Source organism: Ranitomeya variabilis, chromosome 2, assembly GCF_051348905.1.
Source record: "Ranitomeya variabilis isolate aRanVar5 chromosome 2, aRanVar5.hap1, whole genome shotgun sequence".
Classification (NCBI taxonomy): domain Eukaryota; kingdom Metazoa; phylum Chordata; class Amphibia; order Anura; family Dendrobatidae; genus Ranitomeya; species Ranitomeya variabilis.
The window spans coordinates 988,382,737-988,454,825 of NC_135233.1; the positions used below are offsets into that span (position 1 = coordinate 988,382,737).

Genomic DNA, 72,089 nt, shown 5'->3' on the forward strand with positions numbered 1-72,089 from the left:
AACCCCCAAGTATTTCACTAAAGTTTATAACGCAGAGCCGTGAAAATAAAAAATCCTTTTTTTTCCACAAAAATTATTTTTTTAGCCCACAGTTTTGTATTTTCCATAGGGTATCTAGAGAAATTGGACCCCAAAAGTTGTTGTGCAATTTGTCTTGAGTACGCTGATACCCCATATGTGGGAGAAAACTACTGTTTGGGCGCATGGCAGAGCTCGGAAGGGGAGAAGTGGCGTTTTGGAATGCAGACTTTGATGGAATGGTCTGCGGGCGTCACGTTGCGTTTCCCCTGATGCACCTAAACAGTAGAAACCCCCCGCAAGTGACCCCATTTTGCAAACTAGACCCCCCCAAGGAACTTATCTAGATGTGTGGTGAGCACTTTGAACCCCAAAGTGTTTCACTAAAGTTTATAACGCAGAGCCGTGAAAATAAAAAAATCCCTTTTTTTTCCACAAAAATGATTTTTTAGCCCCCAGTTTTGTATTTTCCCATTGGTAACAGGAGAAATTGGACCCCAAAAGTTATTGATCAATTTGTCCTGAGTACACTGATACCCCATATGTGGGAGTAAACCACTGTTTGGGCACACGGCAGAGCTCTGAAGGGAAGGAGCACCGTTTTACTTTTTCAATGCAGAATTGTATGGATTGAGATCGGACGGCATGTTGCGTTTGCAAAGCCCTTGGTGTGCCTAAACAGTGGAAACCTCCAAATTCTAACTCCATCCCTAACCCCAACACACCCCTAAGCCTAATCCCAACCCTAACCAGACCTCTAACCCCAACACACTCCTAAACCCAACACACCCCTAACCCTAATCCCAACATTAACTACACCCCTAACCCGAACGCATCCCTAATCCCAACCCCAACACACCTCTAACCCCAACACACCCCTAACCCTAATACCAACCCTAACCACACCCCTAACCCTGACACACCCCTAACCCAACCGTAAACGTAATCCAAACCCTAACCCCAACCTTAGCCCCAACCCTAACTTTAGCCCCAACCCTAACCCTAACTTTAGCCCCAACCCTAACTTTAGCCCCAACCCTAACCTTAGCCCCAACCCTAACTTTAGCCCCAACCCTAACCCTAACTTTAGCCCCAACCCTAACCCTAACCTTAGCCCCAACCCTAACCCTAACTTTAGCCCCAACCCTAACCCTAACCCTAACCTTAGCCCCAACCCTAACCCTAACCTTAGCCCCAACCCTAACCCTAACTTTAGCCCCAACCCTAACCCTAACTTTAGCCCCAACCCTAACGGGAAAATGGAAATAAATAATTTTTTTTATTTTATTATTTTTCCCTAACTAAGGTGGAGATAATCGGGGGCTTGATTTACTATTTATAGCTGGTTTTTATGTTTGGCAGCTGTCACACCCTAAAAGATGCTTTTTAATGCAAAAAATATTTTTTGCGTTACCACATTTTGAGAGCTATAATTTTTCCATATTTTGGTCTACAGAGTCATGTGAGGTCTTGTTTTTTTGCGGTACGAGTTGACGTTTTTATTGGTATCATTTTTGGGCACATGACATTTTTTGATCGCTTTTTATTCCGATTTTTGTTAGGCAGAATGAACAAAAAACAGCAATTCGTGAATTTCTTTTGGGGGGGCGTTTATACCGTTCCGCGTTTGGTAAAATTGATAAAGCAGTTTTATTGTTCGGGTCAGTATGATTACAGCGATACCTCATTTATATTTTTTTATGTTTTGCCGCTTTTATACAATACAAACTATTTTATAGAAAAAATAATTATTTTTGCATCACTTTATTCTGAGGGCTATAACTTTTTTATTGCTGTATGGCGGCTTGTTTTTTTGCGGGACAAGATGACGTTTTCGGCGGTGCAATGTTTATTTATATCCGTCTTTTTGATCGCGTGTTATTCCACTTTTTGTTCAGCTGTATGATAAAGCATTGTTTTTTGCCCAGTTTTTTTTTTTTTACAGTGTTTACTGAAGGGGTTAACTAATGGGACAGTTTTATAGATCGGGTCGTTACGGACGCGGCAATACTAAATATGTGTACTTTTATTTTTTTGGGTTTTTTTATTTACATAAAGAAATGTATTTATTGGAACAATATATATTATTTTTTTTTATTTATTTAGGATTTTTTTTTTTTTACACATGTAAATATTTTTTTTTTAACTTTTTTACTTTGTCCCAGTGTGGGATATCAGCGATCTGACAGGCGCTGCAGGAGGTTTGCTGGCGCCTGCTCTGAGCAGGCGCTTGCAAGCCACCTCCCTGCAGGACCCGGAAGGAGCCCCGTGGCCATTTGGATCCGGGGCCTGCAGGGAGGACAGAGGAGACGCTCGGAGCAGCATGATCACATCGTGTTGCTCCAAGGGTCTCAGGGAAGCACGCAGGGAGCCCCCTCCCTGCGCGATGCTACCCTATGCCACCGGAATCCTGCGATCATGTTTGATTGCAGTGTTCCGGGGGTTAATGTGCCAGGAGCGGTCCGTGACCGCTCCTGGCACATAGTGCCGGATGTCAGCTGTGATAGTCAGCTGACACCCAGCCGCAATCGGCCACGCTCCCCCTGTGAGCGCGGCTGATCGCGTTAGACATACTATCCCGTCGGTGGTCATACAGGCCCATACCTGTCATGATTCCCAATGACAGGGACATAGGCAAAAACAGGACTAGCTCTAGGAAGATGGAATCTAAGCTGACCGCGATGCTGAACCTAACGCACAACTACCAGTGGCCGGGGAACGTACCTGCGTTTTATCCCTAGACGTCTCGCACCAGCCAGAGATCTAGCTACCCCTACCAGAGGAAACACAGACCTGGCTTGCCTCCAGAGAAAACCCCAAAGTAATAGTAGCCCCCAACATATAATGACGGTTAGTTAAGAAGAAAACACATACGCAGTATGAATACAGGTTCAGCAAAGAGAGGCCCACTAACTAGATAGCAGAAAATACAAAAGTGGACTTCGCGGTCAACTCAAAACCCTACAAAATACCATCCTGAAATGACTTTAAACTCCGGTATCAACTCATGACACCGGAGTGGTCATTTCAGTTCACTAGAGCTTCCAGCAGCAAGATTAATATAAATGCACGCTGGACAAAAGGTACAAATGATCAAACTTATCTGACTCAGCAGACTTGGAGCAGGTAGCAAGTAACAGAGGAGCTCTGGTAACATTGATAGCCGGCAAGTAAATGAATGAGAAGCCAGACTATATAGGAAACTCCCATTTCCTGATGGGAACAGGTGCACTGGAGATAGAAGACAGAAGTCAACCAGTACCACCAGTAGCCACCAGAGGGAGCCCACAAACGGAATTCACAACAGTACCCCCCCCTTGAGGAGGGGGCACCGAACCCTCATGAGAACCACCAGGGCGATCTGGACGAGCCCTATGAAAGGCGCGAACCAAATCAGAGGCATGAACATCAGAGGCAGTCACCCAAGAATTATCCTCCTGACCGTATCCCTTCCATTTAACCAAATATTGAAGTCTCCGTCTGGAAATGCGAGAGTCCAAAATCTTCTCCACAACATACTCCAATTCACCCTGCACCAGCACAGGAGCAGGAGGCTCAACAGAAGGAACAACCGGTATCTCGTACCTCCGAAACAAAGACCGATGGAAGACATTATGAATAGTGAAAGATGCCGGTAGGTCCAAACGAAACGATACAGGATTAAGAATCTCCAAAATCTTATAAGGACCTATGAACCGAGGTTTAAACTTAGGAGAAGAGACCCTCATAGGGACAAAACGAGAAGATAACCACACCAAGTCCCCAACGCGAAGACGATTACCAGCACGACGATGACGATTAGCAAACTGCTGAGTCTTCTCCTGGGACAACTTCAAGTTGTCCACCACATGACTCCAAATCTGGTGCAATCTATCTACCACAGTGTCCACTCCAGGACAATCCGAAGATTCCACCTGACCAGATGAAAAACGAGGGTGAAACCCCGAATTGCAGAAGAAAGGAGAAACCAGAGTGGCAGAACTAGCCCGATTATTAAGGGCAAACTCCGCCAACGGCAAAAAGGCGACCCAGTCATCCTGATCAGCAGACACAAAACACCTCAAATAAGTCTCCAAGGTCTGATTAGTACGCTCTGTCTGGCCATTCGTCTGAGGATGGAAAGCAGACGAAAAAGACAAATCAATGCCCATCCTGGCACAGAACGCCCGCCAAAATCTAGACACAAATTGGGATCCCCTGTCAGAAACGATGTTTTCCGGGATACCATGTAGACGAACCACATTTTGAAAAAATAGAGGAACCAACTCCGATGAAGAAGGCAACTTGGGCAAGGGTACCAAATGAACCATTTTAGAAAAGCGGTCACACACCACCCAGATGACGGTCATTTTCTGAGAATCCGGAAGATCCGAAATAAAGTCCATAGAGATGTGTGTCCAAGGCCTTTTCGGAATAGGCAAGGGCAACAACAATCCACTAGCCCGAGAACAACAAGGCTTGGCCCGAGCACAAACACCACAAGACTGTACAAAAGTACGCACATCCCGAGACAGGGAAGGCCACCAGAAGGACCTGGCCACCAAATCTCTGGTACCAAAGATTCCAGGGTGGCCTGCCAACACAGAAGAATGAACTTCCAAGATGACTCTACTGGTCCACTCATCTGGAACAAACAGTCTCCCAGGCGGACAACGATCAGGCCTATCCGCTTGAAACTCCTGCAAAGCACGTCGCAAGTCTGGAGAGACAGCAGACAATATCACCCCATCCGCCTTCACATTTTTCGAACCCGGTAGATACGAGACCACAAAATTAAACCGGGAGAAAAACAACGACCAGCGCGCCTGTCTAGGATTCAGACGCCTGGCTGACTCAAGATAAATCAGATTCTTGTGATCAGTCAAGACCACCACCTGATGCCTAGCACCCTCAAGCCAATGACGCCACTCCTCAAAGGCCCACTTCATAGCCAAAAGTTCTCGATTACCAACATCATAATTTCGCTCGGCGGGCGAAAATTTTCGAGAAAAGAACGCACATGGTCTCATCACCGAGCAATCAGAACCTCTCTGTGACAAAACCGCCCCCGCTCCGATCTCTGAAGCATCAACTTCAACCTGAAAAGGAAGTGAAACATCAGGTTGGCGCAACACAGGAGCAGAAGAAAAGCGGTGCTTAAGTTCCCGAAAGGCCTCCACAGCCGCCGAGGACCAATTGGAAACATCAGCACCCTTCTTAGTCAAATCCGTTAGAGGCTTAACGACACTTGAAAAACCAGTTATAAATCGACGATAGAAATTGGCAAAGCCCAAGAATTTCTGAAGGCTCTTAAGGGAAGTCGGTTGCGTCCAATCACAAATAGCCCGAACCTTGACAGGATCCATCTCAATAGAAGAAGGGGAAAAAATATACCCCAAAAAAGAGATCTTCTGAACCCCAAAAATACACTTTGAACCCTTTACAAACAAAGAATTAGCCCGCAAAACCTGAAAAACCTTCCTAACCTGTTGAACATGCGACTCCCAGTCATCGGAAAAAATCAAAATATCATCCAGGTACACAATCATAAATTTATCCAGATATTCACGGAAAATATTGTGCATAAAGGACTGAAAGACTGAAGGGGCATTAGAAAGACCAAAAGGCATTACCAGATACTCAAAATGGCCCTCGGGCGTATTAAATGCAGTTTTCCACTCATCTCCCTGCTTAATCCGCACCAAATTATACGCACCCCGAAGGTCAATCTTAGAGAACCACCTTGCCCCCTTAATACGAGCAAACAAATCAGTCAACAGTGGCAAAGGATACTGATATTTGACTGTAATCTTATTCAACAGCCGATAATCAATACAAGGCCTCAGGGAACCATCTTTTTTACCCACGAAAAAAAAACCTGCTCCTAAAGGGGATGAGGATGGACGAATATGTCCCTTTTCCAAGGACTCCTTAATATACTCTCGCATAGCAGCATGCTCTGGCACAGACAGATTGAACAAACGACCTTTAGGAAATTTGCTGCCAGGAATCAAATCTATAGCACAATCGCAATCCCTGTGAGGAGGGAGCGAACTAAGTTTAGGCTCCTCAAAAACATCACAATAGTCAGACAAAAATGCCGGAACCTCAGAGGAAGTAGATGAAGCAATGGAAACCAAGGGTACTCCCCCATGAACCCCCTGACATCCCCAGCTTAATACGGACATTGTCTTCCAGTCAAGAACTGGGTTGTGAGTTTGTAACCATGGCAATCCAAGCACTAAAACATCATGCAAATTATGCAACACAAGGAATCGAATCACCTCCTGATGGTCTGGAGTCATACACATAGTCACTTGTGTCCAGTATTGAGGTTTATTCCAAGCCAATGGTGTGGAGTCGATACCCTTCAAAGGAATAGGGACTTCCAGAGACTCTAGACTAAACCCACAGCGCCTGGCAAAGGACCAATCCATAAGATTCAAGGCGGCGCCAGAGTCCACATAGGCATTCACATTAATAGATGATAACGAACAAATCAAAGTTACAGACAAAAGAAACTTAGACTGCAAGTTGCTAACTGCAAAAGACTTATCAACCCTTTTAGTGCGTTTAGAGCATGCTGATATAACATGAGCAGAATCGCCACAATAGAAACACAACCCATTTTTACGCCTATAATTCTGCTGTTCACTTCTGGACAGAATTCTATCACATTGCATATTCTCCGGTGCCTGCTCAGAAGACACCGCCAAATGGTGCACCGGTTTGCGCTCCCGCAAACGCCGATCAATCTGAATAGCCATTGTCATGGACTCATTCAGACCTGTGGGCGCAGGAAACCCCACCATGACATCTTTAACGGCGTCAGAGAGACCCTCTCTGAAATTCGCCGCCAGGGCGCACTCATTCCGCTGAGTAAGCACAGACCATTTACGAAACTTTTGACAATATATTTCAGCTTCATCATGCCCTTGAGAGAGGGCTATCAAGGCCTTTTCAGCTTGAATCTCCAAATTCGGTTCCTCATAGAGCAACCCCAGCGCCAGAAAAAACGCATCCACATTGAGCAGCGCAGGATCCCCTGGCGCCAATGCAAATGCCCAATTCTGGGGGTCACCCCGCAGCAAGGAAATAACAATCTTAACCTGCTGAGCAGGGTTTCCAGCGGAGTGAGGTCTCAGAGAAAGATACAATTTACAATTGTGCTTGAAATTCAAAAAACGAGATCTATCTCCAGAAAAAAACTCTGGTATAGGAATTTTAGGTTCAGACATAGGAGCATGTATGACGAAATCTTGTATATTTTGAACTTTAGAAGCAAGATTATTCAGATTTGAAGCTAAACTCTGGATATCCATTTTTCAGCAGCTGAGATCTGAGCCATTCAGGGATTAAGAGGAGGGAAAGAAGCAGACTGCAATTATGGCTAAACAGACTTCAGAGTAAAAAAAAAAAAAAAAAGGTGTCAGAGACTTCTTTTCTCTCCTACTTCAGCCAATACTTAACACATTAGGGCCGGCTATACTGTCATGATTCCCAATGACAGGGACATAGGCAAAAACAGGACTAGCTCTAGGAAGATGGAATCTAAGCTGACCGCGATGCTGAACCTAACGCACAACTACCAGTGGCCGGGGAACGTACCTGCGTTTTATCCCTAGACGTCTCGCACCAGCCGGAGATCTAGCTACCCCTACCAGAGGAAACACAGACCTGGCTTGCCTCCAGAGAAAACCCCAAAGTAATAGTAGCCCCCAACATATAGTGACGGTTAGTTAAGAAGAAAACACATACGCAGTATGAATACAGGTTCAGCAAAGAGAGGCCCACTAACTAGATAGCAGAAAATACAAAAGTGGACTTCGCGGTCAACTCAAAACCCTACAAAATACCATCCTGAAATGACTTTAAACTCCGGTATCAACTCATGACACCGGAGTGGTCATTTCACTTCACTAGAGCTTCCAGCAGCAAGATTAATATAAATGCACGCTGGACAAAAGGTACAAATTATCAAACTTATCTGACTCAGCAGACTTGGAGCAGGTAGCAAGTAACAGAGGAGCTCTGGTAACATTGATAGCCGGCAAGTAAATGAATGAGAAGCCAGACTATATAGGAAACTCCCATTTCCTGATGGGAACAGGTGCACTGGAGATAGAAGACAGAAGTCAACCAGTACCACCAGTAGCCACCAGAGGGAGCCCACAAACGGAATTCACAACACATACCACCTCGATGGGATAGTACATCTAATGTCAGAAAGGGGTTAAAGACATTCCCTTTAACATGGGCGCCCAGAGCCACAGACCGGGTCGTCGCCACGTGACATCCCCCTGTGAGTACCGGACCCGGTACCGAGTACCCCACGGCCCTGGCGGGAGACTCACATGTGCAACTCTCTCCGATCACTGCTGCTGAGACAACAATCGAAACTCATTATTGGGGAACCCCAGTCCAAAGAGACAGGTCCCAGAGTTGGATATAATCGTCTACTAAACATTTAAATAAGCGCTCCTATTAAGCTTTTTGTTTAATGGGTGTATATATGCTTATAATGTAGTGTGAGTGTATTAACATACTCACCTACCACCGCACTCTCCAGTGTCATTCTTTTTCTCTTCTCAGTGACGTCACGTCATCACAATGCAGACAAGCCGACTCACTCTATGGGGCCTCGTTCGGACGCTCAATGGACTTACATTGTAAAAGCCACTTCCAGGTCATGCTGAGTGTGATCCAGAGAGGTGACGTCACTGAGAAGTGGAGAACACTGGAGACATCAGCTGTAGGTGACTTTATTAATACACTCACACTATATAACATGCACATGTACACAGATTTAATTAATAAAAAACGTAATGGCAGGGCTTCTTTAAGGCATAGTCTGAGGATATGTCATTATTGTCAGTCATGAGACAACCCCTTTAACTTCTGCTGACATGCTTCTAACTTTGGAACCAAGTTGTGGAAATGGTGTAATCTCTGTGGTGCCACAAGAGCACAATGGTGTCTACAGGCGTAAACAGCTGGGGAGCCACGTACAGACCTCAGTGACATTCCTGGAGCGCATCTGCTCCACTCTTTTCTCTGGCACCAAATCTGCCTGCGGTTTGGCCCCCAGGGTTATATCAAGGAAGTCCTTCCTGTAGGTCACCTGATCAGGTCCAGAACACGAAGTTGCTCCTCCCGCAAATCTTCCAGCACAATTTGGTTCCGTTTGATTTCGCCTGGCCAGCAGATTGCAGTCTCTCCTCATTAATGGCACATCTTGCAAGGGCTCTTCAAGGATTTTACGGCTTCATAATACAGGTGCAAATTCTTTGGAATGCATTACCCAGGACACTTCAATTAATGCTCAATACTCACAGTTTTAAGAGCACCCTAAAAACACATTTCTTTAGACCGGCCTTAACTGCCTCATCTTCTTCAAGCTTTTACCTCCCTATACTTCATTGCCTACTTGGACATCTTCTTTTCCTCTTTTTTTCAGCTCCTCTGACGTCATTGATGTCAGCACGTTTTTTTTCCAACAAAGGATATGGTAGATATTTCTTCTGAGCGTCACAGTTAATTGACATGAGGCGCTAAGAAAAGAATAGATTCAGTCAACTGTCTAATGACACATTCCTTTACATCTAGCGACAGAACATGGACGACATAATCTGTGCTATTGATTAGTGACCTTCATCTTTAGGAATCATCATGTGTTTAGGAATTACTTTATGTAATGCTGTTTGGAATGCTGTTTGTAACGCTGCTGTAATACCATAATTTTTATCGGGATCAATAAAGTGTATTGTATCGTATCTTGAAGATTGGTGATGGGAGGAACCTGGTACAATAAATGAGAAGTGGTTGTTAGCTCTCCTCAGGGGTGGACACTGACAGCTTGTGGCCCCTGTGCAAGAAATGTGTCTGGGACCCCCCTCCTTTTATGGCGACAAAGTTACATATCCATTATATATATATATATATATATATATATATATATATATATATATATATATATATATATATATATATATATATATATATATACACTCACCGGCCACTTTATTAGGTACACCATGCTAGTAACGGGTTGGACCCCCTTTTGCCTTGAGAACTGCCTCAATTCTTCGTGGCATAGATTCAACAAGGTGCTGGAAGCATTCCTCAGACATTTTGGTCCATATTGACATGATGGCATCACACAGTTGCCGCAGATTTGTCGGCTGCACATCCCAAAGATGCTCCATACAAGGCAGGGTGGATCCATGCTTTCATGTTGTTTACGCCAAATTCTGACCCTACCATCCGAATGTCGCAGCAGAAATCGAGACTCATCAGACCAAGCAACGTTTTTCCAATCTTCTACTGTCCAGTTTCGATGAGCTTGTACAAATTGTAGCCTCAGTTTCCTGTTCTTAGCTGAAAGGAGTGGTACCCGGTGTGGTCTTCTGCTGCTGTAGCCCATCTGCCTCAAAGTTCGACGCACTGTGCGTTCAGAGATGCTCTTAGGCCTACCTTGGTTGTAACGGGTGGCGATTTGAGTCACTGTTGCCTTTCTATCAGCTCGAACCAGTCTGCCCATTCTCCTCTGACCTCTGGCATCAACAAGGCATTTCCGCCCACAGAACTGCCGCTCACTGGATTTTTTTTCTTTTTCGGACCATTCTCTGTAAACCCTAGAGATGGTTGTGCGTGAAAATCCCAGTAGCTCAGCAGTTTCTGAAATACTCAGACCAGCCCTTCTGGCACCAACAACCATGCCACGTTCAAAGGCACTCAAATCACCTTTCTTCCCCATACTGATGCTCGGTTTGAACTGCAGGAGATTGTCTTGACCATGTCTACATGCCTAAATGCACTGAGTTGCCGCCATGTGATTGGCTGATTAGAAATTAAGTGTTAACAAGAAGTTGGACAGGTGTACCTAATAAAGTGGCTGGTGAGTGTATATATATATATATATATAGCCACACACATATATTACATAGTCTCCTTTATTATATATACACTGCTCAAAAAAATAAAGCGAACACTAAAATCCCAAATCCTGGATATCACTGAAATATTCCAGTTGTAAATCTTTACTCCTTACATAGTGGAATGTGTTGAGAACAATAAAACCTAACAATTATTAACAAAAATCACAACTAATATCCCACGGAGGTCTGGAGTTGGAATGATGCTCAAAATCAAATTGGAAAATGAAGTTACAGGCTGATCCAACTTCAGTGGAAATGCCTCAAGACAAGGAAATGATGCTCAGCAGTGTGTGGCCTCCACGTGCCTGTAGACCTCCCTACAACGTCTGGGCATGCTCCTGATGAGGAGGCAGATGGTCTCCTGAGGGATCTCCTCACAGACCTGGACTAAAGCATCCGCCAACTCCTGGACAGTCTTTGGCGCAACGTGACTTTGGTGGATGGTGCGAGACATCATGTCCCAGATGTGTTCAATCGGATTCAGGTCTGGGGAATGGGCGGGCTCAGTCCATAGCTTCAATGCCTTCATCTTGCAGGAACTGCTGACACTCCAGCCACATGAGGTCTGGCATTGTCCTGCATTAGGAGGAAACCAGGGCCAACCGCACCAGCATATGGTCTCACAAGGGGGTCTGAGGATCTCATCTCGGTACCTAATGGCAGTCAGGCTACCTCTGGCGAGAACATGGAGGGCTGTGCGGCCCTAAAAAGAAATGCCACCCCACACCATTACTGACCCACTGCCAAACCGGTCATGCTAACAGATCTTGCAGGCAGCAGATCGCTCTCCACGGCGTCTCCAGACTGTCACGTGCTCAGTGTGAACCTGCTTTCATCTGTGAAGAGCACAGGGTGCCAGTGGCAAATTTGCCAATCCTGGTGTTCTGAGGCAAATGCTAAGCGTCCTGCATGGTGTTAGGCCGTGAGCACAACCCCTGTCTGTGGACGTAGGGCACTCAGACCATCCTCATGGAGTCGGTTTCTAACCGTTTGTGCAGACATGCACATTTATGGCCTGCTGGAGGTCCTTTTGCAGGGCTCTGGCAGTGCTCCTCCTGTTCCTCCTTGGACAAAGGCTGAGGTAGCAGTCCTGCTGCTGGGTTGTTGCCCTCCTACGGCCCCCTCCACATTTCCTGGTGTACTGGCCTGTCTCCTGGTAGCGCCTCCAGCCATTACGGTGACAGACACAGCAAACCTCCTTCCCACAGCTCGCATTGATGTGCCATCCTGGATGAGCTGCACTACCTGAGCCACTTGTGTGGGTTGTAGAGTCCGTCTCATGCTACCACGAGTGTGAAAGCACAATCAACATTCAAAAGTGACCAAAACATCAGCCAGAAAGCATTGGTACTAAGATGTGGTCTGTGGTCCCTACCTACAGAACCGCTCCTTTATTGTGTGTGTCTTGATAATTGCCAATAATTTCCATCTGTTTTCTATTCCATTTGCACAACAGCATGTGAAATTGATTGTCAGTGTTGCTTCCTAAGTGGACAGCTTGCACAGAACTTTGATTTACTTGGGAGTTATATTCTGTTGTTTACGTGTTCCCTTTATTTTTTGGAAAAGTGTACAGTGCCCTCTCGTTATGTACAGCTCCGTCCCTTACATATTGGATTACCTTATTTTTCTCTTTGTAAGACGCACTTTTTTTTTTTTTGGGGGGGGGGGGGAAGAGGGTGCGTCTTACAATGCGGATATACCACTTACTGGTACCGTTGCTGCAGGCTGGGATGAGGGGGTGTCCGCCACCACTGCCCAGGGTATCCACAGCTGCGGGGGTCTCTGCCGACATTTCGTGAAAGGCCAGATCACCCCGGCAGTTCGTCCATGCTTTCCTGTGCGGTGGACTTTGGGAAAATGGCTGCCGGAGGCGGCGCATGCGCAGATGGAGATCACGGGACCAAGATCTCGAGATGAGATCACAGCGCTGAAATCTCATCTCCCGAGATCTTGGTGCCGAGATCTCCTTCTGCGCATGCACCGCCTCCCAGCAACCATTTTCCCGAAGTCGGAGACACCAGCATCACCGGAGACACCCCAGCAGCCCCCCCGCAGCACAGGACACCTGCACACCCTCTCATCCCAGCCTGCAGCAACGCGCCACTCTTGCCTCCTCCAGCAGCGACCCCGCTTCACCGCAGCCACCACCCCCGGTAATCAATAAGACGCATGGATTATAAGAAGCACCACCATTTTATTAAAAAAAAGGTTTTTTTTCCTAGTCAAAATTTGGGGTGTTTCTTATAATCTGAAGCATCTTATAAAGCGAAAAATACAGGTAGTTTTATATCTAATATATGTAGAAAAGTAGAAATTTCTGAGTTTACAAACTTTCAAGCCCAATTACACATGTTCTACCAATGCGAATCACAGTTAGAACAGAAACCCATTAAGGTCCATAATACCGTTAAAGAAAAATTGAAAAAAAAAAAACCCACAACGGAGACATGTCAGTTTTTGAACAGAAGTATATAACAAAACCTGGCACTCAACTTGTATGCAAAAAACGTTTCGGTGGACACCGCGTCCTACGGCTGTACAGCAAGGGCCGCTTCTCTGCATACACTCCCTACATGGAGCAAGGATATGCCACAATACCTGCCTAATACTATAGGCCTCCCATGTATACTGCTCACAAAACGTAACTGATGAAGGTCAATCTGTGACCGAAACGTTTTTTGCATAGAAGTTGAGTGCCAGGTTTTGTTATATACTACTGAGGTGTTGGATCCTACCTGGGCACCACATCCTAAGGTTGTGCACTCGTTTACCTACCACAGTTTTTGAACAGAGTCACAGATCTAACTTGTCAATCTAAATCAATGGCTCCATGCATTTTTTTTCCCCTTAAGGCTGAATGGTCAGCTTAATATGGGGTCTTTTGTAAGATTATGAGTCTTCCCCCTAGTAGTAAAAAAATAAATATTGACTGACAAATGTTGCCATATTCATTCATGAGTACCAGTATTTACTTTTTTTTTTTTTTTTTTAAATGGAAATAACTTCAAGAAAATAAGAGTTCCTATAAAAACTCTAAAGAAAAAAGTAGTAGATTTACTGAACTTTGTTTATTTTTTACTACTTAAATTTTAGTGTCTAGTGTGGAGAGGATTCCATCAGAGTTGACATACACATTTTCTTTCCAATCAGGCATTTTTTTTCTTATTTCCTCAGGGGAAATTCTGTATATGTAATACAATATAAACACATAGAAAACACACAAACACACACACACACACACGATGAACAGCTAAGAAAAAAATGAATACATTTCTGTATTAACAAATAGCAAGAAAGAAACGAGGGCGGGTCGGTGTGCATGTAGATTACATTTCTTATCGGTTTAATAAATCCACTCGATCATCCCTGCAGGTGGTTACATGAGACGCTCTTATCTCAATAGAACATTTATACCAGTCAAGAAGTCTTATAAATTAAATAAAATATTTATCAAGAAAGGTGAAACATACAGAACAGATTGTAACCACCCACCTAGAATACCTGCAGAAATAAAATACAAATAGTTTACATTCTGTTAACAGGACTATAAGATTCCATCACATAATATCACACCAGAACTTTGGTCACAGTTATAGCTTTAAATAGATCATAACGATAACGGCGACATTCAGACTTCTAATACAGTCAGATTTTAGAACATAACCTGAATGGAAGGAAAAGGATATTCGCTACCAAGATGAAAGACAGTTGCTACTCCAAGTGCCTGTACATGGACACGTGATGGGGCATTTGTTTAAAGGGAAAACTAAACGTGTACATGGTGGGTTCTGATGGTAGGAATTGATGTGGCTCCTGACCATTTGGCCTCTAGCCGAAATCAGAAATATTCTCTCCAAAGTTTCTATTCGGAAAGTTAGGGAACTGCGGCCATAGAAATAGAAAGTTTTCTATAACTACGGTAGTTTGGTAATTGGGCTCTGCAGTTCCATCAGGGTTTTCAGGGGCCCAACGACAGAAAATAGGTATCGTACGTCATAGTGACTACTGTTAGAAATGGAATCCACAATGCTGGTGTGAACAGATCCTTACTACTAAAAAACAGTTTCCAAAGTTCAGAAGCTTAAACAGTTCAGAGCATCACATTTGCCATTTGGTTACCCATTCCCCACCAGTGATGAAATCGTATACAGAAATACGCAAGCAAAAATGCATACAGGAGTAAAGCAAAATAGCTACATTTATACAACATTGTATAGATTTTACTTATGAAATGTTAAAAAAAAACCACATACATATTTCTTACTGTAAACTTAATCAAAAATTAAAAGCACTTTCTACTTCATCAGGTGGCTGTCGCTCAATAGTGACACCTCGGTGGTTTTGAGCTTGCAGACAGGCCAGTGCAAAGGATAGAGGATTAGGAAATTATGTGAAAGGTCTATTCCCATCTTCGTAAGTGGATATTGTTAGAAAGCCCTTGTAAATAAAAGCAATTTTTGTTGCAATATATTGCTCATTCAAATTTTCAGCCATTCTTGTGAGCTATTAACACTTTTCTCTTTCTGCTTACACCTTGTTGGTAGGCCACGTGCCGTGCTTACAAGCAGTTTTCTATTGAGCTTGTAAGCACTGTTTTGAAGCTGGCCAGAATCGTTGGCTTGTGCCCTTACCTTCTGATTCCAGACAGCTTCAGCTCAGTGTTTACAAACTCGACAGCGGCAATGGTCGGTCTCCTAGGAAACCAGCTGTAAACAGATTTTAAAAAGCAGTATATGGCTTGTTTTCACAAGTTCTAACTGACAATATTCATATCTGAAGATGGATGTAATCATTTCATGTCTCAAGATTCATATACAAAGGATAGGTTATAGACACTGGTGCCATATTGCCTCTCCCACCCTGCACATATTTTCATGTCTTAGTAAAGCCAATTATAGACATATAACAACTATTGATGGCTGTAAAGTTTCCAAGTTTTGTTTGTTTTTTTTCTTCGATTTTGAAGCGGAACAAATTTGAAGTCCTCATCAATAAACTCCATGTGAACATACCCAAAACTTACGTTCTGCTTGTCCGAATAAGCATCTTATCACCCTTTCCTATATTGCAGCAAGTGGCTACCTAACCTTCATTGTTTTTGTAATAAATGGAAATCACACAAGTATGGACATAGCCTGAAAGATCATTCACTAAACACCACCATTATGGTGAAAAATATTCCTATGGTTTCAGCAGGACTACAAAAGTGATACATTTCTAGGTCATATAATATATTGCACTTCCCTAGCCAGTCCATGGACATGTTGGGAATGCAGAAAAACTGTTTTGTTTTTTCTTATTTTTAATAGAAAGCACAGAATAACCAGATAATAAAATACTAAAATAAGCCTCAGCATGCTATGAATGCTGCTTTCATTTATGCTGATTTTTTCCCAATATTTGAGTTGCTGGGAAAGAAGAAATCATGGCATACTAGATGGCAGTGGAGTTTTTCCATAGTAGAGTTCCTTTTGTTAATTTCAGCCGCACCACTGCTGTATACATGATGAACTGGTTACAGCTGAAACATGCTCGAGTATTAAAGTCAAAACTTACACAATTGTTTGATAAAAATGATTTGGAATCAGAGGCTATTATTTTCTTACAGAGGCTGTACCAAGTCCATGAGTTATTCCCGATCGATAGGATGGGGGATAGCATATTGGATCATTGGGGGTACTAGCAGTCAAACCCCCAGCGCTGAGGCCAGATATTATTTTAGGTCTTTATTGGAAGGTCTACATTGTTGCAGTGTTTTAATATGCAGGTTGTTCTAGGTATATTCTTATTCTGGCATTTTTTCTCAAGAAGACTTCATAATGCATAGTCAAAAAGGTCACAAGACATATTTAAAGTATCCAAAATACCAATATGTATACAGCATGACTTTTTTTTTTTTTTTTTATAAACATGCATTTTAAAACACACAAAATTGTGGGTAACGGATTCCATAGAGAAATGTGTACGCGCTGTCATTCGTAGGATTCTGTAACTCCCATTTTTAATAACCAGAAACCTGTACAGGACATCTCATGATCAGAGTTATAACATTTCAATTTATAAAATGTCACTTTTTTTTCCTAAACAAAAAAATTAATTAATTTACAAATATTAAAATGTAAATATAACATATATAAAGGTCATCTGATTAACCCTACTTAAGGCCTCATTCAGACTGTCCTACTAAACTGAACTTGCAGCCCCAGAGGATGCTATAGAGTTTGGCCTAGTAAAGCCATGGCTGGCCTGAAATATGTAGTTAAATGTGGGCACAGTAAACCAGTTCGAGCGAGGCCTTAAAGGGGTTGCTTCATTCCTTGTATACCGAGGACCCGACCTAGTGATAGGCCATCAGATTGGTGGAAGTATGGCAACCGGCACCACAAGTAATCATCTGTTTTTGGTCTCAGATGATAGAAATTGTGGAGCTGAGCACAGCTCCATCTACTGTGTAGCAGCTACAGATGGGTGCTGTACATCCACCAATTTTCAAATGAATATTACTGGATCCCCAGTACCTGGCAGCTGCTGCTACAGTGGATAGAACTGGATTCTTCAGCTCCGCAACTGTTAACTTCTGGCTGCCGCCAGCTCCAGAAACAGCTGATCAGTGGGGGCGTTGGACCCCTACCGATCTGATATTGACGCCCTATCCTCCTCAGGGGCAAGCCTTTAAATTGGATTACAAGATTTCACAATGCAAATGGCATACATTATTAAATATCAAATTCTTTAGACTTGAAGATACACTTCTCTTCTCTCTCCTCCTGCCCTACACTGATCAGTCTGATTAGAATAGGGCAGGAGAGAAAGCTGCCTGAACCTGCACATCAATAAAATGGAACAGATGCTGCAGGTCCAGAGTAGATGAAAGTCACTTTAAAATGTAGCAGTGTATACAGTGTGTAGGCCACAGCAAAACATTATATATTACACACACGAGAAGCGGAGTGTGCATGTAATGGGCATTCAGCAATGTTAAGTGTACGCTGCAGGGAGTGTATATAATGTCACTGACAATAGATCTATTACCACATTATTCTATCCTGTTACATGAAAATTAGTAATAGTAACTAGTGATGAGCGAGTGTACTCGTTGCTCGGGTTTTCCAGAGCATGCTCGGGTGGTCTCCGAGTATTTGTAACTGCTTGGAGATTTAGTTTTTGTTGACGCAGCTGCATGATTTACAGCTACTACCCAGCCTGAGTACATGTGGGGATTGCCTGGTTGTTAGGGAATCCCCACATGTATTCAAGCTGTCTAGTAGCCGAAAAATCATGCAGCTGCGGCGAGGAAAACTAAACCTCCGAGCAGTCACAAATACTCGGAGACCACCCGAGCGTGCTCGGGAAAACTTGAGCATCTGGAACACACGCTCATCACTAATCCTAACCTTTCTACTTTTTTACATCACCATGGAAGATTTATTTATTAGGTAATATGTGTTTCCTATTTTATGCCATCTAAAGATGGGGTGTGTGTTATAGTAAGATCAGTCCCATAGATCAAATATGGTAGATCTCTTAGATCTGATGGGGCTGGTGTACTTCGAGGATTCTGTATTTTCATTTTTCAAGTCCGGCTAGAGCTGAACTTCTAAAATTACCATTTTAAATATTAAACCAGGAAAACTTTCAAAAAGATTATACAGCCATTTTTACATTGATTTTTAAATGACACTAGTATCATCAAGTCTAAGATTTATTTAAAGTATGCACTTTATATTGTAAAATCTCGAGACAGATCTGTTTCATACAGAGGATCTAGAACAAGTGCAATGGTTAAAATAGAAACTATGAAATATATGGAAAATAGGAGGCATCAATGTATAGAATATATGACTTTACTTCAAACCATTTCCACGTGGAAGCCCTCTAAATAAATGATTTCACATCTTTTCGAAAGAACAAACTTGGCAAAATTCCTATTGCCCACTATAGCTGATTTATACATATAATCTAATCTCCATATAGATATACATCTTTTGTATTTACATGTAAAAATAAAACTGGCACTCTAATACAATATAGAGGAATCTTCTAGTGGGCAGCTAAACCCAAGCCCCCCAGAAGCAGTGTAATACATTAATTTATTGGCCTCTGTAAATCAAATATATTATCCACATCTTTATCTTCTCCGTATACCTCTATTTAAAATATATTTTTAATCAGATTGGATTGGATATAGATCTTTGGTGCAAATTAACCAAGCGAGCCAGGTCACATATGTTAGAACACAACACTACCACCGTCACATGGCAGCCCACCACACAGCACTGCCACAATTGTGATACCACTTATAGAAAATTTCCTATTCCTGGGGAGCCATCAGCTCTTCAGTGAGGTCCTCATTTTGGGGGCCAATGGCGCATGAGGATTGTCAACACTACGTAACATTAATATTGTGGCTGCACCATGTGGATTGATGTTCTGGAGGTCTGACACCGATGTGAGACCAAATGCTACTCGACTCCCTTGTACTAAAAATTATCGCACAAAATAGAGAAATTACACTCAGAATACGCCAGGATCACGTTATCAGAGGTCACTCTTGAATAAGACACAATATGTGAATGCGCTTGTGACTGCATAATCGCATTGTTTTACAGTGGTAACACAAGCTTACGCCTTGACTTTGTATGTCAGAACTGAAACAGTAAGGCTGCCTTCACGCTTTGACATTCATGGTCCAAGTAAAGATGATCAGATCTGGACCGCCTGTGGATCTCCGAACCCAAACTCAACAGCTGCTTCGGTTTATGAGGCTGTGGAGATTTTCAGGAGACACGCGGCTGGTCCAGACATTGCAGTCCCTAATTAGAGCTTGAATGTCAAAAGTGTGAAACCACTGATGCCACATGAACAGGCAACTGTTGGATACCTAGCAAGTTCAACACATGGATCAGACACCATGTGCATGGTATTTGCTGGGCATCAGACCCAAGTGGCATGCAGAAGCTTATCTACATGCTGGATATAAGAGTATGCAAAAGGAAGATTCTGCACAACCTCTTTATTCACACAATATATGAAAGGCAACGTAATGGGAAAAAAAATAAATAAATACCCCCTCCAAAAAAAAACAAACACACGCACACACACACACACACACACACACACACACATATAATGCTGCGGCATTTCAGGGAAAAACCTAGGTTAAATAGCCGCCGAAGACCGAGCAACAAGGGAGACCAGTCCAGTCTGGTGGCTTGCACCCGCTGTCATGCCAGGGGACTGGAGAAGCCGCCAGAGACCAGCTTGTCTGACTAGTCTCCTATGTGGTTCTGTCCCTAGCAGCTTTCAACCTACTGGTATATTCTTCTCTCTTCAGGAACATTTCAGAGTTACACATACAGGTCCTTCTCAAAAAATTAGCATATAGTGTTAAATTTCATTATTTACCATAATGTAATGATTACAATTAAACTTTCATATATTATAGATTCATTATCCACCAACTGAAATTTGTCAGGTCTTTTATTGTTTTAATACTGATGATTTTGGCATACAACTCCTGATAACCCAAAAAACCTGTCTCAATAAATTAGCATATCAAGAAAAGGTTCTCTAAACGACCTATTACCCTAATCTTCTGAATCAACTAATTAACTCTAAACACATGCAAAAGATACCTGAGGCTTTTAAAAACTCCCTGCCTGGTTCATTACTCAAAACCCCCATCATGGGTAAGACTAGCGACCTGACAGATGTCAAGAAGGCCATCATTGACACCCTCAAGCAAGAGGGTAAGACCCAGAAAGAAATTTCTCAACAAATAGGCTGTTCCCAGAGTGCTGTATCAAGGCACCTCAATGGTAAGTCTGTTGGAAGGAAACAATGTGGCAGAAAACGCTGTACAACGAGAAGAGGTGACCGGACCCTGAGGAAGATTGTGGAGAAGGACCGATTCCAGACCTTGGGGAACCTGAGGAAGCAGTGGACTGAGTCTGGTGTGGAAACATCCAGAGCCACCGTGCACAGGCGTGTGCAGGAAATGGGCTACAGGTGCCGCATTCCCCAGGTAAAGCCACTTTTGAACCATAAACAGCAGCAGAAGCGCCTGACCTGGGCTACAGAGAAGCAGCACTGGACTGTTGCTAAGTGGTCCCAAGTACTTTTTTCTGATGAAAGCAAATTTTGCATGTCATTCGGAAATCAAGGTGCCAGAGTCTGGAGGAAGACTGGGGAGAAGGAAATGCCAAAATGCCTGAAGTCCAGTGTCAAGTACCCACAGTCAGTGATGGTGTGGGGTGCCATGTCAGCTGCTGGTGTTGGTCCACTGTGTTTCATCAAGGGCAGGGTCAATGCAGCTAGCTATCAGGAGATTTTGGAGCACTTCATGCTTCCATCGGCTGAAATGCTTTATGGAGATGAAGATTTCATTTTTCAGCACGACCTGGCACCTGCTCACAGTGCCAAAACCACTGGTAAATGGTTTACTGACCATGGTATTACTGTGCTCAATTGGCCTGCCAACTCTCCTGACCTGAACCCCATAGAGAATCTGTGGGGTATTGTGAAGAGAAAGTTGAGAGACGCAAGACCCAACACTCTGGATGAGCTTAAGGCCGCTATTGAAGCATCCTGGGCCTCCATAACATCTCAGCAGTGTCACAGGCTGATTGCCTCCATGCCACGCCGCATTGAAGCAGTCATTTCTGCCAAAGGATTCCCGACCAAGTATTGAGTGCATAACTGAACATTATTATTTGATGGTTTTTTTGTTTGTTATTAAAAAACACTTTTATTTGATTGGACGGGTGAAATATGCTAATTTATTGAGACAGGTTTTTTGGGTTTTCAGGAGTTGTATGCCAAAATCATCAGTATTAAAACAATAAAAGACCTGACAAATTTCAGTTGGTGGATAATGAATCTATAATATATGAAAGTTTAATTGTAATCATTACATTATGGTAAATAATGAAATTTAACACTATATGCTAATTTTTTGAGAAGGACCTGTATATGGTTCAAATCAAACAGGCAGTACCTGATACATGCAATTCACGGGTAGCATGCCCAAACAAAAAAAGTACAATTCACAAGGGGCATACTTTCTTTTTCAAATTAATGTATATATTTATTATTATACACACCATAGAAATCCTGAATTTCAACATTAAAGATATCCTCATTCCAGATTGCCGGATTAGGCTAGGATTATACAGGTATTGAGAGTGTGGCTGATTAATACACAGCACTCGTCTGTATAAAATAGAAAATAGTGCAAATTTAAATGCAAAGCTGGTTTTTAAAACAACCATAATATGGCTGCTTTTTAAGGTCCATATAACAGCTGCAATATTTGGATCCCCAATCGCCCTTTAACCAAATGTGGACCACTATAAGGATTTACAGCTCTCAAGTTTATTCCCCCCTCCCAAATCTCTGCACGTTTAAGGCCATGTGAATTTGCCTTATGTAGAATAATCCACAATTTATACAATCACTTGCAGTTTTGAGTGCCAAGAAAACCTATGGGGTTAAATTCATGTAGGAATATAACTATTATTCAAATATTTTTTTTTCGAATACATTTTTCAGGCTCACTATAAAAGCCTGTATGGGGAGGGGGAGCGAGTGTCGTCCACACCAAAAAAGGAGCAGTTCAGCAGCGTCTTAATGCACAGTGACCATGAATTTTCAGAAAATTATATCCATTTTTCTTGGACTGTTAAATGCAGATTTTTGCACACACAAACAATAAAAACAATAAAATAAAATGCAGCAGTCATGCAATGTGGGAACATGTCCTAAATGGCCAAGGCCGCATGCTCGAGGCAGGGCTGTAGCAATACAGATACATGCATTTTGCATTCATTTTACAGTCAGCACTTGCGCATATTGTGTCTTACAGAGCGTCCCTATACAATGAATTTACAAATTATCACATTTTATTTTCATAGTGAAACATGCGTTCACTTAACCATACATAGAATTCATGGCATGGTTAAGCAGGAATCATGGAGTAAGACATGCCCAGTTTACTTTTGCTCTCCCTTCCAGTAACAGAAAATGAAAAAAAAAAAGATATATATAAAAAAAAAAAAATTTATAGCAGTACCAATCCAAATGTGCAACTGTTCTCTCCCTAGGAAGAGGGTTGTGGATTTGGTAAGAATCTGTTGCTTCCACCTTTAATCTTTAGGAAGCCGTCCAGTGGTAAAAATTATGCAAGAACAAAAGTATGTGGTAGTAATAAGGACGAATCTGATAAAGGTTGTGGTGTTGCGTTCATTTCTTTCGCTCCTGAGTGCAGCGTGGACAAAACCTAGGAGAGAAAGAAATACTGTGATCAGGTTAATAAAAGAGAGTATTCACATGTGGTCAGTTAGCCGGCCTGTCCCATTCATCTGAATAAGATTTGCAGAAATTAATTTACAAGAGAAAGAAACAACTGCATCCACACAAAATGGGTTTTCAATGGCAGAACCTAATCTTACCCAATATACTCATTGCTGGAAAGGACTAGGAGGCATTGACGGTAGGTAGAAAGCAGCTGCAATACTCACTTTTTCTATCTTGGTATATGTCAGATAGAATTGTAAAAGTGAGTGATCCCCACAAAAAACCCATAGGCATCACAGACATATGACCCCACACCCACGATGTACAGTCAGAAGAAAATTAATAAATAGTACCGCCAATAATGAAGGTTATGATGCAGCTTATATATTTACCAATACCTACTAGTATGTGATTATTAAACAACTGGTAACAAATATAAAGATGCTGAACTTACCACTTTCCTTTTGGTTTAGTGGTGAGATCTACACAGGCAAAATGGAACCATTCAATGGGACACTAAAGACAGAAATAATTCTGTGAGACTATGATCAATGCCTAAATTATATAAATATATATATATATATATATATATATATATTTATTTTCACCTATTAGATATTAGACTGACACTAGTGTGCATTTTTGTATAGAATTGGCTACAAAATTTCAGTATGTCTTATTGTCCATTAGAAGTGATATAATATACACAATCCTTACATCTGGGTTATCGCAGCCAATCATTTCTCCATAGGACACCTGGTGACACAGGCAGTATGTAGGCTCATTGGGGTCCACCGGCATATCAAGGACATCGGAAGGATGCACAGATAGGACCGCATCTGAAAAGACTGGCCTGTAGGAAAAAGCATAACCCAATCACAATGGCCAAAATCAGAGAGTGATTCAGAACCTAATGAGAAGCAACTCTACGTTTAGGTAATCGAACATTAGGTCACAGAAAGTCAGAACTATGGCTGATCTCGGACTTCCTGTTGATGTTTGATTTGTCTGAAGGCAGGGACTGTGACGCCGGCGATGGTTGGGCACGGGGCTCACGTGATTTAACAACTGCACGTGACTCTAAGGGAGGCGAGTGCCAACACCGAAGAGGAGTATAAGGGTTTACAGTTTAACAGGGGGCATTCATTTCCATTAAGGAAAATTTGTCAGAAGGTTTTTGCTATGTATTCTCATCCCCTACATCATGCTGCTCTCAGATTACATAGCAGAAACCTTCTGACAGATTTCCTTTAAGGTATTAAATTTGACTTACCCTCCTTTTAATTTCTTTTTCTTTACTGTATCTTCTTCAGATACCCGGCGGCCTCGGGATCCACGCTTATCCTTCTGACCACGATTCTCTGTTCAAAACATAGTAAAATAGGCCCCCCAAAAATCTTAAATCTAGACACATATTTATGCACAAAAACTGGCAGTGCCAACTGTTAGAAATGAGAGTCTCACTTTTCACACCACGTCCAGACGAGCTGTCAAACTCGGCCCCTTCTAGTTTTTCCTTGAGGTCAGCTTCAAATCGTGCCAAATCGGCATCCAGACGCCTGATGTGCTTATCCACCTTTAATTACACCAAAGACACAAAATGCCTAATTTTGTCGCCATTGAAAACATACACGTGCTCAGCTAAAGAACAAATGGATGAACAAGTGTGGGGGTACACCCATTTATAAGAGACATCTGGGCAGTCAGTGATTCTAACCACACACGCATGCACACACACATGCACGCACGCACACATGCACGCACGCACACATACACGCACGCACGTTTGTAAGGCAAAGGCTGAATCTCCATAGTCTTGTAGAAGCTATTGTGTTATCTGGAAATAGAAATATCCACATACAGGCACCAGTATTCGCAATTTTAATAGGAACCTGCTATTAGATTGATGCTGCCCGAGCCACTCCATGTTACACAACCACTCCTCGTCATCTCTTACAAACACCGCCATATAAAAGGTGGCCTTGGAGGAAGTCTATACGGGTAATGTGTGACCACCACCTGTGCTCCCAGGATCTAATACATGGATTCTTACACCAAAGCTCCTTTCTTACCATTTCATAGGTCTGCATGGCCAGCTGCACTTTGTCATCACTGTACTCTTTGCACTTGCTGTAAGCATTCTGGATACGCTGTAGATGCTGCACCCTCTGTTCAGGAGTGAAGTCCCGCACCTTGGAGATATACTCACTGGCCAATGCATCGATCTCTTTCTTTTTATCTGTAAATAAGTATTAAAATTTTAACATAAATAAATACAACTTTAATTCATGAGTGATGTGTAAGCTACAAGGGAAAATTCTTTACCCTACAACAGAACGGACCAGAGGCTTAAATTGCTCTAAAGTTTACTTACAATCTTGTTTCCGGTGGGGATGCCGGACTAAAGATTTTAAGGCAAGGTATCCATCAATATCATAACGACAACACCTTTAAATTAAATATAAAGAACATACCCTCTGTCCTCTGATCTAGATCACTCATAAGTTGGAAATTTCTTTGGAGTTCACATGGTAAATTTTCTATACCTTAAAAAAAAAAAAAAAAAAAAAAATTATATTAATAAAAAATAAAAAAGTTTGATTTCTACGAAAAATGTTACTTACGAATGGATGTAACCCGCAGCACAGTGGATGACGTTCTGTACCAATTTCTAACCAATTACAGCCATTAAGCTACCGAATAACAGGGTGCAGTCGCTTCTACTAAACATCGGTGTTCTTGCTTATATCACACATCATTACCCTTCAGTTTTAGATTTTTTTTTTTTGTCTAAGTATATAATTTTAAATGTAAACACACATAAATGTACCTTACATTAGTAAGAGAACCCCCCACCTCCAACCTTGCACCACAGGATGGTGGAGAAGCGTCAGAGGCACCTGCTGCTACTAAAAGGGGGTGCACATTCAGTACTGCACTAAGAATTAAGGCCCCGTCTCACATAGCGAGATCGCTAGCGAGATCGCTGCTGAGTCACAAGTTTTGTGACGCAACAGCGACCTCAGTAGCGATCTCGCTATGTGTGACACGTACCAGCGATCAGGCCCCTGCTGTGAGATCGCTGGTCGTGTCGGAATGGCCCGGACCTTTTTTTGGTCGTTGAGGTCCCGCTGACATCGCTGAATCGGTGTGTGTGACACCGATCCAGCGATGTCTTCACTGGTAACCAGGATAAACATCGGGTTACTAAGCGCAGGGCCGCGCTTAGTAACCCGATGTTTACCCTGGTTACCAGCGTAAATGTAAAAAAAAACAAACCGTACATACTCACCATCTGTTGCCCGTCAGGTCCCTTGCCGTCTGCTTCCTGCTCTGACTGCCGCCGTAAAGTGAGAGCACAGCAGTGACGTCACCACTGCGCTCTGCTCTCACTGTACGGCCGGATCTCAGTCAGAGCAGGAAGCAGACGCCAAGGGACCTGACGGACATCAGATAGTGAGTATGTAGTGTTTGTTTTTTTTGGTAACCAGGGTAAACATCGGGTTACTAAGCGCGGCCCTGCGCTTAGTAACCCGATGTTTACCCTGGTTACCCGGGTGCTGCAGGGGGACTTCGGCATCGTTGAAGACAGTTTCAACGATGCCGAAGTCGTTCCCCTGATCGTTGGTCGCTGGAGAGCGGTCTGTGTGACAGCTCCCCAGCGACCACACAGCGACTTACCAACGATCACGGCCAGGTCGTATCGCTGGTCGTGATCGTTGGTAAATCACTATGTGAGACGGGGCCTTTAGGGAACTAAGAAGCAAATCCATTACGGCATTAATGCCAGAACTCTGGCAACACACCTTAATAAGGCGCAGCATTTCGGAAGCTGAACAGAAATATGGCCACTTTTAGTGTCCTCACATCAGTCCCAGCCAGATATACCAATATGGGAAGAACATGGGTGAGACAGGGTGTGAGTACACCCCCCTGTCAAATTCACAAAAAGTTATGACACTTTAGTTGGGGCTATGGGTGACAGTGTGTTTGTGGAGTCTGTGCATATCAGAAATGGTTCTTTAGAAACATTGCACTGGTTTCCTTGATGCTCCGCATAACAAATATAATATTTGTTTTATTAAATATATCTAAGTAGTCTGAAGTATTAACCACTAAATGAAGGACAGTCTGTGATAATGAATTAGTCTCATGTATGGTTATATTATCCCTATAGAACTACTAGGTGACTGGTTTAAATATTTTGTAATATTCATTTTGACCACTAGAGGTCGCATCATGCCACCCTATGCTTTATATGCTTCCCAAGATTCATAAGCCAGGCAGTTCAGGGAGCCCAATCATCTCAGGGGTGGGAACACTCACAACACTCACTGAAAAAATCTCAGGGTGGGTAGAAAACATCCTTAAGCCGCTTGGTAAGGCTAGGTTCACATTGCGTTAACAGCAGCCTATTCAACACATGCGTTAATGGGCTGCTGTTAATGCAAGTGCCGAATTTCGCTAGCGCAGATAGAGCATCCGCTAGCTCTATCTGCGCTAGCAGTGACGGACCCGGAAACGCTGCAGCCCGCGTCCCAGGGTCCGTCACTCAATGACGGCACATCGCTAGCGCACGCCCATTGTGGGCGTGCGCTAGCGATGCGTCCGACATAGGGATTAATGGCAGCGTTAACGGACTACGTTACACCGCATTATGCCACGGTGTAACGCAGTCCGTCTAACGGACTGCCAAAACGAAATGTGAACCTGGCCTAAGGAAGACATCCAGCTATATACAGGACACTACAGACCTGCTGAATAAGTTATCCACGATAGGTCCCCTCCCCAACAGCACCATCTTAGCCACCATGGATGTCAAATCCTTATATTCTAACATCCCACACGAAGATGGACTAACCGCCTGCCGAATGTTTCTTGAGGGCAATGCGATCCCTTCCGAGTCTGTAATAACACTGACCAGATTCATCCTCACACACAACTTTTTCTCTTTCGGTGAGGAGTAGTGATGAGCGAATATACTCGTTACTTGAGATTTCTCGAGCACGCTCGGGGGTCCTCTGAGTATTTTTTAGTGCTCGGAGTTTTAGTTTTTCTTGCCGCAGCTGAATGATTTACATCTGTTAGCCAGCATAACTACATGTGGGGATTCCCTAGCAACCAGGCAACCCCCACATGTACTTATGCTGGCTAACAGATGTAAATCATTCAGCTGCGGCAATAAAAAGCATAGTTACTCACCGATAACGGTGTTTCTCAGAGCCCATGACAGCACTACCAGAGAGAGGATCCGCCCTTCAGGGACAGGAAACCTACAGGATAAAAGGGCGGTACCTCTCCCCTGCATCAGTTTTGTTTACAGAGCATCGCAGGTCCTCCAGGTTAGTCACAACAAAAAATATACAACTTTATCATATTGCTGAACACCGTGTCTATATAGAAAAACACATTTCATACAAAAGAATGTGCTCACCGCACACGTGATGAGGGGGGGGGGGGAATAAGCAGGTGCTGTCATGGGCTCTGAGAAACACCGTTATCGGTGAGTAACTACGCTTTTCTCAGTCCCCCATGACAGCACCACAGAGAGAATTGCAGAGATTGTTGCTTAGGGAGGGACCACAGCCTGCAGAACCCTTCTTCCGAAGGTTAAGTCAGATGAAGAGGCTAGGTCTAAGCGGTAGTGTCTAAAAAAGGTTGAAGGTGATGACCAGGTGGCCGCCTTACAAATTTGATCTAATGGTACCTCCGACCTTTCGGCCCAGGAGGTCGCCATAGCCCTTGTAGATTGGGCCTTCAGACCCTCTGGAACGGCGTTCCCGGTGGACGAGTATGCCAAGGCTATCGCATCTGTTATCCAACGTGCTATAGTGCCTTTAGAGGTTCTGAGTCCTTTCCTGGGTCCCTGGAAGCAGATAACAAGAGACCCTTCCTATGCTGCTGGGTGGAATTTAGATCCTGAACTAGACACCTTCTCACATCTAATGTGTGGAACTTTTCTTCTTTCTTATTTCTAGGGTCTGGACAGAAGGAAGGAAGGATTATATCCTGAGACCTATGGAATGTGGACGCTACTTTTGGTAGATAGGCAGGGTCTGTTTTTAGTACAACCTTATCATCCAGTATTTGTGTAAAAGGAGGGTTTGCAGACACGGCTTGGAGATCACTTATTCTGCGTGCCGATGTTGGGGCTGTCAGGAGGGCAGTCTTAAGTGATAGAATTTTAGGGGGTATTGAATTCTATAGGTTCAAACGGGGATTCTGTTAAAGCTGACAAGACTAGATTCAAATCCCAGGTTGATTGGAAAATTTCTGCTAGAAATCCTGACGTGTGCACATAGCCTTAAAGTACTTACTGAAAGGCCTAGGTCTAACCCCTTTTGTAGAAATTCTAATATTTCAGCAACTGGGACCCCGTCTTACAACCTAACCCCGGAGGTGGACAAAAAAATTTTCCAGGTTTTGCCATAGATTTTTGTGGTCACAGGTTTTCTACTTTTCATTAGTGTAGAAACTTGTCATGGGTTCCTTCTCCGGTATCACACAATCAACAGAGCAAGAGAATAGTGAACAATTCCAAGACCCTTATTTAGGCAAAACACGAAAGGTCCATATATATGATCCATCACACAAAGGATTAAATATTCCAGAACACGAATACAGTTCAGTTACAGAATAAAAGTCCAACAATCCAGCACAGAGGATAACAGTCCATATTCCCTTCTTTTTCTCTGATATGCTCTTCACATCATGGTTCCACATCAGACTGATCTCTGTGTCTCACCTCCCTGATATTTACAAATCTCCCCCCTCATTCACAGGCCAAGAGGGGGAAGGTCTCAGGGGCTCATTGTTTCAACAAACTAGGTCAACATGTCATTAGCATATTAGCAAACAACATTATTCACTGACCCTGTGGAGAGATAACAATACAGAACTGTGGGGAGAATATCAGATGGCAAATAACTCATCCTACAAGATACAGTAACACCATGATAATCAGTGAAATAGAAATATACACAAAAATGATACCCACATAGCATATCACACCATCACAACCTCTCCCCCCTCATAATAAGTGAGCACGCCATTAGGTCTACACAGACCACTGGCCTGTTCACTTTAGTCCTCTTTGCTCCACTGTTTATAGTTCCTTGTACAGTGGCAGGGGTTGCAATAATCATGAGCACTTGTCCATAAATTCCCAGGTCCTGGCTTTATGGTCATACCAGGCTTTTTGACTGGACTGGGCCGTTCGCTGATGTTCATTAGCCAAGGTAGCTAACTGGGCGAGACAGTCTCTGAACTCTAGAACATAGGGAATGATGGGCATTACGGTATCTGCGATATCTCCCTCCAATTGTTGTTTCAGAAGAAGGAGAGGCCCACAGACCTTCTGCTCCCACAAAATGACTTTGCAACTCCCCAAGGAGGATATCTGCAGGAAGTCCTCCCATAACGCCAATCCAATACAGTTTTTCTCCAAAACCGAAACGTACCAAAGCTCTCTATATATATTTGCGGACACCCCCCGCCAGGACAATGGGAATTCCCGGGCCCTGGTGAATTGCCTCGGGTCGAACCACACAGGGGTCAGCAATAGTCAGGAATGCCCCCGTGTCTCTAAATCCCGACACTTTGTATCCATCAATTAAGACATCCTGCAGGTGGCAATGCCCTTGCTGTGTGTTTCTGATGGACAAAGGCCGCAGTCCGTACACTCCAGGAGGGGTATCTATGGTGCCGTGGTCGGTGGTCCACTCAGGTGGGGGTGGTGGTTCCTCTTCCTCAGGCGGGATGGAGTGCACAAGATGCACTGGACGAGGTGGGGCTGCGTGGGGCTCCCTCCAAATCCTTGAGGGACAGCCAGACTGCAAATGTCCAGGTTGCCCACACCCGTAACATCTCTCTGTGATACCCCCAGGTCGTGGTCGGAACTGTTGGGGCCCAGGATTTTGAGCTGTGATTGTCATCGTCCTGCGGCTGGGTGGAGGGGCAGATATAATCGGAGGGGGACGGGGCGCGGTCGAAGGCCGTGGTTCATTGTCCAGAAGCCTCCTCCATTGCGGTCAGATAGTAAGGGCTTCATCGGCCAGGGCTGCAGCTCTATCTACGGCGTGCGCTCCCGGACCCATTCCCGTACCTCTGCGGGGCACTTGGCAAGAAATTGTTCTATATAAGGAACGCCTGTATAACATCTTCCACAGTAAAAGCATTTTCTGCTTCCAGCCATCTCCGACATGCCTGGGACATCTTATGTGCATACATCCTAAACGATCCCCCCGTAGTGCATGGGAGGTCTCGGAACTTGGCCCTATATGAGTCTGGGGTGATAGCATGGTAATCCAGGATAGTCTGCTTTACAATGTTATAATCCCGAATCCGCTGTGAGTCAATGGTTCGGTAAGCCTCCGCCAGGCTACCGTTCAGGAGTCCCACTAACAAACGCATACAGCCAGAGTGGGGCACCTCCACCACAGCACACTGCTGCTCAAAGTCCTTGAAGAACCCCTCCACATCTCCGGAAGCCTCATCAAATAGCTTAATCTCTGTCCGGGTGATCCGTACAGGCTCCCGGATCATTGTGTTTACATTCCACATTGCGCTACTCCCTCTTTCAAGCTCCATTGCTTCTTGTCTCCATTGTGCCCGGCGGGCAGCCTCCTCCTTGTACTCCTGAGAGACGCCTGGGCCTAGAACCGCCATCTCTTCTTCGTACCACACCACCCACTGGCTGTTTGGGGTGAGGGTCCTCGTCTCCAGTGCTCGTCCTTCAGACATATGGGAGTAGGTGGTCTGGCTAGTACCCACCAGTAGATCGATTAAGGCCTCTTTAGTCAGTCCCTGGTAGTTCAGGCCCAGGTCTCTGGCTCTCTCCTGTAAACTGGATACAGTCCAATTTCTGTACTAACTCTGTGTGTGTGGTTCTCCATTAGGTTACGCTCTGCTAATCCCGCTGCTTGCCACCAGTTGTCATGGGTTCCTTCTCCGGTATCACACAATCAACAGCGCAAGAGAATAGTGAACAATTCCAAGACCTTTATTTAGGCAAGACACGAAAGGTCCATATATACACTCACCGGCCACTTTATTAGGTACACCTGTCCAACTTCTTGTTAACACTTAATTTCTAATCAGCCAATCACATGGCGGCAACTCAGTGCATTTAGGCATGTAGACATGGTCAAGACAATCTCCTGCAGTTCAAACCGAGCATCAGTATGGGGAAGAAAGGTGATTTGAGTGCCTTTGAACGTGGCATGGTTGTTGGTGCCAGAAGGGCTGGTCTGAGTATTTCAGAAACTGCTGATCTACTGGGATTTTCACGCACAACCATCTCTAGGGTTTACAGAGAATGGTCCGAAAAAGAAAAAAAATCCAGTGAGCGGCAGTTCTGTGGGCGGAAATGCCTTGTTGATGCCAGAGGTCAGAGGAGAATGGGCAGACTGGTTCGAGATGATAGAAAGGCAACAGTGACTCAAATCGCCACCCGTTACAACCAAGGTAGGCCTAAGAGCATCTCTGAACGCACAGTGCGTCGAACTTTGAGGCAGATGGGCTACAGCAGCAGAAGACCACACCGGGTACCACTCCTTTCAGCTAAGAACAGGAAACTGAGGCTACAATTTGTACAAGCTCATCGAAATTGGACAGTAGAAGATTGGAAAAACGTTGCTTGGTCTGATGAGTCTCGATTTCTGCTGCGACATTCGGATGGTAGGGTCAGAATTTGGCGTAAACAACATGAAAGCATGGATCCATCCTGCCTTGTATGGAGCATCTTTGGGATGTGCAGCCGACAAATCTGCGGCAACTGTGTGATGCCATCATGTCAATATGGACCAAAATCTCTGAGGAATGCTTCCAGCACCTTGTTGAATCTATGCCACGAAGAATTGAGGCAGTTCTGAAGGCAAAAGGGGGTCCAACCCGTTACTAGCATGGTGTACCTAATAAAGTGGCCGGTGAGTGTATGATCCATCACACAAAGGATTAAATATTCCAGAACACGAATACAGTTCAGTTACAGAATATAAGTCCAACAATCCAGCACAGAGGATAACAGTCCATATTCCCTTCTTTCTCTCTGATATGCTCTTCACATCATGGTTCCACATCAGACTGATCTCTGTGTCTTACCTCCCTGATATTTACAAGTCTTCCCCCCTCATTCACAGGCCAGGAGGGGGAAGGTCTCAGGGGCTCATTGTTTCAACAAGCTAGGTCAACATGTCATTAGCTTATTAGCAAACAACATTATTCACTGACCCTGTGGAGAGATAACAATACAGAACTGTGGGGAGAATATCAGATGGCAAATAACTCATCCTACAAGATACAGTAACATCATGATAATCAGTAAAATAGAAATATACACAAAAATGATACCCACATAGCATATCACACCATCACAAAACTAACTGGTCAGAAAAACCTCTTTCCTTCAATAGTGACCTCTCAAATTCCACGCTGAGGGTGAAACACCGGTCCCTGAGACAGGAGGTACGGAAGATCCGGAAGAACCCAGGGATCGGTGACTGATAGCATCCTCAGCCAGGATAACCAGGCCCTTTTGGGCCAGAAGGGGGCTATTAGGATGAGTCTGGACCTGTCCTGCCTGATTTTTCGCAGAACTGCTGGAATGAGGATAGTAGGAGGAAATGCATACGCAAGAGTCTGTGTCCAAGGAATCGTGAATGCATCTACAGCCTGAGGGTTCCCCCAGGGGTCTAGGGAATAAAAGGTTTTCACCTTTCTGTTGTGCATGTTTGTGAAGAGGTCTATTACAGGGATTCCCCACAGATCTGTAATTTTGTTGAAGATGTCCTGATTTAGAGACCATTCTCCTTGCTTTAGTTGGGTACGACTCAGGAAGTCCGCTTTCTGGTTCTCTACACCTTTTATATGTAGGGCCGATAGGGATAGAAAATTGTTCTGCACCAGAACACCAGAAAATTTCGGAGGTGGTTTTCATTAATGTTTGAGACCTAGTCCCCCCCCTGGTGGTTTAGGTAGGCTATCACTACTCTGTTGTCCGATAAAAAGTATATTCGAAGCCCTACTCTTATTAAATTTAGTATCCAAGGGCTATTTGAAATTTTCTCCCAGGCCGGGAGGAATTGAGATAATCTCCCTCCCACCCTGGGGGAGGGGGTTCTATCCCATGAGGAATTACCGAAAAGGAACCCCCTGTCTCTTCTTTTCCCATCACCCCATCTGTTTTGCTCCCTTGGTGGTCTTTTCCTAAAAAATTTCCTATAACGAAAAGGGCCGTTTAGTGAACGTTGGGCCCAGGTTGGGGTACCCTTTCTTTTTGTCACCTGCTTTCTGCAGGATATCGTCCAGAGTCTCTCCAAAAAGAAACTTGCCCTCACATGGGATTGAACAAAGTTTTTGCTTCGTTTGTAAATCACCTGGCCAGCTCTTTAGCCATAATGTTCTACGCGCTGCATTCGAAAGAGCTGCAGATTTAGACGCTAGTTTAATTGAGTCAGCCGATGAATCTGCCAAAAACGCCACTGCTCCTCTTATCATAAGGATAGATTCTAATACTTTATTTCTAGGCACCCCATCCCTTAGCTGTTTCTCTAAGCTATCAACCCAAATCATTAAGGATCGGGACGTGCAAGCAGCTGCTATGGCTGGTCTTAAACATCCCCCCCCGCCGAATACCCAGGCCCCTTTAAGAAAAGTATCTGCTCTTTTATCAAGAGGATCTTTCAAGGTTCTCATATCCTCAAAAGGTAGTGTGAATTTTTTTGAGGCCTTAGCTACCGCAACGTCGAGTTTGGGGGCTTTATCCCATGAAGTAGAAGCCTCCTCTTCAAAGGGATATTTTCATTTTATAGAGGGGACCGATGAGTTCTTCCTCTCTGGTTTTTCCCACTCCTTTTTAATTAACGCTTGTATGTTTTCATTAAGGGGAAAAACTTGACGCTTTTTTGGCATAGTCCTCCAAACATAATATCCTGAACTGTTTTGTCAGGACGAGGGTCCAATAACCCCATAGTCGATCTTACTGCCTTTACAAGCGCGTCAACCTCATCTAGGGGGAAGCAATGACGACCTCCACTCTCATTATCCGAAGAAGAGAAGGAGAAGTCCTGTGTATCTGAGTTTCTACTCTCAGAGCTGGAAGAGTCAGAGTTCGTGTAAGCAATAGGTTCTTACCTATTAGTTTTCTTTTCACCTTTAAGGGAATTAAACACAGTTTCTACCTCTGATTTAATTACAAATCGTAACTCAGAGGCGAAGTGTGGGGTCTCCTCACAGAGGACTCGTACTATACAGGAGTCACACAACTTCTTATCCCAAGATTGCAGTAAAGCTTTTTCGCACAAGGGGCAGGTTCTGTGTTTTGTATTCCCCGTTCTTTTCCTTGCCTAAGATAAACGGAGAAGAGGGAACCCCAATTACAAAAGTGAACTTTCACAAAGATCACTCACCAATCTGACACAGCCACAGGTACCGGTTCTGAGGAGGGGTAGGATCCTGTAGCGTGAGATCTGTAGGCGGTAGTTGGTTCGTCACGCTGGAGTTCTTGCTATGCTGTGTGGAATGGCTACCGGACCGAGAACTCCGGGTGTCAGCAGAAGTTCGTTTCTTCTGTACACCTGGCTTCGGTCGCTGGTGGTGGCGCTGCTGCTGCTGTGGCGGCGGCTGGAGCTGCTGGTCGCTGTCTTCCATGGCACTACCTTGGGACGGCATGCAGCAAGGAGCTCCCATATCCACCATTTTTTTAAGCTTGGCGCCTATTGCCAGTCCCTCCCCCTGTGGCTGCATTGTTAAGGAAACGTTCCCCTTTTTAATTTTTTTTTTTTTTTTGCTTTTTCTGCGCATGCGCGCTGTCAGGGACCCGGAAATGGAGCATTCCGGTTTCGGGGCAGCGCCATCTTGGTGCACCTCACGCACTGCGCCCGCCCCGAATGGGAAGTTATTTACCATTTCCGGTGCGGCGCCATCTTGGAAATCCAGGAGTCCTCTGCGCGGCAGGTCCCGGAAGCCCCTAACTCCTATCCGGAGTGGCGGCTACGCTTCCCCCCGCTCACGCTCCAGACCCATCGGTCGTAGCCGTGGCGGCCTCGGACACCGCACCAGCCGTGGCAGGGGCATCCCCGCTGCCAGAACTCGGACTGGCCTGCTCCGGACTCCTCAGTCGGTCTTCGGATATCCTCGGTCGGTCTTCGGATACGCAGGTACTGTCCTAGTAGGCTCCCCGTCAGGGATAGGAAACCAAACTGATGCAGGGTACCGCCCTTTTATCCTGTAGGTTTCCTGTCCCTGAAGGGCAGATTCTCTCTCTCTGGTGGTGCTGTCATGGGGGACTGAGAAAATTAAAACTCCGAGCACTAAAAAAATACTCGGAGGACCCCTGAGCATGAACAAAATCTTGAGTAACGAGTATATTCGCTCATCACTAGTGAGGAGCTATATCTACAACGCACCGGCACCGCTATGGGAAGTAAAATGGCACACCCCAGTACGGCAACCTCTTCATGGCTAAACTGGAAAATGACTTTTTAACATCCTGCTCCATCAAACCCTTTGCCTATTTCCGTTATATCGATGATATCTTAAAGGGAACCTGTCACCCCCAAAATCAAAGATGAGCTAAGCCCACCAGCATCAGGGGCTTATCTACAGCATTCTGGAATGCTGTAGATAAGCCCCCGATGTATCCTGAAAGATGAGAAAAAGAGGTTAGATTATACTCACCCAGGGGCGGTCCCAGTCCGGTTCTGGTCCGATGGGCGTCGCGGTCCGGGGCCTCCCATCTTCTTACGATGATGTTCTCTTCTTGTCTTCCTGCCTCGGCTCCGGTGCAGGTGTACTTTTGTCTGCCCTGTTGAGGGCAGAGCAAAGTACTGCAGTGCGCAGGCGCCGGGAAAGGTCAGAGAGGCCCAGCACCTACGCACTGCAGTACTTTGCTCTGCCCTCAACAGGACAAAGTACACCTGCGCCGGAGCCACAGTGTGAAGACAAGAAGAGGACGTCATCCTATGAAGTTGGGAGGCCCCGGACCGGACCGCAGCAGGACCGCCCCTGGGTGAGTATAATATAACCTGTTTTTCTCATCTTTCAGGATGCATCGGGGGCTTATCTACAGCATTCCAGAATGCTGGTGGGCTTAGCGCACCTTCAATTTTGGGGGTGACAGGTTCCCTTTAATAATCTGGACTGAGTCCGAACAAGAACTTCTAAATTTCCATGAGAAATTCAACAAATTTCACCCTACCATAAACTTGACATTGGACCACTCAAAAACAAAAATCAATTTTCTAGACACCATAAAAGTAAAAAATAGTTCATTCCAAACATCAGTCTATCGGAAACCAATTGACCGTCCCACATACATCAGATGGGACAGCTTCCATCCTAAACACATTAAAAAGTCCATTGTCTACAGCCAGGCCCTCAGATATAACCATATATGTTCCAGTCCTAAGGACAGGGATGAACATCTAACCCAACTTAAAATATCATTTTTAAATCAAGGTTACCATCCCGCCTCCATTGATGATCAGATCATTAGGGTGACAAGGACCCTAGAAGTCAAGTACTTCAATATGGAAAAAAAGAGGAAAATCATCGTGTACCTCTGGTAGTGACCTACAACCCACAGCTTGAAATACTGAGAAAAACAGCTAAGAAACTTCACCATATCCTACACAAGGATGACCGGTTAAAAATATTATTCAAAGACCCCCCTTGCTGTGTTACAGGCAACCTAATTTAAGAAACATCATGATCCAAAGTTAAATGCCCTCAGATTCACCAAGAGGGACATATCCTTGCAATGGGAGGAGATGCAAAACCTGCATTCATATAGAGACCAACAACAAGATCCAAATCCCCAACACACAGAAGGACTATAAGTTCTCCGGGACATTCACATGTTCCTCTTCCAATGTGGTGTATTTAATTCTATGCAATATACAGTATGTCTAATTGGGGGCCTCTATGTTGGAGAAACAGGACAGAGGATGAGAGCAAGGGTGAGGTCTCATCGTCATGCAATTACAGACAAAAAAACCCATTTACCTGTGGCCAAACATTTCTGTGGTCCAGGACGCAACATAGATAATATAATAGTTGTCATTTTGAAAGGCAACTTCAAATCACAGAAACATTACAGGGTTTAGGAATACAAAGTCATTACCATCTTTGATTCTGTTCACACAGGACTCCATTTATCAGGAGGATTTATGGCCCACTACCAAATCTGAACAATTTTCTTCAAAAACAATGAAGGCACCACCAGCCCTTTGATCTCACATGCATATGGGGTCCATGAAACTTTCACACCACTTGTCTAACCTTACCTAATTAAGGACTCTCTCTTTAGGCCATGTGCACACGTTCAGGATTTTTCGCGTTTTTTTGCTATAAAAACGCGAAAAAAACGCTAACCTATGCCTCCTATTATTTACAGTGTATTCCGCATTTTTTGTGCAAATGTTGCGATTTTTTTCGCGAAAAAATCGCATCGCTGAAAAAAAAGCAACATGTTCATTAAAAATGCGGAATTGCGGGAATTCCGCACACCTAGGAGTGCATTGATCTGCTTACTTCCCGCACGGGGCTGTGCACACCATGCGGGAAGTAAGCAGATTATGTGCGGTTGGTACCCAGGGTGGAGGAGAGGAGACTCTCCTCCACGGACTGGGCACCATATAATTGGTAAAAAAAAAAAAGAATTAAAATAAAAAATAGTCATATACTCACCTTCGATGTCCCTGGAGTGTTCCCACCTCTCACCGCTGCATGCTGCCGCTTCTGTTTCTATAGATGGTGTGGTTCAGGACCTGCGATGACGTCACTGTCTTGTGATTGGTCGCGTGACCGCTCGCGACCAATCACAAGCCGTGACGTCACCGAAGGTCCTGAACCACACCGGCATCTATAGGAACGGACGCCTGCAGGTGAGTATAACCATTTTTTTTTTTTTTTTTTATTATTTTTAAACATTCTATCTTTTACTATAGATGCTGCATAAGCAGCATCTATAGTAAAAAGTTGGTCACACTTGTCAAACAGTATGTTTGACAAGTGTGACCAACCTGTCAGTCAGTTTTCCAAGCAATGCTACAGATCGCTTGGAAAACTTTAGCATTCTGCAAGCTAATTACACTTGCAAAATGCTAAAAAAAAAACGAGGAAAAAAAACGCAAAAAAAAAAATGCGGATTTCTTGCAGAAAATTTCCGGTTTTCTTCAGGAAATTTCTGCAAGAAATCCGGACGTGTGCACATACCCTTAAGCTCAGTGTTTGTTTATTTAAATGTCCATGTATCACACCTTGCCTGTGCTCATTACTGTATATAATTGAGTTTCTTCAAATATTTTGTTATACCAGCCTGATGAAGAGACGCAAGCCGTCTCGAAAGCTTGCTTTGTAACATCATTCACTATATTTTGTTAGCCATTAAAAGGTATCACACCCACAAGATTCCTATTTTGTCTCTCAGACTGAGAGCACTCTATATATATATATTTTACCCTATGCTTTATAGCAGGGGTGGGGAACCTCAGGCCCCAGGGCCATTTACGGCCCTCTATGACCTTTTATCAGGCCCCCCCCAGGCAGATTCTCAGGACTACATTCTTGGGCAGGGAGGTGTATTTTGATTGCCACCAGCTCATTAATTTCTTCTTGCTCTGTTAGCACACACACACACACACAGTGTTCACTACTGACCACTGAAGGGCATGCAATGAAAGATTACGTCCTGACACCAGTGCCACAGTCAGGATGTACTTTGTGGTGGAGTTTGTACGTCCCCCGTAGGATGGTATAAATATCCAAATGGCCCTTGGTAGAAAAAAAAAAAAAAAAGATTCATCACCCCTGCTTTATAGTGTCCCTGGGCACTGTGGATATTGTAGTATTGTTTCCACCGCTAAAGGCTCGTTCACATGTAACGTTTGTGCGGAATAAAAACTCCACAGCAGAATAAGTGAGATTTCTAAAATCTCAGGCACACAGTGAGTTTTTTTTTTTTAAACCACTGTATGTCGTCATTTATTTCAACAATTTGGCTCAGCTTTTTTTATGTAATTTAGTTAATTAAAAATGCATAAAACACAGCAAGATTGCAAAAAGCATCATGTGAACATACCCTAAAAGGTGACATTATGCTCCAAGGAGTCTGACACTGCAGATATTTGCATTAGGCCGGGATCACACATACGCAAGATACGGCCGAGTCTCGCAGGTGAAAACCCTCCTCTGGCGCCGGCACTCCAGAGCGGAGCGTGCAGCTCCATGTGTTGCTGTGCGGCTGCACGCTCCGCTCTGGAGTGCCGGCGCCAGAGCTGGGTTTTCACCTGCGAGACTCGGCCGTATCTCGCGTATGTGTGATCCCTGCCTTAGGTGGAGGCCGTAAATTAGGAAGTAATACCGGAGTGCGGCCCGGCTACCAAATGTTGCCGACATAGCACACACAGCACCGCAGCCGAATGGACGTTTTCTACTTAATTATAGTCATTTCATTGGTTTAATGTTTTGAGCGGAGGTAATATACGGAACAGTTGTCATTAATCATGTGGATAAGCAATGGATTGGATAATAGTGATGTATGGCTGTATACAGGAAATGCTGTTCACTGAAAATAACCTCTGAGGAAGAGGACGTCAAAAACTGGGCCCATGGAGAATGGGGGCCCGAGGAGGACGGCAACCCACTGAGGAAGAGGACGTCAACAACTGGGCCCATGGAGAAAGGGGGCCCGCTGAGGAAGAGGACGTCAACAACTGGGCTCATGGAGAAAGGGGGCCCGCTGAGGATGGCGACCCACTAAGGAAGAGGTCGTGAACAACTGGGCACATGGAGAAAGGGGACCCGCTGAGGAAGAGGACGTCAACTGGGCCCTTTGAGAAAGGGGACCCGCTGAGGAAGAGGACGTCAACAACTGGGCCCATGGAGAAAGAGGGCCCTCTGAGGAAGAGGACATCAAAAACTGGGCCCATGGAGAAAGGGGACCCGCTTAGGAAGAAGACGGCGACCAGCTGAGGAAGAGGACGTCAACAACTGGGCCCATGGAGAAAGGGGACCTGCTTAGGAAGAAGACGGCCACCCGCTGAGGAAGAGGACGTCAACATAACAGAACGTTAACATATTTATTAATGACCTTGTAGGGGGCATTCAGAGTAGAATTTCAATATTTGCAGATGACACTAAACTCTGCAGGGTAATCAATACATAGGAGGACAATTTTATATTACAGGATGATTTGTGTAAAATAGAAGCTTGGGCTGATAAATGGCAAATGAGCTTTAATGGGGATAAATGTAAGGTCATGCACTTGGGTAGAAGTAATATGATGTATAACTATGTGCTTAATTCTAAAATTCAGGGCAAAACCGTCAATGAAAAAGACCTGGGTGTATGGGTGGATGACAAACTCATATTCAGTGGCCAGTGTCAGGCAGCTGCTACAAAGGCAAATAAAATAATGGGATGTATTAAAAGAGGCATAGATGCTCATGAGGAGAACATAATTTTACCTCTATACAAGTCACTAGTTCGACCACACTTAGAATACTGTGCACAGTTCTGGTCTCCGGTGTATAAGAAAGACATAGCTGAACTGGAGCGGGTGCAGAGAAGAGCGACCAAGGTTATTAGAGGACTGGGGGGTCTGCAATACCAAGATAGGTTATTACACTTGGGGCTATTTAGTTTGAAAAAACGAAGGCTAAGGGGTGATCTTATGTTAATGTATAAATATACGAGGGGACAGTACAAAGACCTTTCTGATGATCTTTTTAATCATAGACCGGTGACAGGGACAAGGGGGCATCCTCTACGTCTGGAGGAAAGAAGGTTTAAGCATAATAACAGACGCGGATTCTTTACTGTAAGAGCAGTGAGACTATGGAACTCTCTGCCGTATGATGTTGTAATGAGTGATTCATTACTTAAATTTAAGAGGGGACTGGATACGTTTCTGGAAAAGTATAATGTTACAGGGTATATATATTAGATTCCTTGATAAGGCGTTGATCCAGGGAACTAGTCTGATTGCCGTATGTGGGGTCGGGAAGGAATTTTTTTCCCCATGGTGGAGCTTACTGTTTGCCACATGGGTTTTTTTTTGCCTTCCCCTGGATCAACATGTTAGGGCATGTTAGGCTATGGGTTGAACTAGATGGACTTAAAGTCTTCTTTCAACCTTAATGACTATGTAACTATATAACAACTGGGCCCATGGAGAAAGGGGACCTGCTTAGGAAGAAGACGGTGACCCGCTGAGGAAGAGGACGTCAACAACTGGGCCCATGGAGAAAGGGGGCCCGCTGAGGAAGAGGACGTCAACTGGGCCCCATGGAGAAAGGGGGCCCGCTGAGGAAGGCGACGCACTGAGGAATAGGTCGTCAACAACTGGGCCCATTGAAAAAGGGGACCCGCTGAGGAAGAGGACGTCAACAACTAGGCCCATGGAGAAAGGGGGCCCGCTGAGAAAGTCAACTGGGCCCATGGATAAAGGGGGCCCGCTGAGGAAGAGGAAGGCGACCCACTGAAGAAGAGGAAATCAAAAACTGGGCCCATGGAGAAAGGGGCCCACTGAGGAAAAGGAAGGCGAACTGTCATGAATCCCCAATGGCTAGGGATAGCACAGGACAAGCAAAGTACAAATAGATAACGGACGAGCTCTAGGGTGATGGAACCTGGGCTGACCGCTGCCCTACGCCTGACAAACGCAACTAGAGATAGCCAGGGAGCGTGCCTACGTTGGTTCTAGACGCCACGCACCAGCCTAAGAGCTAACTAGTACTGCAGAGAAAATAAAGACCTCACTTGCCTCCAGAGGAATGAACCCCAAAAGATATAGTTGCCCCCTCACATGTATTGACGGTGAAATGAGAGGAAGGCACACACATAGAGATGATATATATAGTTTTAGCAAATAGAGGCCCGCTGTAAACTAGAAAGCAGAACGATACAAAAGGGGACTGAGCGGTCAGCAAAAAACCCTAATCAAAAAAAACCATCCTGAGATTACAAGAACCCATGTGCCAACTCATGGCACATGGGGAGAGCCTCAGTCCACTAGAGCTACCAGCTAGCATAGAGACATAATAAGCAAGCTGGACAAAAAACCAAACAACTAAAAATCAGCACTTAGCTTATCCTGAAAGATCTGGGAGCAGGTAGGCAGGAACCAAACAGAGCACATCTGAATACATTGATAGCCGGCAAGGGAATGACAGAAAGGCCAGGTAAAATAGGAAACACCCAGCCTCTGATGGACAGGTGGAAACCAAAGGCCGCAACCCACCAAAGTCACCCAGTACCAGCAGTAACCACCAGAGGGAGCCCACAAACAGAATCCACAACAGCGAACTACTGAGGAAGAGGACGTCAACATCTGGGCCCATGGAGAAAGGGGACCCACTTAGGAAGAGGACAGCGGCCCACTGAGGAAGAGGATGTCAACAACTGGGCCCATGGAGAAAGGGGGCCCACTGATGCCCATTTCAGCTGGATTTGTGTCCTCTGACGCACATTAACTTGGAATGTATTGTGGTGCAGAGAGCCACAATGGCTTCTACTGTGAGGGGTCACAAGCAGAGACAACACTACTGTAATACATTTTTGTGGATACTGCTTCTATGGGGGGAACAAAATAGAAGTACTGTCGCTGTGCAGGGAACCAGGGCAACATCATTGCATGGTGTAAAAGTGTGAAGGGTGCTATAAAAGTGAACAGTTATAGATATATGCGTGTTTCAGTCTGCAGAGATTGTGGCACGAGGTAGTCCTAGTGGTCTGTGCCACATGACGAAAAGCAAAAATGAATTCCTTCGTTGGAATGTGTCACTGAACTGACCTGTGCTATACAGAGCTCCTGTGTGTAGTGTCACTGGTAGGAGTACTAGCTCTGTGATTTATGTTAATGATCGGTATGGTGGTATTATTTGGTCGCCATGTGGTTGTAGTATGTGGTCTGGTCATGGTGTGGGGGTACTTCACTATCAAATAAGATTAGTGTAATAGTCTTGGTGTAGTGGAACGATTCAACAACACCAGCGATGTTCACGCCGATCTAGATGAGGGGACATGCTGGAGTCAGACGCTTATGGTTCATCATGGAGATGGCAGTTAGTTATGATAAGATTCTATGTAAATGGGGAGGAGCTCTGCCTCTAGCCCCTCCCCCTCATATACATACAATCTTATTAGTACCAAGTGCCATCTCCTCTCTCAGTGATGTAATCTGTCTTCACTAAATACAGAGCTGACCCCAGAATGGAGAATTTCGATAATGACTGATCAGTCCTAGTGGAGGAAGAAGCAGAATCCACTGATCAGACATATTACACAGTTGCTTATGATCATGTGTGTTATCGAAGAAGGAAATAAAAATTAAAATGAAGGTTGCTCCTACAGAGTCAGGGCACAACAGCTCCACTCACCCTGCTGTGGCCGTTCTAAGGTACTGCAGCTCAGCAGCTGGCACAATAATGGGAGCTGAGCTGCAGTACCCAATAACGGCCACAAGGGATCCGCCACCAGGTGGGGTGCTGGGAGCGGGGCCCTACAAATTGGATAAAGATGGCGTACACCAAGGATCAGCGTAGAAGCACCGCAGCCGGTAGTACCGCACCGCAGCCAGGGGTTGTACCTTCCCTACACATAACAGTGGCGCAGTAATGGACACTAAACGATTTCAATAAAGTTTTACGTGTTCAGAAAAATTACGTAAGCCTTCATACGTCATCACGCACCACTGCCTGCAAGGAGTGCGCGCCCGCAAGGCGGTGACGCACTTTTAATAACCCGCTCGGTGGATTCTTATTAACCCTCAGTTTCTCTCCACGTCACACAATAACACACCCGTGCACTCAGCCCGATCACCTCCCCCGCACCCGTACTCACTGTCCAGGTAGTGTTCGAGGTACATCGCAGTCGCCATGTTAGCAAAGTGCGAGCGTTTCCTTCCTCAGATCTGAATCCCGCTCAGAGACTCGCTAGATTATTCATGAGCAGTGCGCTTCCGGCTACTCGGATTGGCCAACAGCCTGATTAATATTCATTAGGACAGACTGCCCGCGCTCTGTGCAAGGGGACGGGGCTGGGATTTCTCCTTCCTTTAGAGCCCGCCCTCGTTCACCTTAGTGATTGGTCCGTTGGTAGGGCAGTGCGCAGTTCCTATTGGCTAATAACTGTTGCACAGGGTTTAGTGCGGCCTGCACGCTCTGTGAGATCATTGGAGCGCGCCAAGTAGGGCCACTTCTCATTGGCTCACGAGTGTGTGCGGGAATTGTGAACGGACAGGACTGACCTCGGCACACACAGTTGTGGTGTCCGTACAGCAGTGACCGGAGAATGGCTGCACGCCGCGGCGCTCTCATTGTCCTAGAGGGTGCGGACAGGGCGGGAAAGAGCACCCAGGCCCGAAGACTGGTGGAGGCGCTGAGGGAGAACGGCTACCAGGCCGAGGGCATGCGCTTCCCAGGTGAGAGCCCCTGTGCTGGGTCCCTGACTCATTATTGGATGGGACTGCACTCCAGCAGGGCCCGGCTGCAGTACCAGACACGGCCTGGGGACACGGGTGGCGCTGGTTCTACAGTGTCCAATGCTGGACACCCCACTATAGTCTGCGCAGTAAGGATCTGCTGCTCCTCTCCTTGCTGTGGTGAGGAGTCTGAGTGGCGGCTGTTATATAGGGTCGGGGTGGGCCCCTGGTGGCTGTAATTGAAGCCAGTGCTGTAGGGTTACTTATTATCGTCTCCATTCCTGAGTGCGTCATCACCACGAGGGGTTACTGGGAATGGAGAAGTATTCGGGAAGAGCGGAGCGGCTGACATTTGGGAGGAAATCGGTGTAGCAGTTCTGGGAGTGGAATAAATGGAGGGTGTAAGAATAAACGGCTCCGCTGACCTGTCGTCCTCTTCAGCCTTCTTCACTGTCCTCCAGGGCTTCCAGTGCTGAGTTTTCCTCTGACGTCACGACAGATCACGTCTGTACAATGTGTGTTACCCGGGGGCTGGTGATCGCCTCTGGTCACGCACGTCGCCACAAGCGCATAACGCCTTGGTGCAGAGTGAAGAAGGCCAAAGAGAATTTCAGGGGACAGGCAAGCAGCAAAGTGAAAACTATTTTATGTTTTGTTTTTTTAAGTTTGAAGAAAACTAATTTCACTTTAAACAAATTCACTCACACCTATTATGTCCTGTACATCCTAATAATGCATGGAAACCTTGCATAAGTAATGGTAGTGATTCCCTACATACTATTCCTGGGCCTTGGGAGCAAAGCAGACACAATATACACTATTTACAGGATAGAAGAAGGATGTGTGGTTCCTCAGGTTCCCACCACTTATCGCTTGAAATGAAGTCCCAATCCCCCAATTTTTCCTCACAAATTTTCTGCAATTCCACAAAGTATCTCTCTTACAATACGCAAAATGGCACAGAGACAAGCCTCAAAACTTCTGGAACAAGGTAATTTGGAGTGATGAGACCAAAATTGAAAGTTTTGGCCACAACTATAAATGTTAGATTTGGAGAGAGCTCAACAAGGCCTATGATGAAAGGAACACCATTCCTACTGTAAAGTACGGAGGTGGATCGCTGATGTTTTGGGGATGTGTGAGCTACAAAGGCACAGGAAACTTTGTCAAAGTTGAAGGAAAGATGAATGCAGCACGTTATCAGCAAATACTGAAGGCAAATTTGTACTCATCTCAGCCCGGAAGCGTCACATGGGACGTACTTGTACGTTCCAACATGACAACGATCCCAAGCAAAAGGCCAGGTTAATTGCAATTTTCCTGCCACAAATAGTTTAAATCGATGATAAAATCATCACTAATTTATAATAAAACCTCATGTTCTGTATGAACGAGGAGACCGGCCCAGTGTAGACAGCAGTCTCTCCGGCATGTGCACATTATATGAGATGACTGAAACTAGGAAGAGAATGTAACTACATAACAGGAAATCTGAAAACTAATTATTGTAGACTGAAACTATATCTAGCCATCTGTGCATGCTATGAGCAGTAATTCTGTATTTTGTTTTTTAGAGCGAACAACAGAAATTGGTCGACTTGTTGGTTCCTACCTTGAGAAAAAAAGTAACATTGAAGATCATACAGTTCATTTGCTGTTTTCTGCAAATCGATGGGAACATGTGTACGAGTGAATTAGTTTTTATCTTCTTTTTGTCATTTTAAGCAATAATTGCACATATACTTAAAATCGTGCACCAGACATAATAATGACGGGTGGCTAAAATGCAGCCAAATTATTAAGTTATTAGATTTGGGCAGCCCAAAAGTTGCTCATGGTGTAGTTTTCCACTATAATTTGTAACCCATTGTGGATTAAGTTTTAGTACATTCATCTGACTTCACCTCCTCTCTGCTAAATCCCCGTCACTTTTAGAAAAGAGTTGTGGAAGTTTTCATATTTTTGCACATGTATGCACAATGGGGCAGCTGTATTGTGCTTTGCATGGTTATGCAATTTACTCATGACAATATATTGAATGATGAAGTTGTTCTGTCCTCATTAAAAGGGTTGTACCACAAACAAAGTACGTTATAATCAATAGATCTTGGAATAAAGATAATTAACAAAATAGGATGTTTTTAGAAAAAAAATTATTCCTGTGCTGACATAATCTTATAAATGTGCCCCTGCTGTGTACTGTGTAATGGCTGTGTCTGACCGTACAGGGACATGGTCTGATCATACCACAGCTCCTGGGTAGGGGAGAGTGCAAGAGTATACATTCAGTTATGGAAATTATTATTATTCTAAGATCTATTGAGTCAAATGTCCTTTGTTTTTGGGAAAATCCCTTTAACCCCTTTCTGACCTCGGACAGGATAGTACGTCCGAGGTCAGTACCCCCGCTCCGGCGGTGAGCCCGCATCAAAGTCAGGACATGTCAGCTGTTTTGAACAGCTCACATGTGCCCGCAATAGCCGCGGGTGGAATCGCGATCCACCCGCCACTATTAACTAGTTAAATGCCGCTGTCAAACACTGACAGCGGCATTTAGCTACCGCTTCCGGCCGGAAATGCGAGCATCGTTGACCCCCGTAACGTGATCGGGGGTCAGCGATGCGTCGGCATGACAAGCAGAGGTCTATTGAAGACATCTATGGTTGTTGATGCCGGATTTCTTCGAGCGCCACCCTGTGGTCGGCGCTCATGTTAATGCAGTAAATCTACATATGAACGATACATAATCACTCCTATGTAGCAGAGCCGATCGAGTTGTGCCAGCTGCTAGCCTCCCATGGAGGCTATTGAAGCATGGCAGAAGTAGGAAAAAAAAAAATATATAAAAGTTTAAATCAGCCCCCCCTTTTGCCACATTCAAAATAAAACAATAAAAAAAATCAAAACTACACATATTTGGTATTGCCGTGTTCAGAATCGCCCGATCTATCAATAAAAAAAGAAAGGATTAGCCTGATCTCTAAACGGCGTAGCGAGAAAAAAAAATTAGAAACGCCATAATTCCTTGTTTTTGGTTGTTTTTTTTTTGGTCGCCGCAACATTGCATTAAAATGCAATAACAGGTGATTAAAAGAACATATCTGCACCATAATAATATCATTAATAACGTCAGCTCAGCACGCAAAAAATAAGCCCTCATGCAACCCGAGATCACAAAAAATGTAGACACTACGGGTATCGGAAAATGGCCCCATTGTTTTTATTTATTTATTTTTTTAATACAAAGTTTGGAATTTTTTTTCACCACTTAGATAAAAAAAGAACCTAGACATGGTGTCTGAACTCGTAATGACCTGGAGAATCATAATGGCAGGTCAGTTTTAGCATTTAGGGAACCTAGCAAAAAAGCCAAACAAAAAAACAAGTGTGGGATTGCACTTTTTGCAATTTCACCGCACTTGGATTTTTTTCCCGTTTTCTGGTACACAACATGCTAAAACCAATGATGTTGTTCAAAAGTACAACTCGTCCTGCAAAAAATAAGCCCTCACATGGCCATATTGACGGAAAAATAAAAGTTATGGCTCTGGGAAGGAGGGGAGCGAAAAATGAGAAAAATGAAAACGGAAAACAAAAAAAAAAAGCTGGGGTCATGAAGGAGTTAACTAAAGCTGAATTGTTGCGAATGACGTCATGCAACTTTCTAATATACGCTTTTCTTCCAATCCCTCACAAGTAACGTATTGTACACAGAATAAAAGTTTAGAGCACTCCTGAAAAATCAGTTGCACCAATTACCGTATGTGCTAGCTTTTCTGAATTTAGTAATAATGTTTTTGGGTTTCGCATTAGAAAAAGAAATATGCACATCTGCACCAGAGCAGGCATCCATCAGTGAGCTTTCATAGATGTTCAGGATGTCTGGTCGCCGACTCGCAACTTGCAGTTTTGAAGTCCTGAAGATGACGCCTATGTATTTTAATTCTTTTTGTTTCCTGTTTTACAGTCCACTAATAAAAGAGAAACTGCGTAGCGGAGTCACTCTTGTGGTGGATAGATATGCATTTTCTGGTGTTGCATTCACAAGCTCAAAAGAGGTAATGTAACGTTAGATGGGAAAGGCACACACAAATATATAAATGGTGAAATGTTGTCCTGGTAATCATCTAGGAACAGATTATCATAATGAGAGCTATATGTATTGTCAACATATTCTGCTGCAAACCGAGGGAACAAAAAAGTATGCATGCAAACCACTGTACTTGTACTTCACTGGTGTGATTTATTGCTACAGCACATATGTTCGCTCCATGGATGAAGGGAACAGACAGAGGAGGAACATCAACCATATCAGTGTGGTATGTTCACTTTTCCTTCCCATTGCTAACTTTTGTTGGAGCAATAGAAACCTCATGTGCCTCCAGAAGTTAAAGCCTCTCTACACGGCAGAGAACATCATGGACACCATAATTAGATTTTTTTTTTTCAACACAGCAAGGTGTTTGTTTTGGTTTTATTTTCAATACCCAGTTGTGAAAATGCTGAAGTATTTATTGGTTAAACAACTCTTCTTGGGTTCTTGAGATTGACCATTTTAAAAGGCAGTCATCTTGCATGTAAACTTCTCACCTACTGGAATTATGAAATGATCTGTCTGTAAACATTTGTCGGCAATATCGGACATCCATTAACTATTGTTTAGATTGAATCTGTGGAGGGATTAAAAGGAACCTGTCACCAGAAACCAAGAAAACGCTATTAACCTCCAGATATTGTGTTACTCTGCAGGTCAATAGCGTTACTAACCTGCTGAACGCTGCGGGGAGAAAATTAACTTTATTCCCCCCCGACAGCATTCAGGTTCAGTCACCTCTGGTAATAGAGCAGCAGCTGTAACTGCACCTCCGACCCTGACTGACAGCCAGGCCCAATGCAGAGCCAGTGTCCATTCTTGTTTACCTTCTGTAATAGAAATTTCTTTGCTATGTTTTCTCACATAATCTTTGTATACATGATTTTGTAGTTGAAAATAACCTTTGAGAATATTTTTCTTTTGGCCTCTAAAGAATTATTGGATTATTGCTTCAAAGTAAGCTGTCATAAATTGCAATATGAGCTTATTGATATTTTTGTAGGAAAATGTTGATCTTTTCTTTCATCCTTTTTTTTTTTTTCAGAATTTTTCATTACATTGGTGTAAGCAGCCTGATGTTGGCCTTCCGAAGCCAGATCTTGTCCTCTTTTTGAACATAACTCCTGAGGCAGCATCTAAACGTGGGGAGTTTGGAAATGAACGTTATGAGACCAGTGCCTTCCAGCAAAAGGTGCAGAAGCACTATGCTGAGCTAATGGAAGACAAATCTCTGAACTGGAAGGTAAAGGAAACATATCCAATGTACAAATATACCCTCTAGTGTCCTGGACCTCACAGAAACAGGAAAAAAAAAAAACCTTTTCACCCTTGACATTAAATTAATGCACAGGTGCACAAATACGCTATGCGACCAATATACTACTATATAGATACACAATGCGTCAGCACACTGACTATTGAGTACATGAGAGAACATTTTGCTGCAAATGTTAAAAATGTAAAGGTACTTAGGGTGTTTTGATCAAAGAGCACAAAAGCCATCCAACCACGTCAAGGTGACCTTTTAATGTGGATGTTCCCTATCGCTAATGTCTTACCTCTCTATTTGCCAGTCTGGTGTGAATGTGGAGTGAAAAGGAAAGCAAGCGTAGCTCACAATTAAAATTTTATATGGTTTCAATTAAACTCCAATATTGTTGAAAATGTAAAGGTACTTAATAAGTACCTTTTCATTGTTTGTTTGCAGCAATATGGGAGTTTATTTATTCATTAGTTGCAGTGTGCTGATACATCGTGTGTTCGTGTCCTGGACCTGTTACAATTTTCTTAATTTCTGCCGCGCTATAGTCACTTTAATGTTTTCCCGGCTTCCAAAAACTAGTCTTAGATCTCGTCCGGGGGAGAATTTATCTAAATATTGCATTGTAATCTAGTATATTTGGAGAGATTACATGGATGGATGCCATATAAAATGGAAGCAGTGACCATGCTGAATATGTTGTGAATGATTCCAAAAATGCTGAGTGGATTTTGGTGACTTATCAGGCTACCCTTCCCCCAGAATGTATTTACTGAGGAGGTCCTGCATTTATATTCTGAGGGGTATTTACTGCTGCAGATATCATTGTGTAAAAGGTGTGGGAAAGCCAAAGGGGTGAAACTCGCACCCATGTCCTCAGCAATAATTGACATTCTGTGGATTTCAAACCAGCAGCTTCTGTCAATTTACGTTGTGGATTTATTTCACAGCATGAGGGTTTTTTTTTTGTTTGTTTGTTTGTTTGTTTTTTTCTTGCACTTGAAAAGGCAGATTTAACAAATATATGCAAATATTTTTCCATTTTTTTTTTCTTGTTTTGTTTTTTTTTTTAAACTGCGTAAACTGACCTGTGGAGCGTTCTTAAAAACTACATGTCAGTTTCTTTTGCGGTAAGGCTACGTTCACATTTGCGTTGTGCGCCGCAGCGTCGGCGCCGCAGCGCACAACGCAAACAAAAACGCGGCAAAACGCATGCACAACGCTGCGTTTTGCGCCGCATGCGTCCTTTTTTTCATTGATTTTGGACGCAGCAAAAATGCAACTTGCTGCGTCCTCTGCGCCCCGACGCGGGCGCCGCAGGGACGCATGCGGCGCCAAACGCAAGTGCACCGCATGTCCATGCGCCCCCATGTTAAATATAGGGGCGCATGATGCATGCGGCGCCGCTGCGGCGCCCGACGCTGCGGCGAGGACCGCAAATGTGAACGTAGCCTAACATGTTTTTTATTTGCAGATTTTCCCCATAGACTTGATTGAGATGAGGAAAATCTTCATGTAACCAGCACATGAGTTTATCACTGATTTTATATCAAAGCTAAGTAACTGGAAGTCTACAGAAATTTAAAAAAGGAAGAAAAAAAACATTTTATTTAAAACATGACAGACCAAGAGGAGACAAAATCCGCACCATAAAAAATGCATGTAAAATAACCACGTAACCTCATTTAGCTAATTGGTTCAGTAATGCTGCACAAAATCTGCAACATCAAAACTCCTCACATACTCATAGTTTTGGCCTATAGTCTGATGAGCTTATGTCACGTTGCTGTCACTTTGACAGGAAGAATAAGCTGAAGGAATATGTAACTCAGAATAATGCTCATGATTGATGTTTTGTGCCTTCCAGGTCATTGATGCAGCACAGAGTATGGAAGATGTGCACAGTGATATAAAGCAGCTGAGTGAAGCAATCATAAAGGAAGCCAGGGATCAACCCATTGGGAAGCTGTGGATTGAGGACTGATGTGGTCACGACCTGCTTGGATTTTTATTTCATGGACTTAAGACATGGGCACTTTAACTGTAAAGCTGCTGGATGTTATAGAATATGACTAAAACAATATGCATATCTTTTGTAAATTTTATTTCTTAGTTTTAGATGTAATAATCATGTGATTTTTAAATCGTGAGTATTTATGTGCAAGCTATGAGTATAATTTATCATTCATTTACATTTATAAAGTATGTATATTGGCAGAATATTATCAACTCAACTGGTGGCGTTTGCATAATGTCCATTTCGGTATATATATTCCGGTTTGTGTATTTGCATAGTAAAGAGATACATGTGCATGCATTGTTGCTGTTCAACCAAATGTATAATCTGTTAGCACTGAATAAATATTTTATGATAATGGATCTTTTCTATACGTTCTGAGTAGTACAACATGTTCTATTGTAATTGAGTTTCCATAAAGCAATTTGTTTTCCTAAAATATCAGGAAAGTATTTAAGGGTTGTTTTACTCTGCCTACACCTGCTGCTGCTAATAACAGCACACTGCGGCTGATGGGAGTATTGATCAGCCACTGTCTGTGTTATATAAAGGGAAAAAAAACTGCTTGGGTTTTCCTGTATTTTTGATAGCCAGGCAAAACTCACAGCTGGGGGCTGCAACTTTGTCGCCAGCTTCACAAGGCTGGTTATCAAGAATAGAGTGATCCCCAGGCTCTCTTTTAAAATTATGTAAATTAAATAATTAAAATGGTGTGAGCTCATCCCATTTTTGACAACCAGCATTGCTAAAGCAGAAAGCTGGGGGCTGGTCTTCTCAGGCTGGCAAGGGGCCATGGATATTGAAACCCCCAGCTCTTTCCCCTTGCCCTGTAGCGGTGGCAAGTGGAGTAATATTTGTGAGGTTGATGTCACTTTTGTATTGTCTGGTCACATCAAGCCCACGGCTTAGTAATGGATCCATTACTAATCCTATAGTTGTATGGTAAATAAAGACACAGCCAGAAAAATCTTATTTGAAATAAAAGCAAAATACCCTTTTTCCTTCTTTTACTTAAAAATGACAAACACAGTTACACTCGCCTAAGGCTTAATACCAATGAATCCCTCATTTCCTGTAATAAAACAAAAATAAAAGCAACCATATCCCTCACCTGTACGAAGTTCTTTCCCACGCCATAATCCATTTCTGGGGTTAAATACACTGCTCAAAAAAATAAAGGGAACACTAAAATCCCACATCCTAGATATCACTGAATGAAATATTCCAGTTGTAAATATTTATTCATTACATAGTGGAATGTGTTGAGAACAATAAAACCTAAAAATTATCAACGTAAATCACAACTAATATCCCACTGAGGTCTGGTTTTGGAATGATGCTCAAAATCAAAGTGGAAAATGAAGGTACTTGCTGATCCAACTTCAGTGGAAATGGCTCAAGACAAGGAAATGATGCTCCGTAGTGTGTGTGGCCTTCACTTCCTGATGAGGTGGCGGATGGTCTCCTGAGGGATCTCATCCCAGACCTGGACTAAAGCATCTGCCAACTCCTGGACAGTCTGGTGCAACGTGACGGTGGATGGTGCGAGACGTGTTCAATCGGATTCAGGTCTGGGGAACGGGCGGAACAGTCCATAGCTTCAATGCCTTCATCTTGCAGGAACTGACACTCCAGCCACGAGGTCTGGCATTGTCCTGCATTAGGAGGAACCCAGGGCCAACCGCACCAGCATTTGGTGTCACAAGAGGTCTGAGGATCTCATCTCAGTACCTAAAGGCAGTCAGGCTACCTCTGGCGAGAAAATGGAGGGCTGTGCGGCCCTCCAAAGAAATACCAGACCACACTATTACTGACCTACTGCCAAACCGGTCATGCTGAAGGATGTTGCAGGCAGCAGATCGCTCTCCACGGCGTCTCCAGATTCTGTCACATGTGCTCAGTGTGAACCTGCTTTCATCTGTGAAGAGCTTAGGGCGCCAGTGGCGAATTTGCCAATCCTGGTGTTCTGTGTCAAATGCGAAGCGTCCTGCACGGTGTTGGGCTGTGAGCACAACCCCCATCTGTAGACGTCGGGCACTCAGACATCCTCATGGAGTTGGTTTCTAACCTTTGTGCAGACAAATGCACATTTGTGGCCTGCTGGAGGTCATTTTGCAGAGCTCTGGCAGTGCTGTTCCTTCTTGCACAAAGGCTGAGGTAGCAGTCCTGCTGGGTTGTTGCCTTCCTACGGCCCCCTCCCGTCAATCACAATGGGAAGGACAGGTCGTCCTCCGACATACTTGGCTCACCAGTTTTGTGGGCCTGGTCGTCCTATTCCTGGGGGTTGGCCCTCTGCCCCAGGGGTCGCTCGTTTAAATGACAGTACCTTGCAATGTGTCCTGCCTGGTCGCAGCGACGGCATATGGGTCGTCTGTCCTGATGATAGCGATCGTCGTCTCTCCATCTGGTCGGCGGGATCCTCTTCTGTCGTCGCCAGGGGACATCCTCCGGTCTGGAAGCCAGCTTGTTCTTTTCTTTCAGCGATTCCTGCAGGGACTGCACGGTTTTAGCTAGTGCAGCTACGCTTTTAGTCAGTTCCTGGACCTGGAGCCGTAGTCCTGTGGGAGAGTCATCATCCAGGATCTCTGCGTCGGCCTCAACTGGGACCTGATGATATGATGCCACCTCCTGGTGGTACATGAGAGCTGGATGCCTATGGGGCACTGTGCGGCTGGGCTGAGGTTCGTGCAGCACACGGATGGCTCTGTCCTTAAATTGCGCAAAGTCCAGGTCAGGGTTTTGCAAGGCCAACATGCACAGCTGTGTCCTATGGTTGCTGGACAGGAGACCCTCAATGAACTGTTCCAAGAGTTTGTCTCCATCCTGCACGCTGTTAGGGTCAACCTGTCTGACAGCCCGCAGTGCCTCCAGGAGATTAAGGGCATAGTCCCGTATGCTATCCTGTGCTCTCTGCTTGCACCCAAAGAACTTCATTTTGATTTCTGCAGCGGTGCGGGTGTCAAAGGTGGTCTTAAGTTTAGCAAATATCTGCTGCACAGTTCCTTTTTCCATATTTGGCCAGGATTTCACTTCTCTTAGGGCTGCGCCTATCAATTGTCCAATTAAGATTCTGACCTCTTGATGCTCGGTCAGGGGATTAACCTCAAATAGGCTGCAAAGTCTTTCTCTAAAGTCACTTAATATATGGGACTCCCCGGAATACTGTGGAAGCCAGGCCGCTCCAGGAATATAGGGCATGGACAGCATGATGGGCACTGTAGCTGCAGCGGGGTCCGGCCTGTTGGTAGAAGCTGCGGGGCCTGGTGGCAATATGGGTCCTGCAGGTGCGTCTGCGGTGGGGCCCGGGGGTGCCAGGAGTCCGGCAGCTGCGTCCACCCCGAGGTCTTGGGGCATCACAGGGGCTGCGGCTGCGTCTGCTGCCACTTCTCCCCCCTGGTCTGACATAGCTTCTTCCCCTTGCTAACCTTATAGGGGCCGGCGTCTCTCCTCTGGAGTTTGTAGCGGTTCCTCCAGTGAGTTGCTCAGCACTTTGCAGCGTCCTCACTTCTGGCTCTGCTCTACGGCGTCTTCACTTCCGGCGTTCCTCTCGCAATGCGGCACCCGTTTCCTTCTTCGCGCTCTTTCCAGCTGGCTCCGCCCATGAAGGTATGTCTCCTCCTCCTCGCACTCCACGCGGCACGGCAATGGCGGCAGTTTTGGTGGCAATTCAAAATGCACAGTCTCTTAATAAATCACAGTTAGGCACAGTCTTTTAGGCGCACATGACCCGATTTGCTGGGTCAGTCCATCCTGTTCGTGACGCCAAGATGAGTCGCCCGCCAGGGCCGTAGGGTACTCGGTACCGGGTCCTTCATTCACAGGGGGATGTCACGGTGGCGACCCGGTCCGTGGCCCTGGGCGCCCATGTAAAAGGGAAAAGTCTTTAAAGGGAATAAAGTTTATGTTCGTGACGCCACCTGTGGTATTCGGTCAGTGGGGACCGACGCTACTTTAAGAGGTCCTCTGGTGTGATGTTATGGTAGCTAGATGGTTTAACTTCCCATGGGTGAAGTATATCCCCAGTGCTCCCAGTGTGAAGATGGTGAATGGCGCAGTAAAGAATGAGGACGCAGGTTTGCAGTCTCTTTACCTTGTTTACTGAAGACTTCAGGCAGCCACAGTCCAGGGAACCAGATCACAGGGCAGGCAGGGTCTGGCCGGCTTGGAAGTGAATCCAGAGTCCCCTTTACCAAGTGGAGTTAAGAGCATTCCTCTAGCGCGGTGGTGTTCTAGTCCCTTACTGCCTATGGCTTCAGATAAGGTCCTCACAGATGTTCTGTCTTGGTCCCCCGTATAGGATAGGACATAACCCGTATGAATGGTGACTTGGGCCTGTTTATAGGGACTCTAGCACGCCCCGGGCTCTAAAGGTGTCACCGTGTCTTCAGGTGTGTGTGTGGGGACAGATAACCTGCAATTCAGCTGTCGTGCTGTTTTCTGCTGTAAGTCGTAGAGTCCTTACAACCTCGGTGGTCCGGCTACCGGTTATCTTCGCCTCAGAGGGAGGCAGCCTGCTCTTAGCTGGTCTCCCCTGATGTTATTCTCCTGTGCTTTGCTCTCCTGCACACTCACTGAACAATGTTCGGCTTTCTGTATGTCTCTTCCTCCATTGGCTGTAGTACTTCAGACTACAGGCCCCTTCAGACCTTCTGACACTCTATGTCGGTCTGCTCTCTTCTGTGTCTCTCACTTTCTGAACTCTCCTTTCCCTCCAGAACAGAATGTCTTGCTAGGGGAGTTCACCTTAAACAGGTTTAGAGCTCCCCCTTCTGGCCTGGAGTGTGAACATGTTGTATGCATTGTGGTTACCTGATAAAAGATCTCCTTCATCGCTTCCAAATGTAATATCATTCTCCCCGTGAGGAAAGCAATGCTACTGTGACGACCAGGACCCTGGGGTGCCACACATTCTTGTCAGTAACAACATCAACAACAAATACCATGCAGTTCCCTTTCTGCTCTTTCCCTGCATTCAGTTCCACGTCCTCCAGTACATATTACGTGGTAATAGTGCCTTAGGCTATACTGCAGTGTTCTCCCTGTTCAGACTCACTGTTTCTGACGATTCTCCAGTCCGTTTCGCCCCGGTTCTGAGAGCATCGACCCATGCAATTATCTGCCACATGTTGAACAATCTGCGCTGGGCCGGCGTCAGCACCCGGGCAAGTGCCGGGGCCCTGGCGAGACGGAGGGCCCACTCACGCTGTCAGAGATCCATCTGGCCGTTCATTTTGTGCTGGCACAAGCATCTTCTCACTGTCAGTGCAGGGCCAGGCACATAGGGGTTAAGAAGGCAGCCAGCGTGACATTGTTTGTGGGCGGAGAGAGCACGTTCTCCTGCTGTGCTCTCCCGCCTGCCCGTCGCTGGCTGCACTCACTGACTGACTGGTGACTGCTGAACTTATCAGATTCAGGCAGCCGCAGATTCTGGAGGAGCTGCTACCCAGTACCCGCCCTGAGTGAGTGCGATCATGGGGATGGCTACGGCTATGTCAGCAAGTATGGGGGCTCAACTTTCCACCTTACTCCTGAATAGTTGGCTGCAGGGGGCACTTATTCCCCTGTGAGTGCAGGAGGCCAGCCTGAGAGGCAAGCCCTTGTGCCCACTGCTGATGCCACCCTCCGGGCCCTGGGGGCACAGGGGCTCCACTCATTCTGCCCTGGTACAGCACATGTCTCTCCCTGCCCCTGTGCTGCCCACCTTTCCTGGGTACAGCAGGGGGAATCTGCTGGCAGGGTCAGTCCTCAGGGCGCTGCTCCCATTGCCCTGAGAAGGGGACTTATTTCTAGCAATTCCTGACTTTTGTACCCAGGTACTTAGAACAGTTTATGAAGGGCAGCACTGGCACATGGGACATTCCGTTATCATGTATCGCTGTATTCTCACAGTCTGGGTGACCTGGGGCGGCCACAGCTGATATACTGTATATTATATACTTCAGCAGCCGCCCAGGCCCCCAGCACCTGTCCTGTATATGTATATACTGTATCTATACAGCCTGTATGACAGTATATATAATATATATACAGGACAGGTGCTGGTGGCCTGGGCTGCGCGGCTGTTGAAATATATATACACTGCACAGTAACATCACTGCCCTGTATATATACACTGCACAGTACCATCACTGCCCTGTATATATACACTGCACAGTACCACTCCTCCTGTCCTGTATATATACACTGCACAGCACCGCTCCTCCTGTCCTGTATATATACACTGCACAGTACCACTCCTCCTGCCCTGTATATATACACTGCACAGCACCGCTCCTCCTGTCCTGTATATATACACTGCACAGCACCACTCCTCCTGTCCTGTATATATACACCGCACAGTACCACTCCTCCTGTCCTGTATATATATACCGCACAGTACCACTCCTCCTGTCCTGTATATATACACTGCACAGTACTACTCCTCCTGTCCTGTATATATACACTGCACAGTACCACTCCTCCTGTCCTGTATATATACACCGCACAGTACCACTCCTCCTGTCCTGTATATATACACCGCACAGTACCACTCCTCCTGTCCTGTATATATACACTGCACAGTACCACTCCTCCTGTCCTGTATATACACACTGCACAGTACCACTCCTCCTGTCCTGTATATATACACCGCACAGTACCACTCCTCCTGTCCTGTATATATAGACTGCACAGTACCACTCCTCCTGTCCTGTATATATACACTGCACAGTACCACTCCTCCTGTATATATACACTGCACAGTACCACTCCTCCTGTCCTGTATATACACACTGCACAGTACCACTCCCCTCTATATATACTCACAGTACCATCACTCCCCTGTAATATATACACTGCACAGTACCGCTCCTTGTGTCCTGTATATATACACCGCACAGTACCACTCCTCCTGTATATATACACTGCACAGTACCACTTCTCCTGTCCTGTATATATACACTGCAGAATTTTCAATAGCTATCACTCATGTAAGAAGTGAAATCTGGCATTGTACTATACCTATATTTCTCTGCTGTATCTGGGCATCATGAATCGGGGTATGTGTTAAAGGGGGGGGCCCACTGAGACTCTTTCGCCCGGGGCCCTCAAAAACCTGGAGCCGGCCCTGAATCTGCGCCATATACTATTCCGGACCGCTTCCTTTCTCCATCTATGAACTGCGGCAAACCTGCTGCTTGACACCATACATCTGTCCGATAGACTCCGAATGGCTAAGCTTCTCTTCTCTTCTTGTAACGTTGTGGAGCACCCCCATAGGACCGTGGGGTACTTGGAGCCGGGCCCTTCGGTTCTCGGTGGGGATGTCACGGTGGCTGACCCGGTCCGTGGCCCTAGGGGTGTCTGTTTGTAGAATAGGGGGGGAAAGGTCTTTAAAGGGATAGTGTTCGTGACGCCACCTGTGGTATACCTTCCCACAGGTGAAGTGTATCCCCAGGGCTTCCCAAAGTGTAGATGGTGAATGGTGGAAGATGTAAGGCGCAGTGAATAACGAGCGAGGACACAAGGTTGCAGTCTCTTTACCTTTTACTAAAGGCTTCAGCATCCACAGTCCAGGGTACAGACCACAGGGTAGGCAGAGTCCAGCAAGTCTGAAGGCAAATCCAGAGTCCACTTATCCAGGTGGAAATCAGTAGCCTTCCTCTAGCGCCTGTGTGTTGTAGTACCTCCCTGCTGAGCTTCTCGGTAAGGTCCTCACAACTGATGTTGGTGTTCTAGATGTTATGTCTCTTTCTCTCTCTCTGTCCCCCAGATGGTATGGATAGGACAAACCCATATGACTGATGGCCTGAGGCTTTTTACAGGGACCCTACGACGCCCCAGCCCCCACAAGTTGCCACCGTGCCTCCTGGGTATATGGTCGGGCAGCCAACGTGGAATTGACTGTCCTGCCAGTCTCTGAAGCAAGGCTTGGAGACGATTGCTTCCTCGGTGTTCCGGCCACCGGCTTCTGCGCCTCAGAAGGAGGCAGCCTTTTATAGGGCAGAACTCCCTCTGGTTTCCTCTCCTTTCGCTATGACTTCGTTTCTCACCCGCTACAATACAATTCTCTTTCGTGTCCTTCCTTAGGATGCTGCCGCACGTGGGGCAGGAGCAGCTCCGTGGCCTTCTGTCTAGGCCTCTGACAGGATCCCACCCCTGTCAGGGACCTCTCTGTCTGCAGCTCTGTGATGTTCCTCCTTCCCCTCTGTCTGCCTGACAGGAACTGACTGGGTGAAGCCCAGGCAGCGTCTGACTAACTTTTTATCCAGCCCACCAGTTTTACCTAATTGTGAGGAGTGCCCTAATAGATAGGAGCACGGCTCCCCCTGGTGGACTGGATTGTGAAGTGTGGTGTATGGCTTGTGATACCTGGTAAAGAGATCTCCTGTATTGCCTTCAGACATAATATCACTCCCCCTGGTGGAAGAATAACATTACTGCAACGACCAGGACTCTGGGGCGCTGCAACCCCCCCCCCCCCCATGGTAGGTGGGAGGGGTTCAGGTGGGGGGAGTGTGTTATGGCCGGTATATCACTTCCGTCACCTTGCCCTCACACATACTGACCCGTGGAAGCGCAAGCACAGCGCGAAACGGCCGTCGTCCTCCCCTGCTCACAAGCATTCCTACTCCCCCGGCCATGAATCATGTTTGGAAGATGGAATAAAGTGGTTATACATTAAATTGGTGAGTGCCTTCTCTCTTTTTTCTTTTTTTCTCTTGCATATGGACTGATAATTATCAATATGCAAAGGTAAAATACCAAAATAGAAAAATAAAGTGCAAATGTGGAGTAAGTAAGAGTGTGAAGGAAGAAATTAAGAAAGAATCTCCATTTTGTGCTTTTCGACTCCATTTTGTTGTTTTGATATAAATTTTGTTAGTAGGCTGAAGGTTACAGCTGTTATGAGATTTTGATGAGACCTTGATTGTTGCAACCTCGGTAGAACATGAGACTGAGGGTGTATTGTTCTACAAAACTTTGACGCACAGATTGTTCCTGCATTCTTATAGGCTAAGAACCGTGAGCGTGTTCTTATGCTGATTGGTTGAAGTGTAATTTCTATGACTGTGATATAGTCATGCAGAATAAACGGGGGCTAGAGATCTGCTCGATCCCCCATACAGAGACACACGTCTCCGTCTGGTCATTTTCAGTTGCCGGCAACACTTTATATATTAATTTGGAAATCACTGGGTTAACCGTGAAGGATCACTTTAAATCCTCCCTCAACAGTTGGTGCCGAAACCCGGGATCCAAGCAGGAACGCTTCTGCCGCCCGGAGGACAACAAGACAAAGGACCCTCGGACCGGACGCAGGCACTGGAAAATTGGGACTGATCATCCCCCACAACAACCACGGTAAGTTGGCAGTTATACTGTCCAGACTGACCGTTTGGTGTGGTTTTCCTGTGTTTGTTGCTGCAAAGAGGATCTGAGGTTTGTCCCCGGAGTGGGATGATTCTTGGGTGGAATCATATAGAGGTCTAAGTAGTTCCGTTGGAAGCCCAGTGCTTGAACCGTACCTCATAAGGGACGGACACCCCGGATTAACCAGTGATGTAATTCTCTTTACAGTCAAAATATCCTGAATTCCTGATCACTGTTAGAATCAGGAGCGGTGAGGTGATCGAAGATTGGGTAGGATGCGTAACTCAGGAATACATAGATATATATGTGTATGTCCGGAGGGTTAAGTCTAAGACGCCCTCCTCCTTTCACTGAGTACCGCGATTTTGGGTTGTCTCAGCGGGGGACAGGTAAAAACCCTAAGTGGAATAGGCTACACAGCTGCTCTGGTATCTATACACGACTAAGTAGGGGTATTTCGCTTTAAAGGACAATCAGTCCGTGGAAGAAGAAGACTTTGAATTGTGTGATAAAAATTAGATATTGTTAACCCAAAGAAGGGAAAAGAAATCTGTCAGGAATGCAGGGAAAATATTCTCAATCTGGTATGTGAATTGTGCGATGAAGATTTTGTAGAAATTAATTAGGTCTGAAAACTGCTGTAATTTGTGATTTTGTAGAGGATACAGAGTTTTGTATCAGTGCTGTGTAGTGTAGGGGAGGGGCGAGGCAGACCGCTGCGAGATTTTTTTTTGTCAGTTCTCCTCTCTTCTCCTTATCTACGCTACGTGCCGGAGAAGGAGGGGGGGCAAAGAGCTGGGCTCAATATTCTCCCTTGTACGCTGAGGAATTCTGTGCTGTTTCTAGTAGTCTCTTTTCTCTGTGTAGAGGAATGCTGTGATCTCTCTTATCTCTGTGTCCTTGGAATGGAGAGAGCACATACTGTAACGGTGTTCTCTGTATTTTCTCTGGTAGATCTGTGTCTGGTTTAAAGCGACAACATTGTTTTGAAGTATGAAGAAATATTATAATCTGGAATTTGAAAGTGAAATATAGTGCCTGGTTTTATAAGGAAATTTGTATCAGTGTAATTGAAAGATTGGTAAAAGAGTTGAGTAAAGCAAGCAATTAAAAATTTGGGATAGGGGGGGGTCTCCCTGCTGGATAATATGGTCCCTCCTCAGGAAATTAAGCCTCTACTCCCGACTGTAAACCCTGTGCCCCTTACAGCAATATATATCCTGGATTGCCGAGAAGTTCTATGGGCGTCTTATGGTAGTGTTTGAAGATCTGGGATTCTCACTGTAACAAGAAGCCCATTCATACTTTTTTGTAGTAGACCCGATATTGAGATTTCCACTCCGGATGATGCATTGCAAATAGTAAAAGGTTTTCAAAAGAATTTAGCTTAGCAGGAAAGATAAGGGTTAAATCACTAGCCTAGTAATTCTTGCTCGCTCACTGGCCCCCACCGCTGTAGCTGCGAGGTCATAGTGTTCCTTATCTCCATGTAACAGACTCTAGTTTCTGTCTCCTCCTATCGTACATGCAAGTCCAGCTTCACACTCCAATACACCTTTAACCCTGTATAGGAATCTAACTCCCTCCCAGCTTCCTTATGTCAATTTTCAGACCAAGAGCTTGTTTTAATCGGTGTAAATGGCAGACCCCCCCCCAGCCCGGAAAGGCCCCTAGATCTCCTCTTCCAGTGAAACCTTCACACTTACAAGGCCAGACTCTCCAAGAACCTGAAGTTGGTTCCCCTGTCATTCACGCTACTACATTACACCTCAGGGCTCCCAGGTTCTTTTCTCAGTAGGGGTATGGGGACATAATTACCCACCAGGCAGGAGCCATAGTGAACCCAGTCAACTCTACCCTGTCACATAGAGGTTGTTTGGCCCAGCAGATAGCCAACAAGGGAAGCCCAGTCATAGCCCAAGAGTGTCAGGCCTACCTTGCCACTTATGGCCCCTTGCAACCAGGAGAAGCTATGGTCCACACTCCACACGATGTACATAGTATCTTTAACCAAGTACAACCTGGCCACATGTCCATGGCTGGACAGCTGCGACTTCGGTGTGCTATTCTCATGCCTACTAATGTGACTTTGAAAAGGTGCACTGTTCTGAACCCCGCTACTTTTCTCCTAGTTCCCCTGGATCCAAAGGGGGGAGGAGTAGGTGACATGAGAAAGGACACTCTTTTTCTTTCTAGAATGGATCCAGAGGAACAAGATTAGGTTTCCAAACCACATGATTGTCTGGAATTAATGTCTTAGGAAACGGCTGGTCTCTAGTGTGCCTATTCTAATGCTGATTTTGAGCTTTTTGTAGATGGATCCCGTCACCAAGATGACCAAGGACGCTTCTGTACCGGATATGCTGTGGTCTCAGAACATGAGGTAATCAAGGCAGAGTCAATGCCAGCTCATATGTGTGCACAAGAAGCAGAGCGTGCAAACTAGCAGAAGGTAAGACTGTAAATATCTACACTGATTCCAGGTATGCTTTTGGCATTGCACACGATTATGGGCCTATCTGGAGAGCCAGGACTTTCCTGACAGCAAATGGCCACCCCTTTAAACATGCTGAGGCAGTCCAGCAACTTATGAATGCACTACAGCTTCCCACCCAAACAGGCATCATAAAGGTAAAGGCACATACCAAAGGCACTGATGGACGGACAAAAGGGTAACGCACTGGCAGACCAGGCTGCCAAGAAAGCAGCAAGCACTCCTGTAGCCTCTCAAGTACATCACCTAGACACCCCACCATCTCCACTTGTGTTGAAAGACATCTTAGCCCAGTTACAAGAACAGGCAAGTAAGGAGGAGAAAGATAGGTGGCAAAAGATAGGGGCTTGCTCTGATACCGTCACTGGACTATGGGGGAGGGGTGAAAAGGTCTGCCTACCACAGGTACTGTACCCAATGATGGCACAGGTTCTGCACGGGAATGTGCACCACTCGAAGACGGCCATGTGTGACACCCTACAGAGACAATGGATTGCCCCCGGGTTTTCCACCTGCGCAGAAAGGCAGGTACAGAGCTGCATGATATGTGCCACACATAATCAGGGTAGGACAGTGAAAACTCCATCCAAACACACTCCCCGGCCCCTTTACCAATTCCAGAGACTGCAGATTGATTATATTCAGTTACCCAGGGTAGGGACGTATGAGTATGTGTTGGTCTGCATTGATTTATTTTCAGGTTGGCCGGAAGCCTACCCAGTTGCCAAAGCTACGGCTAAGACAACGGCGAAGAAACTGATGGCTGAGATCATATGCAGGTATGGAATTCCTGAAGTCATTGAAAGCGATCAGGGTTCCCATTTTACTGGAGAGATCATGTCAGAGGTAATGGCAGCACTGGGGGTAAGTCAAGCATTGCATAGTCCATCCACAGAGCAGTGGAAGAATGGAGAGACTAAATGGAACTCTTAAGCTTAAAATCCAGAAGGCAATGGCAGAGACTGGTAAACCATGGACAGAATGCCTCCCTCTAGCTTTGTTTTTAGTAAGATATACCCCAAACAGGAAGACAGGACTGTCACCGTATGAGATTCTGTTTGGCAGGAGCCCCAATCTTGAATGTTTCTTTCCACAACAGTTGCAGCTCAAGTACCAGGACTTGACTAGCTATGTGCAGGCCTTACATGGACACCTTGCCAAAGTGCATTTAACTGTCTTCAGTTCTTTTCCAGACCCAGACAAGGTTCCTGGACACCATCCCTTTGTGCCAGGAGACCTGGTGTATGTGAAAAAGTTTGTGCGCAGAGATTGTCTCCAGCCGAGATTTGAAGGACCTCACACGGTGATCTTGGTTACCCCCACTGCAGTAAAACTTGAAGGAAAGAGCACCTGGATCCATGCCTCACACTGTAAAAGAGACTGTTGTTTTTGATCCTGGAACTGAGGGCTATCCTCGCCCTTACCTCTTTGGTCCCTATTGTAAAAATAAGAATTCTGGTCCCATTATTCTCTGGGTAAACCTGACAGCCCCGGCAAATATCTGGCGATTTGATTTCTGTAATGTAGTCAAGTGCCCCGAGACTGAACGGGTGGTAGAGGGGATCATCCAGTTTTATATGTGTGTTACCAGAAATGACAACAATAACTGTTATTATTGGTCAGATGCTGCCTGGAATACGGGAGATGATTGGGGATATAAATCTAGTGAAGCCATGTTCCCAAGGATGGGACGGGTAGGAGTTTTCGTGAGAAAATGCATCTAACAGCCCTTCTGCAACCACTTAGGGGCTGTAAATGGGGTAAAAGTTGTCACCCCCTCCTCCTAAATCTCGAAAGTCCCCAATCTGCTGACCTACAGACATTTGTACTGGGAAGGCATTATAATTATGTATTTAGTAGTGGATACCATGGGAATTTAGGCCATATACAGCTCCAGGATATTAGCTTCAGACCAACCAAAGCCCCTGTTACCAGTACAGCTAAGACAGGCCCAGGTGAGCGTTTGCAAAATGTAGTTAATGAAGTGATCCCCATTCCAGGTCTCAGTTGGCAAGAGGTTTTCTCCATAGAAACACAAACAGCCCCAAGGAAAAATCTATGGTTAGAATGGGTGAGATACAATGTAAGAGTCCAGAATATCTCTGTAGGATGTATTGCTTGTTCTGCTGCGAATACACATCTATACACGCATGCATTGCTTTTCCCTGATGACAACACCACTGCCTGTGTCATGAACTTGTTGAAAGGTTTGAAGCCCACTGATTGCCCAGATTATGTCCCACTAATTTATGAGGAACCTAAACTAAAGGTCCCAGGAGAAGTAACCGTATTAGCTGACAATTACACCTGCTATAATTCCCACGACACCACAGGTACACTAGTAGGGATCTTTGAGACAGGTTTCTGCAAAGGGAGCAGTTCTCTAGATACTGATTTGCTAATCAAACATACAGAATATATGTACGACATTTATTGGTTATGTGGAGACGGTAAGCTCCGTCCTAGGTTGCCTAATGCCTGGATAGGCCAATGCACCCTTGTTAAACTAGTTATGCAGTTCAAGATTTTATTTTTGGGATCCAAAGATACCTGATGAACTTACCAGAAAGAGGAGAAGTTTTGATCAGCTCCACATGAGTTATGAAGAAGATCCAATAATATATATTGATACCATTGGAGTGCCAAGGGGGGTGCCCGACCAGTTTAAAGCCCAGAACCAGATTTATGCTGGCTTTGCTTCTATAATCCCACAGGTGCAGATTAATAAAAAATGTTGAATGGATCAAATATGTATATATTACAGTGAACAAAGATTTGTCAATTATAGCTGTGATGCCTTTTAGGGTATAGTTGAGGATTTGGGCCCTAACACTTGTATGACCCGTGCTGCAACCCGACCTAAGAGAATTACACTGAATCCTGTCCAGACAAGATCACATGCAGTGACATAAGCTGACACAGGATTGTGGTTGGTGGATACTGGAGATACTAACTTTTGGGAGTAGGCTGACAGTAATCCTTTTGGGAAGGAGCTGTAGACCAGCATGTCATGTCGCCCCCACCACCAGAGAACCAACCACATCAGGTAGGGTAAGACAGATACAGGAGTATTATCCCTGGAGGCCCTCTGACTAGCTATGCAAAAAACAATTGGCTGACCCTGAGAACCAACCTTTCTCATTTTACAAATAAATAATGATAATATGATGGACGTATAAGTACACCTGGGCAGGCCTAGGTAGTTAGTGAAAGCAACTCCGACTGGCACCTTCCTCAATTAAGAAGTAGACCCACCAGAGTACGATGGTACTGATCCAGGGGAGATCCCTAAGTATGTCCCCCTCAAGAGAGTAGACAAAACCCCCCATTCTCAGATGATGCTAAGAGATTTAGTTTAGGGACAGTGGGAGAACTCCATGTGAGGTTAGTGAAGGGTTCAGCTACCTGGAGGCCTCTCGCTAGGGGAGAGTTTCTGAGGTGTCTGGATGAAGAAATCCACCTCCCCTTTTCCCATCACATGGACAGTCTCGAAGGATCTTTCTTTAGGGAAAAAAAAAAACAACTTAGTATTTAGGGGGGATTGTCAAGGTGAAAATATATATATATCTTTATACCTTTTTGTACTGCTATACTCTTATACTGTGAAACAATAACTTTTTCCTATGCTTGCAGATATAACTGTATTTAAAATGGCTGCCAGTATTCACCTTTATCTTTGTCATGTATGTAATACTAAAACTTGTTTTTTGGTGTATTTCTGTATGTATTAGGAAATTCTGCAAGATAACTAATGATGAAACCAAAAGCGTTGCCACCCCTGCTCTTCTCTACACCGATTTCACAAAGTTACCTGATGAAGATGTTGAAGCCAAGCGCATGGCTATCTTCAAAGGACCCCCACTACTGTTATCAATAATTGTTATTCGTAAATTCTAGTATACAGGGGGGACGGGTACGCCGCAACAGCCATGGCTGGTAACATGGCACCAGTCATGTGAAGACCAGTACCCCTCGAGCTTATAGCTTGGGATAGTACCTCTGATGCTGGACATTAATTAACAAAATTTATCTAGGGGGGAATGTGAAGGAAGAAATTAAGAAAGAATCTCCATTTTGTGCTTTTCGACTCCATTTTGTTGTTTTGATATAAATTTTGTTAGTAGGCTGAAGGTTACAGCTGTTATGAGATTTTGATGAGACCTTGATTGTTGCAACCTCGGTAGAACATGAGACTGAGGGTGTATTGTTCTACAAAACTTTGACGCACAGATTGTTCCTGCATTCTTATAGGCTAAGAACCGTGAGCGTGTTCTTATGCTGATTGGTTGAAGTGTAATTTCTATGACTGTGATATAGTCATGCAGAATAAACGGGGGCTAGAGATCTGCTCGATCCCCCATACAGAGACACACGTCTCCGTCTGGTCATTTTCAGTTGCCGGCAACACTTTATATATTAATTTGGAAATCACTGGGTTAACCGTGAAGGATCACTTTAAATCCTCCCTCAACAAGAGTGGCTAAAGCAGTAATCAGAAGATTTGGTACATAGTAAGATGTTTGTAGTCAAAATGCTGCTGACTTACATGGGTCAAATAAATAGCCACCCGGTATTTACCTTATGCAATGTGAGAGAAGTCCCCAGGATGCGCCCTGCCCTGACGCGCGTTTCGGCGTCTGCCTTCGTCAGGGCTTCGTTAGCTGATGGGGAAACCTTGATTGAGGACTCCAGCATCTCCTCCCAGTCCTCCTCCTGAATGTTAGGAATCAAGAGCTGCCATTTTCCCTTAACCACCAAAGGAGTAGAGTCCATGTTTGCTGACAGTAGATAGGTGTATAGAGTGGAGATAAGACCTTGTGGTCCCTGTGATTTAAGTATGCCAATCAGTGGGAGAGAAGATATCTGCGTGCCTGTACCTATGTGGGATTGGATCGCTGTTGCTGACCTACGTTGTAGGTACCTGAAGAATGAAGCTCTTGTTACTGCGTACTGAGTCTGTATCTGTTCAAAAGACATTAGAATATTTTGATTATACAAGACTTTTACTTTCAATACATTTCTGGAACTCCAGAAAGCAGAGGAGGGAAGGGAAGTATGTGTTGTACCAGAGTGGCATTTCTGCCACATCCTCAGTGAAATCAACGACTCTTTTAGCTTGTCTCCAGATTGAGCGGGCAAGCTTAAGGAGAGGTAACATCTAAGGAATGTTTGGTTTATCTGTCTCCAGAAATCCCAATAATCAGTCCCCGCTGCTTGTGCCAAGTGATTCTCTGAGTTAGGCAGAGGAGTATCTGGCATCCACAAGGCAATTGCCCTAAGCTGTCCCGCTAGGTAGTATAAAAAGGCCGCTCCGCCTTGCTTTTTGGGCCTTTGTAGGGTAGACAGTTTAAGTTTAGGCCTAGTTTCCCCAGATTAATTCACTGATTAATGAGCTAAGAGTTGAAAAGAAGGACTTAGGTATGGGTACCCCACTGTGTCGAACTATATAGATAAATTTAGGGAGTAGAATCATTTTAACTAGATTGATCCTTCCAGTAACTGACAGTGGTAATTTGCTCCATTGTGTGAATTTAAATTTAGCGTGGTCAAGCAAGGGGGAGATGCTAGATGGGAACTAATTTCTGCTATCTTTCTGTATAATAATGCCCAGGTATTTAAATTGAAACACAGTTGGGAGTGGAGATAGCTGCTTCAAATGGACCCCTGATGAATGTTGGAAAGGCATTAGTGCTGACTTATCCCAATTTATGTAGAGCCCGGAATATTTGCTAAATGTGTCTATAGTGGATATGACCAGTGGTAAAGTTTCTTCAACCTCATCCATAAATATTACCATATCGTTCGCGTATAGGCCAATAGTATCGGTTCGGTCTGCTATGGTAATGCCCATAATTGTTGTTGTGAAACGTATTCTTATTGCTAAAGCTTCTATGGCTAAAGCAAATAGGGCAGGGAATAGAGGGCAGCCCTGCCTCGTCCCTCTTCCAAGGGGGAAGGGATCATATAAAATGTTATTGATTATTAATTGAGCTGTAGGGGCTGTATACAACAGGTGGTGAATTTAGGAACAAATGCGAATTTCTGGAGGCATGTGGACAAGAAGGGCCACTGTACCGATTCAAAAGCCTTAGCTACATCAAGTGAAGCCAGGACCCACTCATTATCTTGTATCAGTGAGCTATATTGTAAAATGGTCTGCACCCTTCTGATAATAAATGTGGTACTTTTCCCTGGAATGAATCCAGTCTAATCCGGATGCATAATTTTGAGAATGACTCTATTAAGTCTAGTGGCTAGGATTTTTGTGAATATCTTATGATCTACATTTACCAACGAGATTGGATGGTATGATTCACATTCTAGCGGGTCTTTCCCTTCTTTTTTAAGAACTGTTATGTTTGCCTCATACAAGGAGTTTGGTAAGCATTCCCCTTGTTTGGTTTGCTCGAAGACACCCAATAAAAGGGGGGTTAGAGTATCTTGGTATTTGCTGTATAACTCAATGGGAAAACCATCTGGGCCTGGTGCCTTTCCTTTAGCCATTTCTTTAATAGCAGTAATTATCTCATCCAATGTAAAATCTGCCTCCAGGATGGATTGCTGAGAATTGGTCAGTTCTGGGAATCGCAAGTCTGACAGATGTGAGAGGTAGTGTGCGGTGTAATAGTCGCTTTTGGACTGATATAGTGATTTATAGTAATCGAGAAATTGAGTATGTCTTCAGCGGAGGTGGCTACAGTGCCGTCTGGCCTCCTAATTTGAAGTATGGTGTTAGATGCATTATGTTGATGGGCCATGTAAGCCAATAACTTGCTAGATTGGTTACGTAATTCAAAGTAAGATTGCCTTGTGAAGAATAATTTCCGTTTAGATTTAGCTTCTAGATGTTGTGTGTACAATCTATGAGAGCAGAGCCATTCTGACCTGTTGCCACTTGAGGGCTCTGCAATATATTTATTTTCAGATTATTTTAATTTAACCTCTATTTCGGCATCTTCCCTGGATGTGACTCTCTTAACATATGATATTGTAGATGAGAGACAGCCCTTTAGATATGCTTTCAATGTGTCCCAGAACAAGTTGACATCACGGGGTTCAGTATGTGTTGATATAAAACAGTATAGTTGTGCAATGGTTCTGTCATATGGGCCAATTAATTTAGGCCAGAATGAATTTAATTTCCACAATGGTCTGCGAGTGATACAGCCAAACATAAGAGTTAACACTAGTGATGAGCGAGTATACTTGTTGCTCGGGT

The 72,089-nt window shown here is 44.8% G+C and overlaps 2 protein-coding genes across 3 annotated transcripts; one reads left to right on the plus strand and one right to left on the minus strand.

Annotated features, from left to right (window-relative positions):
- Positions 1-21,994: 21,994 nt before the first annotated feature.
- On the minus strand, positions 21,995-45,260 carry ING5 (inhibitor of growth family member 5). 2 transcript variants are annotated; one of them, XM_077290961.1, is made up of 8 exons: positions 45,075-45,260; positions 25,706-25,777; positions 25,304-25,470; positions 24,696-24,807; positions 24,505-24,592; positions 23,949-24,084; positions 23,686-23,747; positions 21,995-23,214 (listed from the first exon to the last, which is right to left on the minus strand). In XM_077290961.1, the coding sequence occupies exons 1-8, from the start codon at positions 45,109-45,111 to the stop codon at positions 23,178-23,180; spliced, it is 711 nt and encodes a 236-aa protein (XP_077147076.1). In that variant the 5' UTR covers positions 45,112-45,260; the 3' UTR covers positions 21,995-23,177. The 2 variants fall into 2 exon arrangements, with proteins under 2 accessions (XP_077147076.1, XP_077147077.1); XM_077290962.1 differs by lacking the exon at positions 45,075-45,260 and adding an exon at positions 44,760-44,833.
- Positions 45,261-45,315: 55 nt separating this feature from the next.
- Positions 45,316-53,387, plus strand: DTYMK (deoxythymidylate kinase). The gene is made up of 5 exons (XM_077290963.1): positions 45,316-45,654; positions 47,229-47,337; positions 49,622-49,712; positions 50,793-50,990; positions 52,876-53,387. Exons 1-5 carry the CDS (start codon positions 45,525-45,527, stop codon positions 52,990-52,992), a joined length of 645 nt encoding a protein of 214 aa, XP_077147078.1. The 5' UTR covers positions 45,316-45,524; the 3' UTR covers positions 52,993-53,387.
- The last annotated feature ends 18,702 nt before the right edge of the window (positions 53,388-72,089 follow it).

Excerpts from the sequence above, each read along its gene's own strand:
- ING5 (XM_077290961.1), bottom strand. The coding sequence starts at position 45,111 with ATGGCGACTGCGATGTACCTCGAACACTACCTGGACA. Across the intron at positions 25,778-45,074 it reads CCTCGAACACTACCTGGACA|GTATAGAAAATTTACCATGT; the intron begins GTGAGTACGGGT and ends TTTTTTTTTAAG. Across the intron at positions 23,748-23,948 it reads TTGGCTGCGATAACCCAGAT|TGTCCCATTGAATGGTTCCA; the intron begins GTAAGGATTGTG and ends TTCTGTCTTTAG.
- DTYMK (XM_077290963.1), top strand. The coding sequence starts at position 45,525 with ATGGCTGCACGCCGCGGCGCTCTCATTGTCCTAGAGGGTGCGGACAGG. Across the intron at positions 47,338-49,621 it reads GCAAATCGATGGGAACATGT|TCCACTAATAAAAGAGAAAC; the intron begins GTACGAGTGAAT and ends CCTGTTTTACAG. Across the intron at positions 50,991-52,875 it reads ACAAATCTCTGAACTGGAAG|GTCATTGATGCAGCACAGAG; the intron begins GTAAAGGAAACA and ends TGTGCCTTCCAG.